Raw genomic sequence first — 68,021 nt, forward strand, 5'->3', positions numbered from 1 at the left:
AGGGCTCGAGCAAACCCGATAGGGCCTGACGGAGCCTGACAGGGCCCGAGCAAACCTGACAGGGCCCAAGAGAACCTGACAGGGCCCGACGGAGCCCGACAGGGCGCGAGCAAACCCGACAGGGGCTGACAAGGCCTGACAGGGCCTGAGCAAACCCGACAGGACCCGCCAAAGCCTGATAGGGTCCGATGGAGCCCGACAGGGCCCGAGCAAACCCGACAGGGCCCGAGCAAACCTGACAGGGCTCGATGGAGCCCGACAGGGCCCGAGGAAACCCAACAGGGCGCGACAGAGCCTGACAGGGCCCGAGCAAACCCGACAGGGTTCGACGGAGCCCGACAGGGCCCGAGCAAACCCGACAGGGTCCGACGAAGCCTGACAGGGCTTCAGCAAACTCGACAGGGCCCAAGGAAACCCGACAGGACCCGAGCAAACCCGACAGGGTCCGAGGGAGCCCGACAGGGCCCGAGGAAACCGGACAGGGCCCGACAGAGCCCGACAGGGCCCGAGCAAACCCGACAGGGCCCGAGCAAACCCGACAGGGTCCGACGAAGCCTGACAGGGCTTCAGCAAACTCGACAGGGCCCAAGGAAACCCGACAGGACCCGAGCAAACCCGACAGGGTCCGAGGGAGCCCGACAGGGCCCGAGGAAACCGGACAGGGCCCGACAGAGCCCGACAGGGCCCGAGCAAACCCGACAGGGCCCGAGCAAACGCGACAGGGTTCGACAAAGCCTGACAGGGCTCGATGGAGCCCGACAGGGCCCGAGGAAACCCGACAGGGCCCGACGGAGCCTGACAGGGCCCGAGCAAACCCGACAGGGCTCGACGGAGCCTTACAGGGCCCGAGCAAACCCGACAGGGCCCGAGCAAACCTGACAGTGCACGAAGGAGCCCGACAGGGCCCGAGCAAACCCGACAAGGCCCGACGAAAACCGACAGGGCCTGAGCAAACCTGACAGGGCCCGACGGAGCCCGACAGGACGTGGGCAAACCCGACAGGGCCCGAGCAAACCCGACAGGGCCAGACAAGACCCGACAGGTCCTGAGCAAACCCGACAGGACCCGACAAAGCCTGACAGGGCTCGATGGAGCCCGACAGGGCCCAAGGAAACCCGACAGGGCCCGACGGAGCCCGATAGGGCCCGAGCAAACCCGACAGGGCCTGACGGAGCCCGACAGGGCCCGAGAAAACCTGAAAGGGCCCGACGAAGCCTGACAGGGCTCGATGGAGCCCGACAGGGCCCGAGGAAACCCGACAGGGCCCGACGGAGCCCGATAGGGCCCGAGCAAACCCGACAGGGCCCGACGGAGCCCGACAGGGCACGAGCTAACTCGACAGAGCCTGACGTAGCCTGACAGGGCCCGAGCAAACCCGACAGGGCCCGAGCGAAACTGACAGGGCCCGACGGAGCCCGACAGGACGTGGGCAAACCCGACAGGGCCCGAGCAAACCCGACAGGGCCAGACAAGACCCGACAGGGCCTGAGCAAACCCGACAGGACCCGACAAAGCCTGACAGGGCTCGATGGAGCCCGACAGGGCCCAAGGAAACCCGACAGGGCCCGAGGGAGCCAGATAGGGCCCGAGCAAACCCGACAGGGCCTGACGGAGCCCGACAGGGCCCGAGAAAACCTGAAAGGGCCCGACGAAGCCTGACAGGGCTCGATGGAGCCCGACAGGGCCCGAGGAAACCCGACAGGGCCCGACGGAGCCCGATAGGGCCCGAGCAAACCCGACAGGGCCCGATGGAGCCCGACAGGGCTCGAACAAACCCGACAGGGCCTGAGCAAATCCGACAGGGCCCGACAGAGCCCGACAGAGCCCGACAGGGCCCGAGCAAACCCGAAAGGGCCCGACGGAGCCTGACAGGGCTCGATGGAGCCCGACAGGGCCCGAGGAAACGCGACAGGGCCCCAGGGAGCCCGATAGGGCCCGAGCAAACCCGACAGGGCCTGACGGAGCCCGACAGGGCCCAAGCAAACCCGACAGGGCACGCTGGAGCCCGACAGAGCCCGAGCAAACCCGACAGGGCCCGACAAGGCCCGACAGGGCCCGAGCAAACCTGACACGACCTGACAAAGCCTGACAGGGCCCGACGGAGCCCAACAGGGCTTGAGCAAACCCGAAAGAGCCCGACGGAGCCTGACAGGGCTCGATGGAGCCCGACAGGGCCTGAGGAAACCTGACAGGGCCCGACGGAGCCTGACAGGGCCCGAGCAAACCCGAAAGGGCCCGACAGAGCCCGACAGGACCCGAGCAAACCCGACAGGGCCCGAGCAAACCCGACAGGGTTCGACAAAGCCTGACAGGGCTCGATGGAGACCGACAGGGCCCGAGGAAACCCGACAGGGCCCGACGGAGCCTGACAGGGCCTGAGCAAACCCGACAGGGCTCGACAGAGCCTTGCAGGGCCCGAGCAAACCCGACAGGGCCCGAGCAAACCTGACAGGGCTCGATGGAGCCCGACAGGGCCCGAGCAAACCCGACAAGGCCCAACGGATCCCGACAGGGCCTGAGCAAACCTGACAGGGCCCGACGGAGCCCGACAGAGCCCGAGCAAACCCGACAGGGCCCTAGCGAATCTGACAAGGCCCGACGGAGCCCGACAGGATGCAGGCAAACCCGACAGGTCCCGAGCAAACCCGACAAAGCCTGACAAGGCCCGACAGGGCCCGAGCAAACCTGACAGGGCCTGACGGAGCCCGACAGGGCTCGAGCAAACCCGATAGGGCCTGACGGAGCCTGACAGGGCCCGAGCAAACCTGAAAGGGCCCGAGAGAACCTGACAGGGCCCGACGGAGCCCGACAGGGCGCGAGCAAACCCGACAGGGGCTGACAAGGCCCGACAGGGCCTGAGCAAACCCGACAGGACCCGCCAAAGCCTGATAGGGTCCGATGGAGCCCGACAGGGCCCGAGCAAACGCGACAGGGCTCGAGCAAACCTGACAGGGCTCGATGGAGCCCGACAGGGCCCGAGGAAACCCGACAGGGCCCCACGGAGCCTGATAGGGCCCGAGCAAACCCGACAGGGCCTGATGGAGCCTGACAGGGCCCGGGCAAACCCGACAGGGCACGCTGGAGCCCAACAGAGCCCGAGCAAACCCAACAGGGCCCGACAAGGCCCGACAGGGCCCGAGCAAACCTGACAGGACCTGACAAAGCCTGACAGGGCCCGACGGAGCCCAACAGGGCCTGAGCAAACCCGAAAGAGCCTGACGGAGCCTGACAGGGCTCGATAGAGTCCGACAGGGCCCGAAGAAACCCAACAGGGCCCGACAAAACCCGAGAGGGCCCGACGGAACCCGAGAGGGCCCGAGGAAATCCGAGAGGGCCCGACGGAGCCTGACAGGGCCCGAGCAAACCCGACAGGGCCCGACAGAGCCCGACAGGACCCGAGCAAACCCGACAGGGCCCGAGCAAACCCGACAGGGTTCGACAAAGCCTGACAGGGCTCGATGGAGCCCGATAGGGCCCGGGGAAACCCGACAGGGCCCGACGGAGCCTGACAGGGCCCGAGCAAACCCGACAGGGCTCGAGCAAACCTGACAGGGCACGAAGGAGCCCGACAGGGCCCGAGCAAACCCGACAAGGCCCAACGGATCCCGACAAGGCCTGAGCAAACCTGACAGGGCCCGACGGAGCCCGACAGGGCACGAGCAAACCCGACAGGGCCTGACGGAGCCTGACAGGGCCCGAGTAAACCCGACAGGGCCCGAGCGAATCTGACAGGGCGCGACGGAGCCCGACAGGACGCGGGCAAACCCGACAGGTCCCGAGCAAATCCGACAGGGCCTGACAAGACCCGACAGCGCCCGAGCAAACCTGACAGGGCCTGACGGAGCCTGACAGGGCCCGAGCAAACCTGACAGGGCCCGAGAGAACCTGACAGGGCCCGACGGAGCCCGACAGGGCGCGAGCAAACCCGACAGGGGCTGACAAGGCCCGACAGGGCCTGAGCAAACCCGACAGGACCCGCCAAAGCCTGATAGGGTCCGATGGAGCCCGACAGGGCCCGAGCAAACCCGACAGGGGCTGACAAGGCCCGACAGGGCCTGAGCAAACTCGACAGGACCCGCCAAAGCCTGATAGGGTCCGATGGAGCCTGACAGGGCCCGAGCAAACCCGACAGGGTTCGACGGAGCCCGACAGGGCCCGAGCAAACCCGACAGGGTCCGACGAAGCCTGACAGGGCTTCAGCAAACCCGACAGGGCCCGAGCAAACCCGACAGGACCCGAGCAAACCCGACAGGGTCCGACGGAGCCCGACAGGGCCCGAGGAAACCAGACAGGGCCCGACAGAGCCCGACAGGGCCTGAGCAAACCCGACAGGGCCCGAGCAAACCCGACAGGGTTCGACAAAGCCTGACAGGGCTTGATGGAGCCCGACAGGGCCCGAGCAAACCCGACAGGGCCCGACGGAGCCTGACAGAGCCCGAGCAAACCCGACAGGGCTCGACAGAGCCCGATAGGGCCTGAGCAAACCCGACAGGGCCTGACGGAGCCCGACAGGGCCCGAGCAAACCCGAAAGTGCCCGACGAAGCCTGACAGGGCTCGATGGAGCCCGACAGGGCCCGAGCAAACCCGACAGGGCCCGACGGAGCCTGACAGAGCCCGAGCAAACCCGACAGGGCTCGACAGAGCCCGATAGGGCCCGAGCAAACCTGACAGGGCCCGATGGAGGCCGACAGGGCTCGAGCAAACCCGACAGGGTCCGACGAAGCCTGACAGGGCTTCAGCAAACCCGACATGGCCCGAGCAAACCCGACAGGGCCCGACGGAGCCCGACAGGGGTCGAGCAAACCCGATAGGGCCTGACGGAGCCTGACAGGGCCCGAGCAAACCTGACAGGGCCCGAGAGAACCTGACAGGGCCCGACGGAGCCCGACAGGGCGCGAGCAAACCCGACAGGGGCTGACAAGGCCCGACAGGGCCTGAGCGAACCCGACAGGACCCACCAAAGCCTGATAGGGTCCGATGGAGCCCGACAGGGCCTGAGGAAACCCGACAGGGCGCGACGGAGCCTGACAGGGCCCGAGCAAACCCGACAGGGTTCCACGGAGCCCGACAGGGCCCGAGCAAACCGACAGGGCCCAACGGAGCCCGACAGGGCCCGAGGAAACCAGACAGGGCTCGACAGAGCCCGACAGGGCCCGAGCAAACCCGAGAGGGCCTGAGCAAACCCGACAGGGTTCGACAAAGCCTGACAGGGCTCGATGGAGCCCGACAGGGCCCAAGGAAACCCGACAGGGCCTGAGCAAATCCGACAGGGCCCGACAGAGCCCGACAGAGCCCGACAGAGCCCGAGCAAACCCGAAAGAGCCCGACGGAGCCTGACAGGGCTCGATGGAGCCCGAGAGGGCCCGAGGAAACCCGACAGGGCCCCAGGGAGCCCGATAGGGCCCGAGCAAACCCGACAGGGCCTGACGGAGCCCGACAGGGCCCGAGCAAACCCGACAGGGCACGATGGAGCCCGACAGAGCCCGAGCAAACCCGACAGGGCCCGATGGAGCCCGACAGGGCTCGAGCAAACCTGACACGACCTGACAAAGCCTGACAGGGCCCGACGGAGCCCGACAGGGCTTGAGCAAACCCGAAAGAGCCCGACGGAGCCTGACAGGGCTCGATGGAGCCCGACAGGGCCTGAGGAAACCCGACAGGGCCCGACGGAGCCTGACAGGGCCCGAGCAAATCCGAAAGGGCCCGACAGAGCCCGACAGGACCCGAGCAAACCCGACAGGGCCCGAGCAAACCCGACAGGGTTCGACAAAGCCTGACAGGGCTCGATGGAGACCGACAGGGCCCGAGGAAACCCGACAGGGCCCGACGGAGCCTGACAGGGCCCGAGCAAACCCGACAGGGCTCGACAGAGCCTTGCAGGGCCCGAGCAAACCCGACAGGGCCCGAGCAAACCTGACAGGGCACGAAGGAGCCCGACAGGGCCCGAGCAAACCCGACAAGGCCCAACGGATCCCGACAGGGCCTGAGCAAACCTGACAGGGCCCGACGGAGCCCGACAGAGCCCGAGCAAACCCGACAGGTCCCGAGCGAATCTGACAGGGCCCGACGGAGCCCGACAGGATGCGGGCAAACCCGACAGGTCCCGAGCAAACCGGACAAAGCCTGACAAGGCCCGACAGGGCCCTAGCAAACCTGACAGGGCCTGACGGAGCCCGACAGGGCTCCAGCAAACCCGATAGGGCCTGACGGAGCCTGACAGGGCCCGAGTAAACCTGAAAGGGCCCGAGAGAACCTGACAGGGCCCGACGGAGCCCGACAGGGCGCGAGCAAACCCGACAGGGGCTGACAAGGCCCGACAGGGCCTGAGCAAACCCGACAGGACCCGCCAAAGCCTGATAGGGTCCGATGGAGCCCGACAGGGCCCGAGCAAACCCGACAGGATTCGAGCAAACCTGACAGGGCTCGATGGAGCCCGACAGGGCCCGAGGAAACCCGACAGGGCCCCACGGAGCTTGATAGGGCCCGAGCAAACCCGACAGGGCCTGATGGAGCCTGACAGGGCCCGGGCAAACCCGACAGGGACGCTGGAGCCCGACAGAGCCCGAGCAAACCCAACAGGGCCCGACAAGGCCCGACAGGGCCCGAGCAAACCTGACAGGACCTGACAAAGCCTGACAGGGCCCGACGGAGCCCAACAGGGCCTGAGCAAACCCGAAAGAGCCTGACGGAGCCTGACAGGGCTCGATAGAGTCCGACAGGGCCCGAAGAAACCCGACAGGGCCCGACGGAACCCGAGAGGGCCCGACGGAACCCGAGAGGGCCCGAGGAAATCCGACAGGGCCCGACGGAGCCTGACAGGGCCCGAGCAAACCCGACAGGGCCCGACAGAGCCCGACAGGACCCGAGCAAACCCGACAGGGCCCGAGCAAACCCGACAGGGTTCGACAAAGCCTGACAGGGCTCGATGGAGCCCGACAGGGCCCGGGGAAACCCGACAGGGCCCGAAGGAGCCTGACAGGGCCCGAGCAAACCCGACAGGGCTCGAGCAAACCTGACAGGGCACGAAGGAGCCCGACAGGGCCCGAGCAAACGCGACAGGGTTCGACAAAGCCTGACAGGGCTCGATGGAGCCCGACAGGGCCCGAGGAAACCCGACAGGGCCCGACGGAGCCTGACAGGGCCCGAGCAAACCCGACAGGGCTCGACGGAGCCTTACAGGGCCCGAGCAAACCCGACAGGGCCCGAGCAAACCTGACAGTGCACGAAGGAGCCCGACAGGGCCCGAGCAAACCCGACAAGGCCCGACGAAAACCGACAGGGCCTGAGCAAACCTGACAGGGCCCGACGGAGCCCGACAGGACGTGGGCAAACCCGACAGGGCCCGAGCAAACCCGACAGGGCCAGACAAGACCCGACAGGTCCTGAGCAAACCCGACAGGACCCGACAAAGCCTGACAGGGCTCGATGGAGCCCGACAGGGCCCAAGGAAACCCGACAGGGCCCGACGGAGCCCGATAGGGCCCGAGCAAACCCGACAGGGCCTGACGGAGCCCGACAGGGCCCGAGAAAACCTGAAAGGGCCCGACGAAGCCTGACAGGGCTCGATGGAGCCCGACAGGGCCCGAGGAAACCCGACAGGGCCCGACGGAGCCCGATAGGGCCCGAGCAAACCCGACAGGGCCCGACGGAGCCCGACAGGGCACGAGCTAACTCGACAGAGCCTGACGTAGCCTGACAGGGCCCGAGCAAACCCGACAGGGCCCGAGCGAAACTGACAGGGCCCGACGGAGCCCGACAGGACGTGGGCAAACCCGACAGGGCCCGAGCAAACCCGACAGGGCCAGACAAGACCCGACAGGGCCTGAGCAAACCCGACAGGACCCGACAAAGCCTGACAGGGCTCGATGGAGCCCGACAGGGCCCAAGGAAACCCGACAGGGCCCGAGGGAGCCAGATAGGGCCCGAGCAAACCCGACAGGGCCTGACGGAGCCCGACAGGGCCCGAGAAAACCTGAAAGGGCCCGACGAAGCCTGACAGGGCTCGATGGAGCCCGACAGGGCCCGAGGAAACCCGACAGGGCCCGACGGAGCCCGATAGGGCCCGAGCAAACCCGACAGGGCCCGATGGAGCCCGACAGGGCTCGAACAAACCCGACAGGGCCTGAGCAAATCCGACAGGGCCCGACAGAGCCCGACAGAGCCCGACAGGGCCCGAGCAAACCCGAAAGGGCCCGACGGAGCCTGACAGGGCTCGATGGAGCCCGACAGGGCCCGAGGAAACGCGACAGGGCCCCAGGGAGCCCGATAGGGCCCGAGCAAACCCGACAGGGCCCGAGCAAAACCGACAGGACCCGAGCAAACCCGACAGGGTCCGAGGGAGCCTGACAGGGCCCGAGGAAACCAGACAGGGCCCGACAGATCCCGACAGGGCCCGAGCAAACCCGACAGGGCCCGAGCAAACCCAACAGGGTTCGACAAAGCCTGACAGGGCTTGATGGAGCCCGACAGGGCCCGAGGAAGCCCGACAGGGCCCGACGGAGCCTGACAGAGCCCGAGCAAACCCGACAGGGCTCGACGGAGCCCGATAGGGCCCGAGCAAACCCGACAGGGCCCGATGGAGCCCGACAGGGCTCGAACAAACCCGACAGGGCCTGAGCAAATTCAACAGGGCCCGACGGAGCCCGACAGGGCCCAAGCAGACCCGAAAGGGCCCGACGGAGACTGACACGGCTCGATGGAGCCCGACAGGGCCCGAGGAAACCCGACAGGGCCCCACGGAGCCCGATAGGGCCCGAGCAAACCCGACAGGGCCTGACGGAGCCCGACAGGGCCCGAGCAAACCCGACAGGGCACGCTGGAGCCCGACAGAGCCCAAGCAAACCCGACAGGGCCCGACAAGGCTTGACAGGGCCCGAGCAAACCTGTCACGACCTGACAAAGCCTGACAGGGCCCGGCGGAGCCCAACAGGGCCCGAGCAAACCCGAAAGAACCCGACGGAGCCTGACAGGGCTCGATGGAGCCCGACAGGGCCCGAGGAAACCCGACAGGGCCCCACGGAGCCCGATACGGCCCGAGCAAACCCGACAGGGCCGGAGGGAGCCTGACAGGGCCCGGGCAAACCCGACAGGGCACGCTGGAGCCCGACAGAGCCCGAGCAAACCCAACAGGGCCCGACAAGGCCCGACAGGGCCCGAGCAAACCTGACAGGACCTGACAAAGCCTGACAGGGCCCGACGGAGCCCGACAGGGCCTGAGCAAACCCGAAAGAGCCCGACGGAGCCTGACAGTGCTCGATAGAGTCCGACAGGGCCCGAGGAAACCCGACAGGGCCCGACGGAACCTGAGAGGGCCCGACAGAACCCGAGAGGGCCCGAGGAAATCCGACAGGGCTTGACAGAGCCCGACAGGACCCGAGCAAACCCGACAGGGCCCGAGCAAACCCGACAGGGTTCGACAAAGCCTGACAGGGCTCGATGGAGCCCGACAGGGCCCGAGGAAACCCGACAGGGCCCGACGGAGCCTGACAGGGCCCGAGCAAACCCGACAGGGCTCGACGGAGCCTTACAGGGCCCGAGCAAACCCGACAGGGCCCGAGCAAACCTGACAGGGCACGAAGGAGCCCGACAGGGCCCGAGCAAACCCGACAAGGCCCAACGAAACCCGACAGGGCCTGAGCAAACCTGACAGGGCCCGATGGAGCCCGACAGGGCACGAGCAAACCCGACAGGGCCTGACGGAGCCTGACAGGGCCCGAGCAAACCCGACAGGGCCCGAGCGAATCTGACAGGGCCTGACGGAGCCCGACAGGACGCGGGCAAACCCGACAGGTCCCGAGCAAACCCGACAGGGCCTGACAAGGCCCGACAGGGCCCGAGCAAACCTGACAGGGCCTGACGGAGCCCGACAGGGCTCGAGCAAACCCGATAGGGCCTGACGGAGCCTGACAGGGCCCGAGCAAACCTGACAGGGCCCAAGAGAACCTGACAGGGCCCGACGGAGCCCGACAGGGCGCGAGCAAACCCGACAGGGGCTGACAAGGCCTGACAGGGCCTGAGCAAACCCGACAGGACCCGCCAAAGCCTGATAGGGTCCGATGGAGCCCGACAGGGCCCGAGCAAACCCGACAGGGCCCGAGCAAACCTGACAGGGCTCGATGGAGCCCGACAGGGCCCGAGGAAACCCAACAGGGCGCGACAGAGCCTGACAGGGCCCGAGCAAACCCGACAGGGTTCGACGGAGCCCGACAGGGCCCGAGCAAACCCGACAGGGTCCGACGAAGCCTGACAGGGCTTCAGCAAACTCGACAGGGCCCAAGGAAACCCGACAGGACCCGAGCAAACCCGACAGGGTCCGAGGGAGCCCGACAGGGCCCGAGGAAACCGGACAGGGCCCGACAGAGCCCGACAGGGCCCGAGCAAACCCGACAGGGCCCGAGCAAACCCGACAGGGTCCGACGAAGCCTGACAGGGCTTCAGCAAACTCGACAGGGCCCAAGGAAACCCGACAGGACCCGAGCAAACCCGACAGGGTCCGAGGGAGCCCGACAGGGCCCGAGGAAACCGGACAGGGCCCGACAGAGCCCGACAGGGCCCGAGCAAACCCGACAGGGCCCGAGCAAACGCGACAGGGTTCGACAAAGCCTGACAGGGCTCGATGGAGCCCGACAGGGCCCGAGGAAACCCGACAGGGCCCGACGGAGCCTGACAGGGCCCGAGCAAACCCGACAGGGCTCGACGGAGCCTTACAGGGCCCGAGCAAACCCGACAGGGCCCGAGCAAACCTGACAGTGCACGAAGGAGCCCGACAGGGCCCGAGCAAACCCGACAAGGCCCGACGAAAACCGACAGGGCCTGAGCAAACCTGACAGGGCCCGACGGAGCCCGACAGGACGTGGGCAAACCCGACAGGGCCCGAGCAAACCCGACAGGGCCAGACAAGACCCGACAGGTCCTGAGCAAACCCGACAGGACCCGACAAAGCCTGACAGGGCTCGATGGAGCCCGACAGGGCCCAAGGAAACCCGACAGGGCCCGACGGAGCCCGATAGGGCCCGAGCAAACCCGACAGGGCCTGACGGAGCCCGACAGGGCCCGAGAAAACCTGAAAGGGCCCGACGAAGCCTGACAGGGCTCGATGGAGCCCGACAGGGCCCGAGGAAACCCGACAGGGCCCGACGGAGCCCGATAGGGCCCGAGCAAACCCGACAGGGCCCGACGGAGCCCGACAGGGCACGAGCTAACTCGACAGAGCCTGACGTAGCCTGACAGGGCCCGAGCAAACCCGACAGGGCCCGAGCGAAACTGACAGGGCCCGACGGAGCCCGACAGGACGTGGGCAAACCCGACAGGGCCCGAGCAAACCCGACAGGGCCAGACAAGACCCGACAGGGCCTGAGCAAACCCGACAGGACCCGACAAAGCCTGACAGGGCTCGATGGAGCCCGACAGGGCCCAAGGAAACCCGACAGGGCCCGAGGGAGCCAGATAGGGCCCGAGCAAACCCGACAGGGCCTGACGGAGCCCGACAGGGCCCGAGAAAACCTGAAAGGGCCCGACGAAGCCTGACAGGGCTCGATGGAGCCCGACAGGGCCCGAGGAAACCCGACAGGGCCCGACGGAGCCCGATAGGGCCCGAGCAAACCCGACAGGGCCCGATGGAGCCCGACAGGGCTCGAACAAACCCGACAGGGCCTGAGCAAATCCGACAGGGCCCGACAGAGCCCGACAGAGCCCGACAGGGCCCGAGCAAACCCGAAAGGGCCCGACGGAGCCTGACAGGGCTCGATGGAGCCCGACAGGGCCCGAGGAAACGCGACAGGGCCCCAGGGAGCCCGATAGGGCCCGAGCAAACCCGACAGGGCCTGACGGAGCCCGACAGGGCCCAAGCAAACCCGACAGGGCACGCTGGAGCCCGACAGAGCCCGAGCAAACCCGACAGGGCCCGACAAGGCCCGACAGGGCCCGAGCAAACCTGACACGACCTGACAAAGCCTGACAGGGCCCGACGGAGCCCAACAGGGCTTGAGCAAACCCGAAAGAGCCCGACGGAGCCTGACAGGGCTCGATGGAGCCCGACAGGGCCTGAGGAAACCTGACAGGGCCCGACGGAGCCTGACAGGGCCCGAGCAAACCCGAAAGGGCCCGACAGAGCCCGACAGGACCCGAGCAAACCCGACAGGGCCCGAGCAAACCCGACAGGGTTCGACAAAGCCTGACAGGGCTCGATGGAGACCGACAGGGCCCGAGGAAACCCGACAGGGCCCGACGGAGCCTGACAGGGCCTGAGCAAACCCGACAGGGCTCGACAGAGCCTTGCAGGGCCCGAGCAAACCCGACAGGGCCCGAGCAAACCTGACAGGGCTCGATGGAGCCCGACAGGGCCCGAGCAAACCCGACAAGGCCCAACGGATCCCGACAGGGCCTGAGCAAACCTGACAGGGCCCGACGGAGCCCGACAGAGCCCGAGCAAACCCGACAGGGCCCTAGCGAATCTGACAAGGCCCGACGGAGCCCGACAGGATGCAGGCAAACCCGACAGGTCCCGAGCAAACCCGACAAAGCCTGACAAGGCCCGACAGGGCCCGAGCAAACCTGACAGGGCCTGACGGAGCCCGACAGGGCTCGAGCAAACCCGATAGGGCCTGACGGAGCCTGACAGGGCCCGAGCAAACCTGAAAGGGCCCGAGAGAACCTGACAGGGCCCGACGGAGCCCGACAGGGCGCGAGCAAACCCGACAGGGGCTGACAAGGCCCGACAGGGCCTGAGCAAACCCGACAGGACCCGCCAAAGCCTGATAGGGTCCGATGGAGCCCGACAGGGCCCGAGCAAACGCGACAGGGCTCGAGCAAACCTGACAGGGCTCGATGGAGCCCGACAGGGCCCGAGGAAACCCGACAGGGCCCCACGGAGCCTGATAGGGCCCGAGCAAACCCGACAGGGCCTGATGGAGCCTGACAGGGCCCGGGCAAACCCGACAGGGCACGCTGGAGCCCAACAGAGCCCGAGCAAACCCAACAGGGCCCGACAAGGCCCGACAGGGCCCGAGCAAACCTGACAGGACCTGACAAAGCCTGACAGGGCCCGACGGAGCCCAACAGGGCCTGAGCAAACCCGAAAGAGCCTGACGGAGCCTGACAGGGCTCGATAGAGTCCGACAGGGCCCGAAGAAACCCAACAGGGCCCGACAAAACCCGAGAGGGCCCGACGGAACCCGAGAGGGCCCGAGGAAATCCGAGAGGGCCCGACGGAGCCTGACAGGGCCCGAGCAAACCCGACAGGGCCCGACAGAGCCCGACAGGACCCGAGCAAACCCGACAGGGCCCGAGCAAACCCGACAGGGTTCGACAAAGCCTGACAGGGCTCGATGGAGCCCGATAGGGCCCGGGGAAACCCGACAGGGCCCGACGGAGCCTGACAGGGCCCGAGCAAACCCGACAGGGCTCGAGCAAACCTGACAGGGCACGAAGGAGCCCGACAGGGCCCGAGCAAACCCGACAAGGCCCAACGGATCCCGACAAGGCCTGAGCAAACCTGACAGGGCCCGACGGAGCCCGACAGGGCACGAGCAAACCCGACAGGGCCTGACGGAGCCTGACAGGGCCCGAGTAAACCCGACAGGGCCCGAGCGAATCTGACAGGGCGCGACGGAGCCCGACAGGACGCGGGCAAACCCGACAGGTCCCGAGCAAATCCGACAGGGCCTGACAAGACCCGACAGCGCCCGAGCAAACCTGACAGGGCCTGACGGAGCCTGACAGGGCCCGAGCAAACCTGACAGGGCCCGAGAGAACCTGACAGGGCCCGACGGAGCCCGACAGGGCGCGAGCAAACCCGACAGGGGCTGACAAGGCCCGACAGGGCCTGAGCAAACCCGACAGGACCCGCCAAAGCCTGATAGGGTCCGATGGAGCCCGACAGGGCCCGAGCAAACCCGACAGGGGCTGACAAGGCCCGACAGGGCCTGAGCAAACTCGACAGGACCCGCCAAAGCCTGATAGGGTCCGATGGAGCCTGACAGGGCCCGAGCAAACCCGACAGGGTTCGACGGAGCCCGACAGGGCCCGAGCAAACCCGACAGGGTCCGACGAAGCCTGACAGGGCTTCAGCAAACCCGACAGGGCCCGAGCAAACCCGACAGGACCCGAGCAAACCCGACAGGGTCCGACGGAGCCCGACAGGGCCCGAGGAAACCAGACAGGGCCCGACAGAGCCCGACAGGGCCTGAGCAAACCCGACAGGGCCCGAGCAAACCCGACAGGGTTCGACAAAGCCTGACAGGGCTTGATGGAGCCCGACAGGGCCCGAGCAAACCCGACAGGGCCCGACGGAGCCTGACAGAGCCCGAGCAAACCCGACAGGGCTCGACAGAGCCCGATAGGGCCTGAGCAAACCCGACAGGGCCTGACGGAGCCCGACAGGGCCCGAGCAAACCCGAAAGTGCCCGACGAAGCCTGACAGGGCTCGATGGAGCCCGACAGGGCCCGAGCAAACCCGACAGGGCCCGACGGAGCCTGACAGAGCCCGAGCAAACCCGACAGGGCTCGACAGAGCCCGATAGGGCCCGAGCAAACCTGACAGGGCCCGATGGAGGCCGACAGGGCTCGAGCAAACCCGACAGGGTCCGACGAAGCCTGACAGGGCTTCAGCAAACCCGACATGGCCCGAGCAAACCCGACAGGGCCCGACGGAGCCCGACAGGGGTCGAGCAAACCCGATAGGGCCTGACGGAGCCTGACAGGGCCCGAGCAAACCTGACAGGGCCCGAGAGAACCTGACAGGGCCCGACGGAGCCCGACAGGGCGCGAGCAAACCCGACAGGGGCTGACAAGGCCCGACAGGGCCTGAGCGAACCCGACAGGACCCACCAAAGCCTGATAGGGTCCGATGGAGCCCGACAGGGCCTGAGGAAACCCGACAGGGCGCGACGGAGCCTGACAGGGCCCGAGCAAACCCGACAGGGTTCCACGGAGCCCGACAGGGCCCGAGCAAACCGACAGGGCCCAACGGAGCCCGACAGGGCCCGAGGAAACCAGACAGGGCTCGACAGAGCCCGACAGGGCCCGAGCAAACCCGAGAGGGCCTGAGCAAACCCGACAGGGTTCGACAAAGCCTGACAGGGCTCGATGGAGCCCGACAGGGCCCAAGGAAACCCGACAGGGCCTGAGCAAATCCGACAGGGCCCGACAGAGCCCGACAGAGCCCGACAGAGCCCGAGCAAACCCGAAAGAGCCCGACGGAGCCTGACAGGGCTCGATGGAGCCCGAGAGGGCCCGAGGAAACCCGACAGGGCCCCAGGGAGCCCGATAGGGCCCGAGCAAACCCGACAGGGCCTGACGGAGCCCGACAGGGCCCGAGCAAACCCGACAGGGCACGATGGAGCCCGACAGAGCCCGAGCAAACCCGACAGGGCCCGATGGAGCCCGACAGGGCTCGAGCAAACCTGACACGACCTGACAAAGCCTGACAGGGCCCGACGGAGCCCGACAGGGCTTGAGCAAACCCGAAAGAGCCCGACGGAGCCTGACAGGGCTCGATGGAGCCCGACAGGGCCTGAGGAAACCCGACAGGGCCCGACGGAGCCTGACAGGGCCCGAGCAAATCCGAAAGGGCCCGACAGAGCCCGACAGGACCCGAGCAAACCCGACAGGGCCCGAGCAAACCCGACAGGGTTCGACAAAGCCTGACAGGGCTCGATGGAGACCGACAGGGCCCGAGGAAACCCGACAGGGCCCGACGGAGCCTGACAGGGCCCGAGCAAACCCGACAGGGCTCGACAGAGCCTTGCAGGGCCCGAGCAAACCCGACAGGGCCCGAGCAAACCTGACAGGGCACGAAGGAGCCCGACAGGGCCCGAGCAAACCCGACAAGGCCCAACGGATCCCGACAGGGCCTGAGCAAACCTGACAGGGCCCGACGGAGCCCGACAGAGCCCGAGCAAACCCGACAGGTCCCGAGCGAATCTGACAGGGCCCGACGGAGCCCGACAGGATGCGGGCAAACCCGACAGGTCCCGAGCAAACCGGACAAAGCCTGACAAGGCCCGACAGGGCCCTAGCAAACCTGACAGGGCCTGACGGAGCCCGACAGGGCTCCAGCAAACCCGATAGGGCCTGACGGAGCCTGACAGGGCCCGAGTAAACCTGAAAGGGCCCGAGAGAACCTGACAGGGCCCGACGGAGCCCGACAGGGCGCGAGCAAACCCGACAGGGGCTGACAAGGCCCGACAGGGCCTGAGCAAACCCGACAGGACCCGCCAAAGCCTGATAGGGTCCGATGGAGCCCGACAGGGCCCGAGCAAACCCGACAGGATTCGAGCAAACCTGACAGGGCTCGATGGAGCCCGACAGGGCCCGAGGAAACCCGACAGGGCCCCACGGAGCTTGATAGGGCCCGAGCAAACCCGACAGGGCCTGATGGAGCCTGACAGGGCCCGGGCAAACCCGACAGGGACGCTGGAGCCCGACAGAGCCCGAGCAAACCCAACAGGGCCCGACAAGGCCCGACAGGGCCCGAGCAAACCTGACAGGACCTGACAAAGCCTGACAGGGCCCGACGGAGCCCAACAGGGCCTGAGCAAACCCGAAAGAGCCTGACGGAGCCTGACAGGGCTCGATAGAGTCCGACAGGGCCCGAAGAAACCCGACAGGGCCCGACGGAACCCGAGAGGGCCCGACGGAACCCGAGAGGGCCCGAGGAAATCCGACAGGGCCCGACGGAGCCTGACAGGGCCCGAGCAAACCCGACAGGGCCCGACAGAGCCCGACAGGACCCGAGCAAACCCGACAGGGCCCGAGCAAACCCGACAGGGTTCGACAAAGCCTGACAGGGCTCGATGGAGCCCGACAGGGCCCGGGGAAACCCGACAGGGCCCGAAGGAGCCTGACAGGGCCCGAGCAAACCCGACAGGGCTCGAGCAAACCTGACAGGGCACGAAGGAGCCCGACAGGGCCCGAACAAACCCGACAAGGCCCAACGGATCCCGACAGGGCCTGACGGAACCTGACAGGGCCCGAGCAAACCCGACAGGGCCCGAGCGAATCTGACAGGGCGCGACGGAACCCGACAGGACGCGGGCAAACCCGACAGGTCCCGAGCAAACCCGACAGGGCCTGACAAGGCCCGACAGGGCCCGAGCAAACCTGACAGGGCCTGACGGAGCCTGACAGGGCCCGAGCAAACCTGACAGGGCCCGAGAGAACCTGACAGGGCCCGACGGAGCCCGACAGGGCGCGAGCAAACCCGACAGGGGCTGACAAGGCCCGACAGGGCCTGAGCAAACCCGACAGGACCCGCCAAAGCCTGATAGGGTCCGATGGAGCCCGACAGGGCCCGAGCAAACTTGACAGGGCCCGAGCAAACCTGACAGGGCTCGATGGAGCCCGACAGGGCCCGAGGAAACCCGACAGGGCGCGACGGAGCCTGACAGGGCCCGAGCAAACCCGACAGGATTCGACGGAGCCCGACAGGGCCCGAGCAAACCCGACAGGGACCGACGAAGCCTGACAGGGCTTCAGCAAACCCGACAGGACCCAAGCAAATCCGACAGGGTCCGACGGAGCCCGACAGGGCCCGAGGAAACCAGACAGGGCCCGACAGAGCCCGACAGGGCCCGAGCAAACCCGACAGGGCCCGAGCAAACCCAACAGGGTTCGACAAAGCCTGACAGGGCTTGATGGAGCCCGACAGGGCCCGAGCAAACCCGACAGGGCCCGACGGAGCCTGACAGAGCCCGAGCAAACCCGACAGGGCTCGACGCAGCCCGATAGGGCCTGAGCAAATCCGACAGGGCCTGACGGAGCCCGACAAGGCCCGAGCAAACCCGAAAGTGCCCGACGAAGCCTGACAGGGCTCGATGGAGCCCGACAGGGCCCGAGGAAACCCGACAGGGCTCGACAGAGCCCGATAGGGCCCGAGCAAACCTGACAAGGCCCGATGGAGGTCGACAGGGCCCGAGCAAACCCGACAGGGCCCGAGCAAACCCAACAGGGTTCGACAAAGCCTGACAGGGCTTGATGGAGCCCGACAGGGCCCGAGCAAACCCGACAGGGCCCGAGCGAATCTGACAGGGCGCGACGGAACCCGACAGGACGCGGGCAAACCCGACAGGTCCCGAGCAAACCCGACAGGGCCTGACAAGGCCCGACAGGGCCCGAGCAAACCTGACAGGGCCTGACGGAGCCTGACAGGGCCCGAGCAAACCTGACAGGGCCCGAGAGAACCTGACAGGGCCCGACGGAGCCCGACAGGGCGCGAGCAAACCCGACAGGGGCTGACAAGGCCCGACAGGGCCTGAGCAAACCCGACAGGACCCGCCAAAGCCTGATAGGGTCCGATGGAGCCCGACAGGGCCCGAGCAAACTTGACAGGGCCCGAGCAAACCTGACAGGGCTCGATGGAGCCCGACAGGGCCCGAGGAAACCCGACAGGGCGCGACGGAGCCTGACAGGGCCCGAGCAAACCCGACAGGATTCGACGGAGCCCGACAGGGCCCGAGCAAACCCGACAGGGACCGACGAAGCCTGACAGGGCTTCAGCAAACCCGACAGGACCCAAGCAAATCCGACAGGGTCCGACGGAGCCCGACAGGGCCCGAGGAAACCAGACAGGGCCCGACAGAGCCCGACAGGGCCCGAGCAAACCCGACAGGGCCCGAGCAAACCCAACAGGGTTCGACAAAGCCTGACAGGGCTTGATGGAGCCCGACAGGGCCCGAGCAAACCCGACAGGGCCCGACGGAGCCTGACAGAGCCCGAGCAAACCCGACAGGGCTCGACGCAGCCCGATAGGGCCTGAGCAAATCCGACAGGGCCTGACGGAGCCCGACAAGGCCCGAGCAAACCCGAAAGTGCCCGACGAAGCCTGACAGGGCTCGATGGAGCCCGACAGGGCCCGAGGAAACCCGACAGGGCTCGACAGAGCCCGATAGGGCCCGAGCAAACCTGACAAGGCCCGATGGAGGTCGACAGGGCCCGAGCAAACCCGACAGGGCCCGAGCAAACCCAACAGGGTTCGACAAAGCCTGACAGGGCTTGATGGAGCCCGACAGGGCCCGAGCAAACCCGACAGGGCCCGACGGAGCCTGACAGAGCCCGAGCAAACCCGACAGGGCTCGACAGAGCCTTGCAGGGCCCGAGCAAACCCGACAGGGCCCGAGCAAACCTGACAGGGCACGAAGGAGCCCGACAGGGCCCGAGCAAACCCGACAAGGCCCAACGGATCCCGACAGGGCCTGAGCAAACCTGACAGGGCCCGACGGAGCCCGACAGAGCCCGAGCAAACCCGACAGGTCCCGAGCGAATCTGACAGGGCCCGACGGAGCCCGACAGGATGCGGGCAAACCCGACAGGTCCCGAGCAAACCGGACAAAGCCTGACAAGGCCCGACAGGGCCCTAGCAAACCTGACAGGGCCTGACGGAGCCCGACAGGGCTCCAGCAAACCCGATAGGGCCTGACGGAGCCTGACAGGGCCCGAGTAAACCTGAAAGGGCCCGAGAGAACCTGACAGGGCCCGACGGAGCCCGACAGGGCGCGAGCAAACCCGACAGGGGCTGACAAGGCCCGACAGGGCCTGAGCAAACCCGACAGGACCCGCCAAAGCCTGATAGGGTCCGATGGAGCCCGACAGGGCCCGAGCAAACCCGACAGGGCTCGAGCAAACCTGACAGGGCTCGATGGAGCCCGACAGGGCCCGAGGAAACCCGACAGGGCCCCACGGAGCTTGATAGGGCCCGAGCAAACCCGACAGGGCCTGATGGAGCCTGACAGGGCCCGGGCAAACCCGACAGGGACGCTGGAGCCCGACAGAGCCCGAGCAAACCCAACAGGGCCCGACAAGGCCCGACAGGGCCCGAGCAAACCTGACAGGACCTGACAAAGCCTGACAGGGCCCGAGGGAGCCCAACAGGGCCTGAGCAAACCCGAAAGAGCCTGACGGAGCCTGACAGGGCTCGATAGAGTCCGACAGGGCCCGAAGAAACCCGACAGGGCCCGACGGAACCCGAGAGGGCCCGACGGAACCCGAGAGGGCCCGAGGAAATCCGACAGGGCCCGACGGAGCCTGACAGGGCCCGAGCAAACCCGACAGGGCCCGACAGAGCCCGACAGGACCCGAGCAAACCCGACAGGGCCCGAGCAAACCCGACAGGGTTCGACAAAGCCTGACAGGGCTCGATGGAGCCCGACAGGGCCCGGGGAAACCCGACAGGGCCCGAAGGAGCCTGACAGGGCCCGAGCAAACCCGACAGGGCTCGAGCAAACCTGACAGGGCACGAAGGAGCCCGACAGGGCCCGAACAAACCCGACAAGGCCCAACGGATCCCGACAGGGCCTGACGGAACCTGACAGGGCCCGAGCAAACCCGACAGGGCCCGAGCGAATCTGACAGGGCGCGACGGAACCCGACAGGACGCGGGCAAACCCGACAGGTCCCGAGCAAACCCGACAGGGCCTGACAAGGCCCGACAGGGCCCGAGCAAACCTGACAGGGCCTGACGGAGCCTGACAGGGCCCGAGCAAACCTGACAGGGCCCGAGAGAACCTGACAGGGCCCGACGGAGCCCGACAGGGCGCGAGCAAACCCGACAGGGGCTGACAAGGCCCGACAGGGCCTGAGCAAACCCGACAGGACCCGCCAAAGCCTGATAGGGTCCGATGGAGCCCGACAGGGCCCGAGCAAACTTGACAGGGCCCGAGCAAACCTGACAGGGCTCGATGGAGCCCGACAGGGCCCGAGGAAACCCGACAGGGCGCGACGGAGCCTGACAGGGCCCGAGCAAACCCGACAGGATTCGACGGAGCCCGACAGGGCCCGAGCAAACCCGACAGGGACCGACGAAGCCTGACAGGGCTTCAGCAAACCCGACAGGACCCAAGCAAATCCGACAGGGTCCGACGGAGCCCGACAGGGCCCGAGGAAACCAGACAGGGCCCGACAGAGCCCGACAGGGCCCGAGCAAACCCGACAGGGCCCGAGCAAACCCAACAGGGTTCGACAAAGCCTGACAGGGCTTGATGGAGCCCGACAGGGCCCGAGCAAACCCGACAGGGCCCGACGGAGCCTGACAGAGCCCGAGCAAACCCGACAGGGCTCGACGCAGCCCGATAGGGCCTGAGCAAATCCGACAGGGCCTGACGGAGCCCGACAAGGCCCGAGCAAACCCGAAAGTGCCCGACGAAGCCTGACAGGGCTCGATGGAGCCCGACAGGGCCCGAGGAAACCCGACAGGGCTCGACAGAGCCCGATAGGGCCCGAGCAAACCTGACAAGGCCCGATGGAGGTCGACAGGGCCCGAGCAAACCCGACAGGGCCCGAGCAAACCCAACAGGGTTCGACAAAGCCTGACAGGGCTTGATGGAGCCCGACAGGGCCCGAGCAAACCCGACAGGGCCCGAGCGAATCTGACAGGGCGCGACGGAACCCGACAGGACGCGGGCAAACCCGACAGGTCCCGAGCAAACCCGACAGGGCCTGACAAGGCCCGACAGGGCCCGAGCAAACCTGACAGGGCCTGACGGAGCCTGACAGGGCCCGAGCAAACCTGACAGGGCCCGAGAGAACCTGACAGGGCCCGACGGAGCCCGACAGGGCGCGAGCAAACCCGACAGGGGCTGACAAGGCCCGACAGGGCCTGAGCAAACCCGACAGGACCCGCCAAAGCCTGATAGGGTCCGATGGAGCCCGACAGGGCCCGAGCAAACTTGACAGGGCCCGAGCAAACCTGACAGGGCTCGATGGAGCCCGACAGGGCCCGAGGAAACCCGACAGGGCGCGACGGAGCCTGACAGGGCCCGAGCAAACCCGACAGGATTCGACGGAGCCCGACAGGGCCCGAGCAAACCCGACAGGGACCGACGAAGCCTGACAGGGCTTCAGCAAACCCGACAGGACCCAAGCAAATCCGACAGGGTCCGACGGAGCCCGACAGGGCCCGAGGAAACCAGACAGGGCCCGACAGAGCCCGACAGGGCCCGAGCAAACCCGACAGGGCCCGAGCAAACCCAACAGGGTTCGACAAAGCCTGACAGGGCTTGATGGAGCCCGACAGGGCCCGAGCAAACCCGACAGGGCCCGACGGAGCCTGACAGAGCCCGAGCAAACCCGACAGGGCTCGACGCAGCCCGATAGGGCCTGAGCAAATCCGACAGGGCCTGACGGAGCCCGACAAGGCCCGAGCAAACCCGAAAGTGCCCGACGAAGCCTGACAGGGCTCGATGGAGCCCGACAGGGCCCGAGGAAACCCGACAGGGCTCGACAGAGCCCGATAGGGCCCGAGCAAACCTGACAAGGCCCGATGGAGGTCGACAGGGCCCGAGCAAACCCGACAGGGCCCGAGCAAACCCAACAGGGTTCGACAAAGCCTGACAGGGCTTGATGGAGCCCGACAGGGCCCGAGCAAACCCGACAGGGCCCGACGGAGCCTGACAGAGCCCGAGCAAACCCGACAGGGCTCGACAGAGCCTTGCAGGGCCCGAGCAAACCCGACAGGGCCCGAGCAAACCTGACAGGGCACGAAGGAGCCCGACAGGGCCCGAGCAAACCCGACAAGGCCCAACGGATCCCGACAGGGCCTGAGCAAACCTGACAGGGCCCGACGGAGCCCGACAGAGCCCGAGCAAACCCGACAGGTCCCGAGCGAATCTGACAGGGCCCGACGGAGCCCGACAGGATGCGGGCAAACCCGACAGGTCCCGAGCAAACCGGACAAAGCCTGACAAGGCCCGACAGGGCCCTAGCAAACCTGACAGGGCCTGACGGAGCCCGACAGGGCTCCAGCAAACCCGATAGGGCCTGACGGAGCCTGACAGGGCCCGAGTAAACCTGAAAGGGCCCGAGAGAACCTGACAGGGCCCGACGGAGCCCGACAGGGCGCGAGCAAACCCGACAGGGGCTGACAAGGCCCGACAGGGCCTGAGCAAACCCGACAGGACCCGCCAAAGCCTGATAGGGTCCGATGGAGCCCGACAGGGCCCGAGCAAACCCGACAGGGCTCGAGCAAACCTGACAGGGCTCGATGGAGCCCGACAGGGCCCGAGGAAACCCGACAGGGCCCCACGGAGCTTGATAGGGCCCGAGCAAACCCGACAGGGCCTGATGGAGCCTGACAGGGCCCGGGCAAACCCGACAGGGACGCTGGAGCCCGACAGAGCCCGAGCAAACCCAACAGGGCCCGACAAGGCCCGACAGGGCCCGAGCAAACCTGACAGGACCTGACAAAGCCTGACAGGGCCCGACGGAGCCCAACAGGGCCTGAGCAAACCCGAAAGAGCCTGACGGAGCCTGACAGGGCTCGATAGAGTCCGACAGGGCCCGAAGAAACCCGACAGGGCCCGACGGAACCCGAGAGGGCCCGACGGAACCCGAGAGGGCCCGAGGAAATCCGACAGGGCCCGACGGAGCCTGACAGGGCCCGAGCAAACCCGACAGGGCCCGACAGAGCCCGACAGGACCCGAGCAAACCCGACAGGGCCCGAGCAAACCCGACAGGGTTCGACAAAGCCTGACAGGGCTCGATGGAGCCCGACAGGGCCCGGGGAAACCCGACAGGGCCCGAAGGAGCCTGACAGGGCCCGAGCAAACCCGACAGGGCTCGAGCAAACCTGACAGGGCACGAAGGAGCCCGACAGGGCCCGAACAAACCCGACAAGGCCCAACGGATCCCGACAGGGCCTGACGGAACCTGACAGGGCCCGAGCAAACCCGACAGGGCCCGAGCGAATCTGACAGGGCGCGACGGAACCCGACAGGACGCGGGCAAACCCGACAGGTCCCGAGCAAACCCGACAGGGCCTGACAAGGCCCGACAGGGCCCGAGCAAACCTGACAGGGCCTGACGGAGCCTGACAGGGCCCGAGCAAACCTGACAGGGCCCGAGAGAACCTGACAGGGCCCGACGGAGCCCGACAGGGCGCGAGCAAACCCGACAGGGGCTGACAAGGCCCGACAGGGCCTGAGCAAACCCGACAGGACCCGCCAAAGCCTGATAGGGTCCGATGGAGCCCGACAGGGCCCGAGCAAACTTGACAGGGCCCGAGCAAACCTGACAGGGCTCGATGGAGCCCGACAGGGCCCGAGGAAACCCGACAGGGCGCGACGGAGCCTGACAGGGCCCGAGCAAACCCGACAGGATTCGACGGAGCCCGACAGGGCCCGAGCAAACCCGACAGGGACCGACGAAGCCTGACAGGGCTTCAGCAAACCCGACAGGACCCAAGCAAATCCGACAGGGTCCGACGGAGCCCGACAGGGCCCGAGGAAACCAGACAGGGCCCGACAGAGCCCGACAGGGCCTGAGCAAACCCGACAGGGCCCGAGCAAACCCAACAGGGTTCGACAAAGCCTGACAGGGCTTGATGGAGCCCGACAGGGCCCGAGCAAACCCGACAGGGCCCGACGGAGCCTGACAGAGCCCGAGCAAACCCGACAGGGCTCGACGCAGCCCGATAGGGCCTGAGCAAATCCGACAGGGCCTGACGGAGCCCGACAAGGCCCGAGCAAACCCGAAAGTGCCCGACGAAGCCTGACAGGGCTCGATGGAGCCCGACAGGGCCCGAGGAAACCCGACAGGGCTCGACAGAGCCCGATAGGGCCCGAGCAAACCTGACAAGGCCCGATGGAGGTCGACAGGGCCCGAGCAAACCCGACAGGGCCCGAGCAAACCCAACAGGGTTCGACAAAGCCTGACAGGGCTTGATGGAGCCCGACAGGGCCCGAGCAAACCCGACAGGGCCCGAGCGAATCTGACAGGGCGCGACGGAACCCGACAGGACGCGGGCAAACCCGACAGGTCCCGAGCAAACCCGACAGGGCCTGACAAGGCCCGACAGGGCCCGAGCAAACCTGACAGGGCCTGACGGAGCCTGACAGGGCCCGAGCAAACCTGACAGGGCCCGAGAGAACCTGACAGGGCCCGACGGAGCCCGACAGGGCGCGAGCAAACCCGACAGGGGCTGACAAGGCCCGACAGGGCCTGAGCAAACCCGACAGGACCCGCCAAAGCCTGATAGGGTCCGATGGAGCCCGACAGGGCCCGAGCAAACTTGACAGGGCCCGAGCAAACCTGACAGGGCTCGATGGAGCCCGACAGGGCCCGAGGAAACCCGACAGGGCGCGACGGAGCCTGACAGGGCCCGAGCAAACCCGACAGGATTCGACGGAGCCCGACAGGGCCCGAGCAAACCCGACAGGGACCGACGAAGCCTGACAGGGCTTCAGCAAACCCGACAGGACCCAAGCAAATCCGACAGGGTCCGACGGAGCCCGACAGGGCCCGAGGAAACCAGACAGGGCCCGACAGAGCCCGACAGGGCCCGAGCAAACCCGACAGGGCCCGAGCAAACCCAACAGGGTTCGACAAAGCCTGACAGGGCTTGATGGAGCCCGACAGGGCCCGAGCAAACCCGACAGGGCCCGATGGAGCCTGACAGAGCCCGAGCAAACCCGACAGGGCTCGACGCAGCCCGATAGGGCCTGAGCAAATCCGACAGGGCCTGACGGAGCCCGACAAGGCCCGAGCAAACCCGAAAGTGCCCGACGAAGCCTGACAGGGCTCGATGGAGCCCGACAGGGCCCGAGGAAACCCGACAGGGCTCGACAGAGCCCGATAGGGCCCGAGCAAACCTGACAAGGCCCGATGGAGGTCGACAGGGCCCGAGCAAACCCGACAGGGCCCGAGCAAACCCAACAGGGTTCGACAAAGCCTGACAGGGCTTGATGGAGCCCGACAGGGCCCGAGCAAACCCGACAGGGCCCGACGGAGCCTGACAGAGCCCGAGCAAACCCGACAGGGCTCGACGCAGCCCGATAGGGCCTGAGCAAATCCGACAGGGCCTGACGGAGCCCGACAAGGCCCGAGCAAACCCGAAAGTGCCCGACGAAGCCTGACAGGGCTCGATGGAGCCCGACAGGGCCCGAGGAAACCCGACAGGGCTCGACAGAGCCCGATAGGGCCCGAGCAAACCTGACAAGGCCCGATGGAGGCCGACAGGGCTCGAGCAAACCCGACGGGTCCGACGAAGCCTGACAGGGCTTCAGCAAACCCGACATGGCCCGAGCAAACCCGACAGGGCCCGACGGAGCCCGACAGAGCCCGAGGAAACCAGACAGGGCCCGATGGAGCCCGACAGGGCTCGAGCAAACCCGACAGGGCCCGTCGGAGCCCGACAGGGCCCGAGCAAACCCGAAAGGGCCCGACGGAGCCTGACAGGGCTCGATGGAGCCCGACAGGGCTCGAGCAAACCCGACAGGGTCCGACGAAGCCTGACAGGGCTTCAGCAAACCCGACATGGCCCGAGCAAACCCGACAGGGCCGACGGAGCCCGACAGAGCCCGAGGAAACCAGACAGGGCCCGACGGAGCCCGACAGGGCTCGAGCAAACCTGACAGGGCCCGACGGAGCCCGACAGGGCCCGAGCAAACCCAAAAGGGCCCGACGGAGCCTGACAGGGCTCGATGGAGCCCGACAGGGCCCGAGGAAACCCGACAGGGCCTGATTGAGCCCGATAGGGCCCGAGCAAACCCGACAGGGCCTGACGGAGCCTGACAGGGACCAGGCAAACCTGACAGGGCACGCTGGAGCCCGACAGAGACCGAGCAAACCCGACAGGGCCCGACAAGGCCCAACAGGGCCCGAGCAAACCTGACACGTCCTGACAAAGCCTGACAGGGCCCGACGGAGCCCGCCAGGGCCCGAGCAAACCCGAAAGAACCCGACGGAGCCTGACAGGGCTCAGTGGAGTCCGACAGGGCCCGAGGAAACCCGACACGGCTCGACGGAACCTGACAGGGCCTGAGAAACCCGACAAGGCCCGAGCAAACCCGACAGGGCCCGACGGAGCCTGACAGGGCTCGATGGAGCCCGACAGGGCCCGAGGAAACCCGACAGGGCCCGACTGAGCCCGATAGGGCCCGAGCAAACCCGACAGGGCCCGATGGAGCCCGACAGGGCTCGAACAAACCCGACAGGGCCTGAGCAAATCCGACAGGGCGCGACGGAGCCTGTCGGGTTTGCTCGGGCTCTGTCAGCTCCATTGGGCTCTGTCGGGTTTGCTCGGGCCCTTTCGGGTTTGCTCGGGCCCTGTCAGGCTCCGTCAAGCCCTGTCGGGTTTGCTAGGGCCCTGTCGGGCTCCGTCGGGCCCTGTCTGGTTTCCTCAGGCTCTGTCAGGCTCCGTCGGGCCCTGTTGGGTTTGCTCAGGCCCTGTTGGGTTTGCTGAAGCCCTGTCAGGCTTCGACGGACCCTGTCGGGTTTGCTCGGGCCCTGTCGGGCTCTGTCGAGCCCTTTCGGGTTTGCTCGGGCCCTGTCAGGCTCCGTTGGGCCCTGTCGGATTTCCTCGGGCCCTGTCGGGTTTGCTCGGGCCCTGTCAGGTTCCGTCAGGCCCTGTCGGGTTTCCTCGGGCCATGTCGGAATCTATCGAGCCCTGTCAGGCTCCGTCGGGCTCTGTCGGGTTTGCTCAGGCCCTGTCAGGCTCCGTCGGGCCCTGTCAGGCTTTGTCAGGTCCTGTCAGGTTTGCTCGGGCCCTGTCGGGCCTTGTCGGGCCCTGTCGGGTTTGCTCGGGTTCTGTCGGGCTCCAGCGTGCCCTGTCGGGTTTGCCCGGGCCCTGTCAGGCTCCGTCAGGCCCTCTCGGGTTTGCTCGGGCCCTATCCGGCTCCGTGGGGCCCTATCGGGTTTCCTCGGGGCCCTGTCGGGCTCCATCGAGCCCTGTCAGGCTCCGTCGGGCCTTTTCAGTTTTGCTCGGGCCCTGTCGGGCTCCATCGAACCATGTCAGGCTTTGTAAGGTCGTGTCAGGTTTGTTCGGGCCCTGTCGGGCCTTGTCGGGCCCTGTCGGGTTTGCTCGGGCTCTGTCGGGCTCCGTTGGGCCCTGTCGGGTTTGCTCGGGCCCTGTCGGGTTTGCTCGGGCCCTGTCAGGCTTTGTCAAGCCCTGTCGGGTTTGCTCGGGCCCTGCCGGGTTTGCTAGGGCCCTGTCGGGCTCCGTCGGGCCCTGTCTGGTTTCCTCAGGCCCTGTCGGGCTCCGTCGGGCCCTGTTGGGTTTGCTCGGGCCCTGTCGGGTTTGCTGAAGCCCTGTCAGGCTTCGACGGACCCTGTCGGGTTTGCTCGGGCCCTTTCGGGCTTCGTCGAGTCCTGTCGGGTTTGCTCGGGCCCTGTCAGGCTCCGTCGCGCCCTGTCGGGTTTCCTCGGGCCCTGTCGGGCTCCATCGAGCCCTGTCGGGTTTGCTCGGGCCCTGTCGGGCTCCATCGGACCCTATCAGGCTTTGTCGGGTCCTGTCGGGTTTGCTCAGGCCCTGTCGGGTCTTGTCAGGCCCTGTCGGGTTTGCTCGGGCCCTGTCGGGTTTGCCCGCGTCCTGTCGAACTCCGTCAGGCCCTGTCAGATTCGCTCGGGCCCTGTCGGGTTTGCTCGGGCCCTGTCAGGCTCCGTCGAGTCCTGTCGGGTTTGCTCGGTCCCCGTCAGGCTCCGTCGGGCCCTGTCGGGTTTCCTTGGGCCCTCTCGGGTTCCGTCGGGCCCTGTCGGGTTTCCTCGGGCCGTGTCGGACTCTATCGAGTCCTGTCAGGCTCCGTCGGGCTCTTTCGGGTTTGCTCAGGCCCTGTCGGGCTCCGTCGGGCCCTGTCAGGCTTTGTCAGGTCCTGTCAGGTTTGCTCGGGCCCTGTCGGGCCTTGTCGGGCCCTGTCGGGTTTGCTCGGGCTCTGTCAGGCTGCAGCGTGCCCTGTCGGGTTTGCCCGGGCCCTGTCGGGCTCCATCGAGCCCTGTCAGGCTCCGTCGAGTCCTGTCGGGTTTGCTCGGTCCCCGTCAGGCTCCGTCGGGCCCTGTCGGGTTTCCTTGGGCCCTGTCGGGCTCCATCGAGCCCTGTCAGGCTTTGTCGAACCCTGTCGGGTTTGCTCGGGCCATGTCGGGTTTGCTCGGGCCCTGTCGGGTTCTGTCGGGCCCTGTCTGGTTTCCTCGGGCCCTGTCGGGCTCCTTCGAGCCCTGTCAGGTTTGCTCGGGCCGTGTCGGGTTTGCTCGGACCCTGTCAGGCTCCGTCGAGCCCTGTCGGGTTTGCTCGGGCCCTGTCAGGCTCCGTCGGGCCCTGTCGGGTTTCCTCGGGCCCTATCGGGCTCCATCGATCCCTGTCAGGCTTTGTCGAACCCTGTCGGGCTCCGTCTGGCCCTGTCGAGTTTGCTCGGGCCCTGTCAGGTTTGCTGAAGCCCTGTCAGGCTTCGTCGGACCCTGTCGAGTGTGCTCATACCCTGTCGGGCTCCGTCGAGCCCTCTCGGGTTTGCTCGGGCCCTGTCAGGCTCCGTCGGGCACTGTCGGATTTCCTCGGGCCCTGTCGGGTTTGCTCGGGCCCTGTCGGGTTCCGTCGGGCCCTGTCGGGTTTGCTCGGGCCCCGTCGGGCTCCGTCGGGCCCTGTCGGGTTTCCTCGGGCCCTGTCGGGCTCTATCGAGCCCTGTCAGGCTCCGTCAGGCCTTTTCGGGTTTGCTCGGGCCCTGTCGGGCTCTGTCGGGCCCTGTCAGGCTTTGTCAGGTCCTGTCAGGTTTGTTCGGGCCCTGTCGGGCCTTGTCGGGCCCTGTCGGGTTTGCTCGGGCTCTGTCGGGCTCCGTTGGGCCCTGTCGGGTTTGCTCGGGCTTAGTCGGGTTTGCTCGGGCCCTGTCGGGTTTGCTTGGGCCCTGTCAGGCTCCGTCAAGCCCTGTCGGGTTTGCTCGGGCCCTGTCGGGTTTGCTAGGGCCCTGTCGGGCTCCGTCGGGCCCTGTCTGGTTTCCTCAGGCCCTGTCGGGATCCGTCGGACCCTGTCGGGTTTGCTCAGGCCGTGTCGGGTTTGCTGAAGCCCTGTCAGGCTTCGACGGACCCTGTCGGGTTTGCTCGGGCCCTGTCGGGCATTGTCGAGCCCTGTCGGGTTTGCTCGGGCCCTGTCAGGCTCCGTCGCGCCCTGTCGGGTTTCCTCGGGCCCTGTCGGGCTCCATCGAGCCCTGTCGGGTTTGCTCGGGCCCTGTCGGGCTCCATCGGACCCTGTCAGGCTTTGTCGGGTCCTGTCGGGTTTGCTCAGGCCCTGTCGAACCTTGTCAGGCCCTGTCAGGTTTGCTCGGGCCCTGTCGGGTTTGCCCGCGTCTTGTCGGGCTCCGTCGAGCCCTGTCAGATTCGCTCGGGCCCTGTCGGGTTTGCTCGGGCCCTGTCAGGCTCCGTCAGGCCCTGTCGGGTTTGCTCGTGCCCTGTCGGGCTCCGTCGGGCCCTGTCAGGCTTTGTCAGGTCCTGTCGGGTTTGCTCAGGCCCTGTCGGGCCTTGTCAGGCCCTGTCGGGTTTGCTCGGGCCCTGTCGGGTTTGCCCTGTCCTGTCGGGCTCCGTCGGGCCCTGTCAGATTCGCTCGGGCCCTGTCGGGTTTGCTCGGGCCCTGTCAGGCTCCGTCAGGCCCTGTCGGGTTTTCTCGTGCCCTGTTGGGCTCCGTCGGGCCCTGTCAGGTTTGCTTGCGCCCTGTCGGGATCCGTTGGGCCCTGTCGGGTTTCCTCGGGCCCTGTCGGGCTCCATCGAGCCCTGTCGGGTTTGCTCGGGCCCTGTCGGGCTCCATCGGACCCTGTCAGGCTTTGTCGGGTCCTGTCGGGTTTGCTCAGGCCCTGTCGAACCTTGTCAGGCCCTGTCAGGTTTGCTCGGGCCCTGTCGGGTTTGCCCGCGTCTTGTCGGGCTCCGTCGAGCCCTGTCAGATTCGCTCGGGCCCTGTCGGGTTTGCTCGGGCCCTGTCAGGCTCCGTCAGGCCCTGTCGGGTTTGCTCGTGCCCTGTCGGGCTCCGTCGGGCCCTGTCAGGCTTTGTCAGGTCCTGTCGGGTTTGCTCAGGCCCTGTCGGGCCTTGTCAGGCCCTGTCGGGTTTGCTCGGGCCCTGTCGGGTTTGCCCTGTCCTGTCGGGCTCCGTCGGGCCCTGTCAGATTCGCTCGGGCCCTGTCGGGTTTGCTCGGGCCCTGTCAGGCTCCGTCAGGCCCTGTCGGGTTTTCTCGTGCCCTGTTGGGCTCCGTCGGGCCCTGTCAGGTTTGCTTGCGCCCTGTCGGGATCCGTTGGGCCCTGTCGGGTTTGCTCGGGCCCTGTCGGGCTCCTTCGTGCCCTGTCAGGTTTGCTCGGGCCCTGTCGGGTTTGCTCGGGCCCTGTCAGGCTCCGTCGAGCCCTGTCGGGTTTGCTCGGGCCCTGTCAGGCTCCGTCGGGCCCTGTCGGGTTTCCTTGGGCCCTGTCAGGCTCCATCGAGCCCTGTCAGGCTTTGTCGAACCCTGTCAGGTTTGCTCGGGCCATGTCGGGTTTGCTCGGGCCCTGTCAGGCTCTGTCGGGCCCTGTCTGGTTTCCTCGGGCCCTGTCGGGCTCCTTCGAGCCCTGTCAGGTTTGCTCGGACCGTGTCGGGTTTGCTCGGGCCCTGTCAGGCTCCGTCGAGCCCTGGCGGGATTGCTCGGGCCCTGTCGGGCCTTGTCGGGCCCTGTCGGGTTTGCTCGAACTCTGTCGGGCTCTAGCATGCCCTGTCGGGTTTGCCCGGGCCCTGTCAGGCTCCGTCAGGCCCTGTCGGGTTTGCTCGGGCCCTATCGGGCTTCGTGGGGCCCTGTCGGGTTTCCTCGGGCCCTGTCGGGCTCCATCGAGCCCTGTCAGGCTCCGTCGGGCCCTTTCGGGTTTGCTCGGGCCCTGTCGGGCTCCGTCAGGCCCTGTCGGATTTGCTCAGGCCCTGTCGGGTTTGCTCGAGCCCTGTCGGGCTCCATCGAGCCCTGTCGGGTTTGCTCGGGCCCTATCGGGCTCCGTCGGGCCCTGTCGGGTTTCCTCGGGCCCTGTCAGGCTCCATCGAGCCCTGTCAGGCTTCGTCGGGCCCTTTCGGGTTTGCTCGGGCCCTGTCGGGCTCCGTCAGGCCCTGTCGGGTTTTCTCGGGCCCTATCGGGCTCCGTCGGGCCCTGTCGGGTTTCCTCGGGCTCTGTCGGTCTCCATCGAGCCCTGTCAGGCTCCGTCGGGCCCTGTCGGGTTTGCTCGGGCCCTGTCGGGTTTGCTCTGGCACTGTCGGGTTTGCTCGGGCCCTGTCGGGTTTGCTTGGGCCCTGTTGGGTTTGCTCGGGCCCTGTCGGGCTTCCTCGGGCCCTGTCGGGCTCCATCGAGCCCTGTCAGGCTTCGTCGGACCCTATCAGGCTTTGCTCGGGCCCTGTCGGTCTCCGTCAGGCCCTGTCGGGTTTGCTCGGGCCCTATCGGGCTCCGTCGGGCCCTGTCGGGTTTCCTCGGGCTCTGTCGGTCTCCATCGAGCCCTGTCAGGCTCCGTTGGGCCCTGTCGGGTTTGCTCGGGACCTGTCGGGTTTGCTCGGGCACTGTCGGGTTTGCTCAGGCCCTGTCGGGTTTGCTTGGGCCCTGTCAGGCTCCATCGGGCCCTGTCGGGTTTCCTCGGGCCCTGTCGGGCTCCATCGAGCCCTGTCAGGCTCCGTCGGGCCCTTTCGGGTTTGCTCGGGCCCTGTCGGGCTCCGTCGGGCCATGTCGGGTTTCCTCGGGCCCTGTCGGGTTCCATCGAGCCCTGTCAGGCTCCGTCGGGCCTTTTTGGGTTTGCTCGGGCCCTGTCGGGCTCCGTCGGGCCCTGTCAGGCTTTGTCAGGTCCTGTCAGGTTTGTTCTGGCCCTGTCGGGCCTTGTCGGGCCCTGTCGGGTTTGCTCGGGCTCTGTCGGGCTCCGTTGGGCCCTGTCGGGTTTGCTCGGGCACTGTCGGGTTTGCTCAGGCCCTGTCAGGCTCCGTCGACCTCTGTCAGGTTTGCTCGGGCCCTGTCGGGCTCCGTTGAGCCATGTCGGGTTTGCTCGGGCCCTGTCGGGCTCCTTCGAGCCCTGTCAGGTTTGCTCGGACCGTGTCGGGTTTGCTCGGGCCCTGTCAGGCTCCGTCGAGCCCTGGCGGGATTGCTCGGGCCCTGTCGGGCCTTGTCGGGCCCTGTCGGGTTTGCTCGAACTCTGTCGGGCTCTAGCATGCCCTGTCGGGTTTGCCCGGGCCCTGTCAGGCTCCGTCAGGCCCTGTCGGGTTTGCTCGGGCCCTATCGGGCTTCGTGGGGCCCTGTCGGGTTTCCTCGGGCCCTGTCGGGCTCCATCGAGCCCTGTCAGGCTCCGTCGGGCCCTTTCGGGTTTGCTCGGGCCCTGTCGGGCTCCGTCAGGCCCTGTCGGATTTGCTCAGGCCCTGTCGGGTTTGCTCGAGCCCTGTCGGGCTCCATCGAGCCCTGTCGGGTTTGCTCGGGCCCTATCGGGCTCCGTCGGGCCCTGTCGGGTTTCCTCGGGCCCTGTCAGGCTCCATCGAGCCCTGTCAGGCTTCGTCGGGCCCTTTCGGGTTTGCTCGGGCCCTGTCGGGCTCCGTCAGGCCCTGTCGGGTTTTCTCGGGCCCTATCGGGCTCCGTCGGGCCCTGTCGGGTTTCCTCGGGCTCTGTCGGTCTCCATCGAGCCCTGTCAGGCTCCGTCGGGCCCTGTCGGGTTTGCTCGGGCCCTGTCGGGTTTGCTCTGGCACTGTCGGGTTTGCTCGGGCCCTGTCGGGTTTGCTTGGGCCCTGTTGGGTTTGCTCGGGCCCTGTCGGGCTTCCTCGGGCCCTGTCGGGCTCCATCGAGCCCTGTCAGGCTTCGTCGGACCCTATCAGGCTTTGCTCGGGCCCTGTCGGTCTCCGTCAGGCCCTGTCGGGTTTGCTCGGGCCCTATCGGGCTCCGTCGGGCCCTGTCGGGTTTCCTCGGGCTCTGTCGGTCTCCATCGAGCCCTGTCAGGCTCCGTTGGGCCCTGTCGGGTTTGCTCGGGACCTGTCGGGTTTGCTCGGGCACTGTCGGGTTTGCTCAGGCCCTGTCGGGTTTGCTTGGGCCCTGTCAGGCTCCATCGGGCCCTGTCGGGTTTCCTCGGGCCCTGTCGGGCTCCATCGAGCCCTGTCAGGCTCCGTCGGGCCCTTTCGGGTTTGCTCGGGCCCTGTCGGGCTCCGTCGGGCCATGTCGGGTTTCCTCGGGCCCTGTCGGGTTCCATCGAGCCCTGTCAGGCTCCGTCGGGCCTTTTTGGGTTTGCTCGGGCCCTGTCGGGCTCCGTCGGGCCCTGTCAGGCTTTGTCAGGTCCTGTCAGGTTTGTTCTGGCCCTGTCGGGCCTTGTCGGGCCCTGTCGGGTTTGCTCGGGCTCTGTCGGGCTCCGTTGGGCCCTGTCGGGTTTGCTCGGGCACTGTCGGGTTTGCTCAGGCCCTGTCAGGCTCCGTCGACCTCTGTCAGGTTTGCTCGGGCCCTGTCGGGCTCCGTTGAGCCATGTCGGGTTTGCTCGGGCCCTGTCGGGCTCCATCGAACGCTGTCAGGCTTTGTCGGGTCCTGTCGGGTTTGCTCAGGCCCTGTCAGGCTCCGTCGACCCCTGTCAGGTATGCTCGGGCCCTGTCGGGTTTGCTCAGGCCCTGTCAGGCTCCGTCGACCCCTATCAGGTATGCTCGGGCCCTGTCGGGTTTGCTCAGGCCCTGTCAGGCTCCGTCGAGCCCTGTCGGGTTTGCTCAGGCCCTGTCAGGCTCCGTCAGGCCCTGTCGGGTTTGCTCGGGCCCTGTCGGGTTTGCTGGGGCCCTGTCGGGCTCCGTCGGGCCCTGTCGGGTTTGCTCGGGCCCTGTCGGGCTCCGTCTAGCCCTGTCAGGTTTCCTCGGGCCCTGTCGGGCTCCGTCGGGCCCTGTCGGATTTCCTCGGGCCATCTCGGGTTCCGTCGGGCCCTGTCAGGTTTCCTCGGGCCCTGTCGGACTCTATCGAGCCCTGTCAGGCTCCGTCGGGCTCTTTCGGGTTTGCTCAGGCCCTGTCGGGCTCCGTCGGGCCCTGTCAGGCTTTGTCAGGTCCTGTCAGGTTTGCTCGGGCCCTGTCGGGCCTTGTCGGGCCCTGTTGGGTTTGCTCGGGCTCTGTCGGGCTCCAGCGTGCCCTGTCGGGTTTGCCCTGGCCCTGTCAGGCTCCATCAGGCCCTGTCGGGTTTGCTCGGGCCACGTCGGGCTCCGTGGGGCCCTGTCGGGTTTCCTCGGGCCCTGTCGGGCTCCATCGAGCCCTGTCAGGCTCCGTCGGGCCCTTTCGGGTTTGCTCGGGCCCTGTCGGGCTCTGTCGGGCCCTGTCGGATTTGCTCAGGCCCTGTCGGGTTTGCTCGAGCCCTGTCGGGCTCCATCGAGCCCTGTCAGGCTCCGTCGGGCCCTTTCGGGTTTGCTCGGGCCCTGTCGGGCTCTGTCGGGCCCTGTCGGATTTGCTCAGGCCCTGTCGGGTTTGCTCGAGCCCTGTCGGGCTCCATCGAGTCCTGTCGGGTTTCCTCGGGCCCTGTCGGGCTCCATCGTGCCCTGTCAGGCTTCGTCGGGCCCTTTCGGGTTTGCTCGGGCCCTGTCGGGCTCCGTCAGGCCCTGTCGGGTTTGCTCGGGCCCTATCGGGCTCCGTCGAGCCCTGTCGGGTTTCCTCGGGCCCTGTCGGGCTCCATCGAGCCCTGTCAGGCTCCGTCGGGCCCTGTCGGATTTGCTCAGGCCCTGTCGGGCTCCATCGGGTCCTGTCGGGTTTGCTCGGGCCCTATCGGGCTCCTTCGGGCCCTGTCGGGTTTCCTCGGGCCCTGTCGGGCTCTGTTGGGCCCTGTCGGTTTGCTCGGGCCCTGTCGGGTTTTCTGAAGCCCTGTCAGGCTTCGTCGGACCCTGTCAAGTGTGCTCGGGCCCTGTCGGGCTCCGTCGAACCCTGTCAGGTTTTCTCGGGCCTTGTCAGGCTCCGTCGGGCCCTGTCGGGTTTGCTCGGGCCCTGTCGGGTTTGGTCAGGCCCTGTCGGGTTTCCTCGGGCCCTGTCGGACTCCACTGAGCCCTGTCAGGCTCCGTCGGGCTCTTTCGGGTTTGCTCGGGCCCTGGCGGGCTCCGTCGGGCCCAGTCAGGCTTTGTCAGGACGTCTCAGGTTTGCTCGGGCCCTGTCGGGCCTTGTCGGGCCCTGTCGGGTTTACTCGGGCTCTGTCGGGCTCCAGCGTGCCCTGTCGGGTTTGCCCGGGCCCTGTCAGGCTCCGTCAGGCCCTGTAGGGTTTGCTCGGGCCCTATCGGGCTCCGTCGGGCCCTGTCGGGTTTCTTCGGGCCCTGTCGGGCTCCATCGAGCCCTGTCAGGCTTCGTCGGGCCCTTTCGGGTTTGCTCGGGCCCTGTCGGGCTCCGTCAGGCCCTGTCGGGTTTCCTCGGGCCCTGTCGGGCTCCATCGAGCCCTGTCAGGTTTTCTCGGGCCCTGTCGGGTTTGCTCGGGCCCTGTCGGGCTCCATCGGACCCTATCAGGCTTTGGCGGGTCCTGTCGGGTTTGCTCAGGCCCTGTCGGGCTCCATCGGGCGCTGTCGGGTTTGCTCGGGCCCTATCGGGCTCCGTCGGGCCCTGTCGGGTTTGCTCGGGCCCTGTCGGGCTCGATCGAGCCCTGTCAGGCTTCGTCGGGCCCTTTCGGGTTTGCTCGGGCCCTGTCGGGCTCCGTCAGGCCCTGTCGGGTTTGCTCGGGCCCTATCAGGCTCCGTCGAGCCCTGTCGGGTTTGCTCGGGCTCTGTCAGGCTCCGTCGGGCCCTGTTGGGTTTCCTCAGGCCCTGTTGGGCTCCATCAAGCCCTGTCAGGCTTTCTCGAACCCTGTCGGGTTTGCTCGGGCCCTGTCGGGTTTGCTCGGGCCCTGTCGGGCTCCGTCGGGCCCTGTCTGGTTTCCTCGGGCTCTGTTGGGCTTCGTCGCGCCCTGTCGGGTTTGCTCGGGCCATGTCGGGTTTGCTGAAGCCCTGTCAGGATTCGTCGGACCCTGTCGGGTTTGCTCGAGCCCTGTCGGGCTCCATCGGGCCCTGTCGGGTTTGCTCAGGCCCTATCGGGCTCCGTCGGGCCCTGTCGGGTTTCCTCGGGCCCTGTCGGGCTCCATCGAGCCCTGTCAGGTTTGCTCGGGCCCTGTCGGGTTTGCTCGGGCCCTGTCGGGCTCCATCAGACCCTATCAAGCTTTGGCGGGTCCTGTCGGGTTTGCTCAGGCCCTGTCGGGCCTTGTCAGCCCCTGTCAGGTTTGCTCGCGCCCCGTCGGTCTCCGTCGGGCCCTGTCAGGCTCCTTCGTGCCCTGTCAGGTTTGCTCGGGCCGTGTCATGCTCCGTCAGGCCCTATCGGGTTTGCTCGAGCCGTGTCGGGCTCCGTCAGGCCCTGTCAGGTTTGCTCAGGCCCTGTCGGGCCTTGTCAGGCCCTGTCAGGTTTGCTCGGGACCTGTCGGGTTTGCCCGCGTCCTGTCGGGCTCCGTCGGGCCCTGTCAGATTCGCTCGGGCCCTGTCGGGTTTGCTCGGGCCCTGTCAGGCTCCGTCAGGCCCTGTTGGGTTTGCTCGTGCCCTGTCGGGCTCCGTCGGGCCCTGTCAGGTTTGCTCAGGCCCTGTCGGGATTTGTTGGGCCTTGTCGGGTTTGCTCGGGCCCTGTCGGGCTCCTTCGTGCCCTGTCAGGTTTGCTCGGGCCCTGTCGGGTTTGCTCGGTCCCTGTCAGGCTCCGTCGGGCTCTGTCGGGTTTCCTCGGGCCCTGTCGGGTTTGCTCGGGCCCTGTCAGACTTTGTCGAACCCTGTCGGGTTTGCTCGGGCCATGTCGGGTTTGCTCGGGTCCTGTCGGGCTCTGTCGGGCCCTGTCGGGTTTGCTCGGGCCCTGTCAGGCTCCGTCGGTCCCTGTTGGATTTCCTCGGGCCCTCTCGGGTTCCGTCGGGCCCTGTCAGGTTTCCTCGGGCCCTGTCGGACTCTATCGAGCCCTGTCAGGCTCCGTCGGGCCCTGTCGGGTTTGCTCAGGCCCTGTCGGGCTCCGTCGGGCCCTGTCAGGCTTTGTAAGGTCCTGTCAGGTTTGCTCGGGCCCTGTCGGGCCTTGTCGGGCCCTGTCGGGTTTGCTCGGGCTCTGTCAGGCTCCAGCGTGCCCTGTCGGGTTTGCCCGGGCCCTGTCAGGCTCCATCAGGCCCTGTCGGGTTTGCTCGGGCCCTATCGGGCTCCGTGGGGCCCTGTCGGGTTTCCTCGGGGCCTGTCGGGCTCCATCGAGCCCTGTCAGGCTCCGTCGGGCCCTTTCGGGTTTGCTCGGGCCCTGTCAGGCTCCATCAGGCCCTGTCGGGTTTGCTCGGGCCCTATCGGGCTCCGTGGGGCCCTGTCGGGTTTCCTCGGGCCCTGGCGGGCTCCATCGAGCCCTGTCAGGCTCCGTCGGGCCCTTTCGGGTTTGCTCGGGCCCTGTTGGGCTCCGTCGGGCCCTGTCGGATTTGCTCAGGCCCTGTCGGGTTTGCTCGAGCCCTGTCGGGCTCCATCGGGTCCTGTCGGGTTTGCTCGGGCCCTATCGGGCTCCGTCGGGCCCTGTCAGGTTCCGTCAGGCCCTGTCGGGTTTCCTCGGGCCCTGTCGGAATCTATCGAGCCCTGTCAGGCTCCGTCGGGCTCTTTCGGGTTTGCTCAGGCCCTGTCAGGCTCCGTCGGGCCCTGTCAGGCTTTGTCAGGTCCTGTCAGGTTTGCTCGGGCCCTATCGGGCCTTGTCGGGCCCTGTCGGGTTTGCTCGGGTTCTGTCGGGCTCCAGCATGCCCTGTCGGGTTTGCCCGGGCCCTGTCAGGCTCCGTCAGGCCCTCTCGGGTTTGCTCGGGCCCTATCCGGCTCCGTGGGGCCCTGTCGGGTTTCCTCGGGCCCTGTCGGGCTCCATCGAGCCCTGTCAGGCTCCGTCGAACCTTTTCGGGTTTGCTCGGGCCCTGTCGGGCTCCATCGGGCCATGTCAGGCTTTGTCAGGTCCTGTCAGGTTTGTTCGGGCCCTGTCGGGCCTTGTCGGGCCCTGTCGGGTTTGCTTGCGCTGTGTCGGGCTCCGTCGGGCCCTGTCGGGTTTGCTCGGGCCCTGTCGGGTTTGCTGAAGCCCTGTCAGGCTTCGACGGACCCTGTCGGGTTTGCTCGGGCCCTTTCGGGCTCCGTCGAGTCCTGTCGGGTTTGCTCGGGCCCTGTCAGGCTCCGTCGCGCCCTGTCGGGTTTCCTCGGGCCCTGTCGGGCTCCATCGAGCCCTGTCGGGTTTGCTCGGGCCCTGTCGGGCTCCATCGGACCCTATCAGGCTTTGTCGGGTCCTGTCGGGTTTGCTCGGGCCCTGTCGGGCTCCGTCAGGCCCTGTCGGGTTTGCTCGGGCCCTATCGGGCTCCGTCGAGCCCTGTCGGGTTTGCTCGGGCTCTGTCAGGCTCCGTCGGGCCCTGTTGGGTTTCCTCAGGCCCTGTTGGGCTCCATCAAGCCCTGTCAGGCTTTCTCGAACCCTGTCGGGTTTGCTCGGGCCCTGTCGGGTTTGCTCGGGCCCTGTCGGGCTCCGTCGGGCCCTGTCTGGTTTCCTCGGGCTCTGTTGGGCTTCGTCGCGCCCTGTCGGGTTTGCTCGGGCCATGTCGGGTTTGCTGAAGCCCTGTCAGGATTCGTCGGACCCTGTCGGGTTTGCTCGAGCCCTGTCGGGCTCCATCGGGCCCTGTCGGGTTTGCTCAGGCCCTATCGGGCTCCGTCGGGCCCTGTCGGGTTTCCTCGGGCCCTGTCGGGCTCCATCGAGCCCTGTCAGGTTTGCTCGGGCCCTGTCGGGTTTGCTCGGGCCCTGTCGGGCTCCATCAGACCCTATCAGGCTTTGGCAGGTCCTGTCGGGTTTGCTCAGGCCCTGTCGGGCCTTGTCAGCCCCTGTCAGGTTTGCTCGCGCCCCGTCGGGCTCCGTCGGGCCCTGTCAGGCTCCTTCGTGCCCTGTCGGGTTTGCTCGGGCCGTGTCATGCTCCGTCAGGCCCTATCGGGTTTGCTCGAGCCGTGTCGGGCTCCGTCAGGCCCTGTCAGGTTTGCTCAGGCCCTGTCGGGCCTTGTCAGGCCCTGTCAGGTTTGCTCGGGACCTGTCGGGTTTGCCCGCGTCCTGTCGGGCTCCGTCGGGCCCTGTCAGATTCGCTCGGGCCCTGTCGGGTTTGCTCGGGCCCTGTCAGGCTCCGTCAGGCCCTGTTGGGTTTGCTCGTGCCCTGTCGGGCTCCGTCGGGCCCTGTCAGGTTTGCTCAGGCCCTGTCGGGATTTGTTGGGCCTTGTCGGGTTTGCTCGGGCCCTGTCGGGCTCCTTCGTGCCCTGTCAGGTTTGCTCGGGCCCTGTCGGGTTTGCTCGGGCCCTGTCAGGCTCCGTCGGGCTCTGTCGGGTTTCCTCGGGCACTGTCGGGTTTGCTCGGGCCCTGTCAGACTTTGTCGAACCCTGTCGGGTTTCCTCGGGCCCTGTCGGAATCTATCGAGCCCTGTCAGGCTCCGTCGGGCTCTTTCGGGTTTGCTCAGGCCCTGTCAGGCTCCGTCGGGCCCTGTCAGGCTTTGTCAGGTCCTGTCAGGTTTGCTCGGGCCCTGTCGGGCCTTGTCGGGCCCTGTCGGGTTTGCTCGGGTTCTGTCGGGCTCCAGCATGCCCTGTCGGGTTTGCCCGGGCCCTGTCAGGCTCCGTCAGGCCCTCTCGGGTTTGCTCGGGCCCTATCCGGCTCCGTGGGGCCCTGTCGGGTTTCCTCGGGCCCTGTCGGGCTCCATCGAGCCCTGTCAGTCTCCGTCGAACCTTTTCGGGTTTGCTCGGGCCCTGTCGGGCTCCATCGGGCCATGTCAGGCTTTGTCAGGTCCTGTCAGGTTTGTTCGGGCCCTGTCGGGCCTTGTCGGGCCCTGTCGGGTTTGCTCGGGCTCTGTCGGGCTCCGTTGGGCCCTGTCGGGTTTGCTCGGGCCCTGTCGGGTTTGCTCGGGCCCTGTCAGGCTTTGTCAAGCCCTGTCGGGTTTGCTCGGGCCCTGCCGGGTTTGCTAGGGCCCTGTCGGGCTCCGTCGGGCCCTGTCTGGTTTCCTCAGGCCCTGTCGGGCTCCGTCGGGCCCTGTCGGGTTTGCTCGGGCCCTGTCGGGTTTGCTGAAGCCCTGTCAGGCTTCGACGGACCCTGTCGGGTTTGCTCGGGCCCTTTCGGGCTCCGTCGAGTCCTGTCGGGTTTGCTCGGGCCCTGTCAGGCTCCGTCGCGCCCTGTCGGGTTTCCTCGGGCCCTGTCGGGCTCCATCGAGCCCTGTCGGGTTTGCTCGGGCCCTGTCGGGCTCCATCGGACCCTATCAGGCTTTGTCGGGTCCTGTCGGGTTTGCTCAGGCCCTGTCGGGTCTTGTCAGGCCCTGTCGGGTTTGCTCGGGCCCTGTCGGGTTTGCCCGCGTCCTGTCGAACTCCGTCAGGCCCTGTCAGATTCGCTCGGGCCCTGTCGGGTTTGCTCGGGCCCTGTCAGGCTCCGTCAGGCCCTGTCGGGTTTGCTCGGGCCCTATCGGGCTCCGTGGAGCCCTGTCGGGTTTGCTCGGGCCCTGTCGGGCTCCATCGAGCCCTGTCAGGCTCCGTCGGGCCCTGTCGGGTTTGCTCGGGCCCTGTCAGGCTCCGTCAGGCCCTGTCGGGTTTGCTCGTGCCCTGTCGGGCTCCGTCGGGCCCTGTCAGGCTTTGTCAGGTCCTGTCGGGTTTGCTCAGGCCCTGTCGGGCCTTGTCAGGCCCTGTCGGGTTTGCTCGGGCCCTGTCGGGTTTGCCCTGTCCTGTCGGGCTCCGTCGGGCCCTGTGAGATTCGCTCGGGCCCTGTCGGGTTTGCTCGGGCCCTGTCAGGCTCCGTCAGGCCCTGTCGGGTTTGCTCGGGCCCTGTTGGGCTCCGTCGGGCCCTGTCAGGTTTGCTTGCGCCCTGTCGGGATCCGTTGGGCCCTGTCGGGTTTGCTCGGGCCCTGTCGGGCTCCTTCGTGCCCTGTCAGGTTTGCTCGGGCCCTGTCGGGTTTGCTCGGGCCCTGTCGGGCTCCATCGAGCCCTGTCAGGCTTTGTCGAACCCTGTCGGGTTTGCTCGGGCCATGTCGGGTTTGCTCGGGCCCTGTCGGGTTCTGTCGGGCCCTGTCTGGTTTCCTCGGGCCCTGTCGGGCTCCTTCGAGCCCTGTCAGGTTTGCTCGGACCCTGTCAGGCTCCGTCGAGCCCTGTCGGGTTTGCTCGGGCCCTGTCAGGCTCCGTCGGGCCCTGTCGGGTTTCCTCGGGCCCTGTCGGGCTCCATCGAGCCCTGTCAGGCTTTGTCGAACCCTGTCGGGCTCCGTCTGGCCCTGTCGAGTTTGCTCGGGCCCTGTCAGGTTTGCTGAAGCCCTGTCAGGCTTCGTCGGACCCTGTCGAGTGTGCTCATACCCTGTCGGGCTCCGTCGAGCCCTCTCGGGTTTGCTCGGGCCCTGTCAGGCTCCGTCGGGCCCTGTCGGATTTCCTCGGGCCCTGTCGGGTTTGCTCAGGCCCTGTCGGGTTCCGTCGGGCCCTGTCGGGTTTGCTCGGGCCCCGTCGGGCTCCGTCGGGCCCTGTCGGGTTTCCTCGGGCCCTGTCGGGCTCTATCGAGCCCTGTCAGGCTCCGTCAGGCCTTTTCGGGTTTGCTCGGGCCCTGTCGGGCTCTGTCGGGCCCTGTCAGGCTTTGTCAGGTCCTGTCAGGTTTGTTCGGGCCCTGTCGGGCCTTGTCGGGCCCTGTCGGGTTTGCTCGGGCTCTGTCGGGCTCCGTTGGGCCCTGTCGGGTTTGCTCGGGCTCTGTCGGGTTTGCTCGGGCCCTGTCGGGTTTGCTCGGGCCCTGTCAGGCTCCGTCAAGCCCTGTCGGGTTTGCTCGGGCCCTGTCGGGTTTGCTAGGGCCCTGTCGGGCTCCGTCGGGCCCTGTCTGGTTTCCTCAGGCCCTGTCGGGATCCGTCGGGCCCTGTCGGGTTTGCTCAGGCCGTGTCGGGTTTGCTGAAGCCCTGTCAGGCTTCGACGGACCCTGTCGGGTTTGCTCGGGCCCTGTCGGGCATTGTCGAGCCCTGTCGGGTTTGCTCGGGCCCTGTCAGGCTCCGTCGCGCCCTGTCGGGTTTCCTCGGGCCCTGTCGGGCTCCATCGAGCCCTGTCGGGTTTGCTCGGGCCCTGTCGGGCTCCATCGGACCCTGTCAGGCTTTGTCGGGTCCTGTCGGGTTTGCTCAGGCCCTGTCGGGCCTTGTCAGGCCCTGTCGGGTTTGCTCGGGCCCTGTCGGGTTTGCCCGCGTCTTGTCGGGCTCCGTCGAGCCCTGTCAGATTCGCTCGGGCCCTGTCGGGTTTGCTCGGGCCCTGTCAGGCTCCGTCAGGCCCTGTCGGGTTTGCTCGTGCCCTGTCGGGCTCCGTCGGGCCCTGTCAGGCTTTGTCAGGTCCTGTCGGGTTTGCTCAGGCCCTGTCGGGCCTTGTCAGGCCCTGTCGGGTTTGCTCGGGCCCTGTCGGGTTTGCCCTGTCCTGTCGGGCTCCGTCGGGCCCTGTCAGATTCGCTCGGGCCCTGTCGGGTTTGCTCGGGCCCTGTCAGGCTCCGTCAGGCCCTGTCGGGTTTTCTCGTGCCCTGTTGGGCTCCGTCGGGCCCTGTCAGGTTTGCTTGCGCCCTGTCGGGATCCGTTGGGCCCTGTCGGGTTTGCTCGGGCCCTGTCGGGCTCCTTCGTGCCCTGTCAGGTTTGCTCGGGCCCTGTCGGGTTTGCTCGGGCCCTGTCAGGCTCCGTCGAGCCCTGTCGGGTTTGCTCGGGCCCTGTCAGGCTCCGTCGGGCCCTGTCGGGTTTCCTTGGGCCCTGTCAGGCTCCATCGAGCCCTGTCAGGCTTTGTCGAACCCTGTCAGGTTTGCTCGGGCCATGTCGGGTTTGCTCGGGCCCTGTCAGGCTCTGTCGGGCCCTGTCTGGTTTCCTCGGGCCCTGTCGGGCTCCTTCGAGCCCTGTCAGGTTTGCTCGGACCGTGTCGGGTTTGCTCGGGCCCTGTCAGGCTCCGTCGAGCCCTGGCGGGATTGCTCGGGCCCTGTCGGGCCTTGTCGGGCCCTGTCGGGTTTGCTCGAACTCTGTCGGGCTCTAGCATGCCCTGTCGGGTTTGCCCGGGCCCTGTCAGGCTCCGTCAGGCCCTGTCGGGTTTGCTCGGGCCCTATCGGGCTTCGTGGGGCCCTGTCGGCTTTCCTCGGGCCCTGTCGGGCTCCATCGAGCCCTGTCAGGCTCCGTCGGGCCCTTTCGGGTTTGCTCGGGCCCTGTCGGGCTCCGTCAGGCCCTGTCGGATTTGCGCAGGCCCTGTCGGGTTTGCTCGAGCCCTGACGGGCTCCATCGGGCCCTGTCGGGTTTGCTCGGGCCCTATCGGGCTCCGTCGGGCCCTGTCGGGTTTCCTCGGGCCCTGTCAGGCTCCATCGAGCCCTGTCAGGCTTCGTCGGGCCCTTTCGGGTTTGCTCGGGCCCTGTCGGGCTCCGTCAGGCCCTGTCGGGTTTGCTCGGGCCCTATCGGGCTCCGTCGGGCCCTGTCGGGTTTCCTCGGGCTCTGTCGGTCGCCATCGAGCCCTGTCAGGCTCCGTCAGGCCCTGTCGGGTTTGCTCGGGCCCTATCGAGCTCCGTCGGGCCCTGTCGGGTTTCCTCGGGCTCTGTCGGTCTCCATCGAGCCCTGTCAGGCTCCGTCGGGCCCTGTCGGGTTTGCTCGGGCCCTGTCGGGTTTGCTCAGGCACTGTCGGGTTTGCTCGGGCCCTGTCGGGTTTGCTTGGGCCCTGTTGGGTTTGCTCAGGCCCTGTCGGGCTTCCTCGGGCCCTGTCGGGCTCCATCGAGCCCTGTCAGGCTCCGTCGGACCCTATCAGGCTTTGCTCGGGCCCTGTCGGTCTCCGTCAGGCCCTGTCGGGTTTGCTCGGGCCCTATCGGGCTCCGTCGGGCCCTGTCGGGTTTCCTCGGGCTCTGTCGGTCTCCATCGAGCCCTGTCAGGCTCCGTTGGGCCCTGTCGGGTTTGCTCGGGACCTGTCGGGTTTGCTCAGGCACTGTCGGGTTTGCTCAGGCCCTGTCGGGTTTGCTTGGGCCCTGTCGGGCTCCATCGGGCCCTGTCGGGTTTCCTCGGGCCCTGTCGGGCTCCATCGAGCCCTGTCAGGCTCCGTCGGGCCCTTTCGGGTTTGCTCGGGCCCTGTCGGGCTCCGTCGGGCCATGTCGGGTTTCCTCGGGCCCTGTCGGGTTCCATCGAGCCCTGTCAGGCTCCGTCGGGCCTTTTTGGGTTTGCTCGGGCCCTGTCGGGCTCCGTCGGGCCCTGTCAGGCTTTGTCAGGTCCTGTCAGGTTTGTTCTGGCCCTGTCGGGCCTTGTCGGGCCCTGTCGGGTTTGCTCGGGCTCTGTCGGGCTCCGTTGGGCCCTGTCGGGTTTGCTCGGGCACTGTCGGGTTTGCTCAGGCCCTGTCAGGCTCCGTCGACCTCTGTCAGGTTTGCTCGGGCCCTGTCGGGCTCCGTTGAGCCATGTCGGGTTTGCTCGGGCCCTGTCGGGCTCCATCGAACCCTGTCAGGCTTTGTCGGGTCCTGTCGGGTTTGCTCAGGCCCTGTCAGGCTCCGTCGACCCCTGTCAGGTATGCTCGGGCCCTGTCGGGTTTGCTCGGGCCCTGTCAGGCTCCGTCGAGCCCTGTCGGGTTTGCTCGGGCCCTGTCAGGCTCCGTCGGGCCCTGTCGGGTTTCCTCGGGCCCTGTCGGGCTCCATCGAGCCCTGTCAGGCTTTGTCGAACCCTGTCGGGCTCCGTCTGGCCCTGTCGAGTTTGCTCGGGCCCTGTCAGGTTTGCTGAAGCCCTGTCAGGCTTCGTCGGACCCTGTCGAGCGTGCTCATACCCTGTCGGGCTCCGTCGAGCCCTCTCGGGTTTGCTCGGGCCCTGTCAGGCTCCGTCGGGCCCTGTCGGATTTCCTCGGGCCCTGTCGGGTTTGCTCGGGCCCCGTCGGGCTCCGTCGGGCCCTGTCGGGTTTCCTCGGGCCCTGTCGGGCTCTATCGAGCCCTGTCAGGCTCCGTCAGGCCTTTTCGGGTTTGCTCGGGCCCTGTCGGGCTCTGTCGGGCCCTGTCAGGCTTTGTCAGGTCCTGTCAGGTTTGTTCGGGCCCTGTCGGGCCTTGTCGGGCCCTGTCGGGTTTGCTCGGGCTCTGTCGGGCTCCGTTGGGCCCTGTCGGGTTTGCTCGGGCTCTGTCGGGTTTGCTCGGGCCCTGTCGGGTTTGCTCGGGCCCTGTCAGGCTCCGTCAAGCCCTGTCGGGTTTGCTCGGGCCCTGTCGGGTTTGCTAGGGCCCTGTCGGGCTCCGTCGGGCCCTGTCTGGTTTCCTCAGGCCCTGTCGGGATCCGTCGGGCCCTGTCGGGTTTGCTCAGGCCGTGTCGGGTTTGCTGAAGCCCTGTCAGGCTTCGACGGACCCTGTCGGGTTTGCTCGGGCCCTGTCGGGCATTGTCGAGCCCTGTCGGGTTTGCTCGGGCCCTGTCAGGCTCCGTCGCGCCCTGTCGGGTTTCCTCGGGCCCTGTCGGGCTCCATCGAGCCCTGTCGGGTTTGCTCGGGCCCTGTCGGGCTCCATCGGACCCTGTCAGGCTTTGTCGGGTCCTGTCGGGTTTGCTCAGGCCCTGTCGGGCCTTGTCAGGCCCTGTCGGGTTTGCTCGGGCCCTGTCGGGTTTGCCCGCGTCTTGTCGGGCTCCGTCGAGCCCTGTCAGATTCGCTCGGGCCCTGTCGGGTTTGCTCGGGCCCTGTCAGGCTCCGTCAGGCCCTGTCGGGTTTGCTCGTGCCCTGTCGGGCTCCGTCGGGCCCTGTCAGGCTTTGTCAGGTCCTGTCGGGTTTGCTCAGGCCCTGTCGGGCCTTGTCAGGCCCTGTCGGGTTTGCTCGGGCCCTGTCGGGTTTGCCCTGTCCTGTCGGGCTCCGTCGGGCCCTGTCAGATTCGCTCGGGCCCTGTCGGGTTTGCTCGGGCCCTGTCAGGCTCCGTCAGGCCCTGTCGGGTTTTCTCGTGCCCTGTTGGGCTCCGTCGGGCCCTGTCAGGTTTGCTTGCGCCCTGTCGGGATCCGTTGGGCCCTGTCGGGTTTGCTCGGGCCCTGTCGGGCTCCTTCGTGCCCTGTCAGGTTTGCTCGGGCCCTGTCGGGTTTGCTCGGGCCCTGTCAGGCTCCGTCGAGCCCTGTCGGGTTTGCTCGGGCCCTGTCAGGCTCCGTCGGGCCCTGTCGGGTTTCCTTGGGCCCTGTCAGGCTCCATCGAGCCCTGTCAGGCTTTGTCGAACCCTGTCAGGTTTGCTCGGGCCATGTCGGGTTTGCTCGGGCCCTGTCAGGCTCTGTCGGGCCCTGTCTGGTTTCCTCGGGCCCTGTCGGGCTCCTTCGAGCCCTGTCAGGTTTGCTCGGACCGTGTCGGGTTTGCTCGGGCCCTGTCAGGCTCCGTCGAGCCCTGGCGGGATTGCTCGGGCCCTGTCGGACCTTGTCGGGCCCTGTCGGGTTTGCTCGAACTCTGTCGGGCTCTAGCATGCCCTGTCGGGTTTGCCCGGGCCCTGTCCGGCTCCGTCAGGCCCTGTCGGGTTTGCTCGGGCCCTATCGGGCTTCGTGGGGCCCTGTCGGGTTTCCTCGGGCCCTGTCGGGCTCCATCGAGCCCTGTCAGGCTCCGTCGGGCCCTTTCAGGTTTGCTCGGGCCCTGTCGGGCTCCGTCAGGCCCTGTCGGATTTGCGCAGGCCCTGTCGGGTTTGCTCGAGCCCTGTCGGGCTCCATCGGGCCCTGTCGGGTTTGCTCGGGCCCTATCGGGCTCCGTCGGGCCCTGTCGGGTTTCCTCGGGCCCTGTCAGGCTCCATCGAGCCCTGTCAGGCTTCGTCGGGCCCTTTCGGGTTTGCTCGGGCCCTGTCGGGCTCCGTCAGGCCCTGTCGGGTTTTCTCGGGCCCTATCGGGCTCCGTCGAGCCCTGTCGGGTTTCCTCGGGCTCTGTCGGTCGCCATCGAGCCCTGTCAGGCTCCGTCAGGCCCTGTCGGGTTTGCTCGGGCCCTATCGAGCTCCGTCGGGCCCTGTCGGGTTTCCTCGGGCTCTGTCGGTCTCCATCGAGCCCTGTCAGGCTCCGTCGGGCCCTGTCGGGTTTGCTCGGGCCCTGTTGGGTTTGCTCAGGCACTGTCGGGTTTGCTCGGGCCCTGTCGGGTTTGCTTGGGCCCTGTTGGGTTTGCTCGGGCCCTGTCGGGCTTCCTCGGGCCCTGTCGGGCTCCATCGAGCCCTGTCAGGCTCCGTCGGACCCTATCAGGCTTTGCTCGGGCCCTGTCGGTCTCCGTCAGGCCCTGTCGGGTTTGCTCGGGCCCTATCGGGCTCCGTCGGGCCCTGTCGGGTTTCCTCGGGCTCTGTCGGTCTCCATCGAGCCCTGTCAGGCTCCGTTGGGCCCTGTCGGGTTTGCTCGGGACCTGTCGGGTTTGCTCAGGCACTGTCGGGTTTGCTCAGGCCCTGTCGGGTTTGCTTGGGCCCTGTCGGGCTCCATCGGGCCCTGTCGGGTTTCCTCGGGCCCTGTCGGGCTCCATCGACCCCTGTCAGGCTCCATCGGGCCCTTTCGGGTTTGCTCGGGCCCTGTCGGGCTCCGTCGGGCCATGTCGGGTTTCCTCGGGCCCTGTCGGGTTCCATCGAGCCCTGTCAGGCTCCGTCGGGCCTTTTTGGGTTTGCTCGGGCCCTGTCGGGCTCCGTCGGGCCCTGTCAGGCTTTGTCAGGTCCTGTCAGGTTTGTTCTGGCCCTGTCGGGCCTTGTCGGGCCCTGTCGGGTTTGCTCGGGCTCTGTCGGGCTCCGTTGGGCCCTGTCGGGTTTGCTCGGGCACTGTCGGGTTTGCTCAGGCCCTGTCAGGCTCCGTCGACCTCTGTCAGGTTTGCTCGGGCCCTGTCGGGCTCCGTTGAGCCATGTCGGGTTTGCTCGGGCCCTGTCGGGCTCCATCGAACCCTGTCAGGCTTTGTCGGGTCCTGTCGGGTTTGCTCAGGCCCTGTCAGGCTCCGTCGACCCCTGTCAGGTATGCTCGGGCCCTGTCGGGTTTGCTCAGGCCCTGTCAGGCTCCGTCGACCCCTATCAGGTATGCTCGGGCCCTGTCGGGTTTGCTCAGGCCCTGTCAGGCTCCGTCGACCCCTGTCAGGTTTGCTCGGGCCCTGTCGGGCTCCGTCGGGCCCTATCAGGTTTGCTCGGGCCCTGTCGGGTTTGCTCAGGCCCTGTCAGGCTCCGTCGAGCCCTGTCGGGTTTGCTCAGGCCCTGTCAGGCTCCGTCAGGCCCTGTCGGGTTTGCTCGGGCCCTGTCGGGTTTGCTGGGGCCCTGTCGGGCTCCGTCGGGCCCTGTCGGGTTTGCTCGGGCCCTGTCGGGCTCCGTCTAGCCCTGTCGGGTTTCCTCGGGCCCTGTCGGGCTCCGTCGGGCCCTGTCGGATTTCCTCGGGCCCTCTCGGGTTCCGTCGGGCCCTGTCAGGTTTCCTCGGGCCCTGTCGGACTCTATCGAGCCCTGTCAGGCTCCGTCGGGCTCTTTCGGGTTTGCTCAGGCCCTGTCGGGCTCCGTCGGGCCCTGTCAGGCTTTGTCAGGTCCTGTCAGGTTTGCTCGGGCCCTGTCGGGCCTTGTCGGGCCCTGTTGGGTTTGCTCGGGCTCTGTCGGGCTCCAGCGTGCCCTGTCGGGTTTGCCCTGGCCCTGTCAGGCTCCATCAGGCCCTGTCGGGTTTGCTCGGGCCACGTCGGGCTCCGTGGGGCCCTGTCGGGTTTCCTCGGGCCCTGTCGGGCTCCATCGAGCCCTGTCAGGCTCCGTCGGGCCCTTTCGGGTTTGCTCGGGCCCTGTCGGGCTCTGTCGGGCCCCGTCGGATTTGCTCAGGCCCTGTCGGGTTTTCTCGAGCCCTGTCGGGCTCCATCGAGTCCTGTCGGGTTTGCTCGGGCCCTATCGGGCTCCGTCGGGCCCTGTCGGGTTTCCTCGGGCCCTGTCGGGCTCCATCGAGCCCTGTCAGGCTTCGTCGAACCCTTTCGGGTTTGCTCGGGCCCTGTCGGGCTCCGTCAGGCCCTGTCGGGTTTGCTCGGGCCCTATCGGGCTCCGTCGAGCCCTGTCGGGTTTCCTCGGGCCCTGTCGGGCTCCATCGAGCCCTGTCAGGCTCCGTCGGGCCCTGTCGTATTTGCTCAGGCCCTGTCGGGCTCCATCGGGTCCTGTCGGGTTTGCTCGGGCCCTATCGGGCTCCTTCGGGCCCTGTTGGGTTTCCTCAGGCCCTGTCGGGCTCTGTTGGGCCCTGTCGGTTTGCTCGGGCCCCGTCGGGTTTTCTGAAGCCCTGTCAGGCTTCGTCGGACCCTGTCAAGTGTGCTCGGGCCCTGTCAGGCTCCGTCGAACCCTGTCAGGTTTTCTCGGGCCTTATCAGGCTCCGTCGGGTCCTGTCGGGTTTGCTCGGGCCCTGTCAGGTTTGCTCAGGCCCTGTCGGGTTCCGTCGGGCCCTGTCGGGTTTCCTCGGGCCCTGTCGGACTCCACTGAGCCCTGTCAGGCTCCGTCGGGCTCTTTCGGGTTTGCTCGGGCCCTGGCGGGCTCCGTCGGGCCCTGTCAGGCTTTGTCAGGACGTGTCAGGTTTGCTCGGGCCCTGTCGGGCCTTGTCGGGCCCTGTCGGGTTTACTCGGGCTCTGTTGGGCTCCAGTGTGCCCTGTCGGGTTTGCCCGGGCCCTGTCAGGCTCCGTCAGGCCCTGTCGGGTTTGCTCGGGCCCTATCGGGCTCCGTCGTGCCCTGTCGGGTTTCCTCGGGCCCTGTCGGGCTCCATCGAGCCCTGTCAGGCTTCGTCGGGCCCTTTCGGGTTTGCTCGGGCCCTGTCGGGCTCCGTCAGGCCCTGTCGGGTTTCCTCGGGCCCTGTCGGGCTCCATCGAGCCCTGTCAGGTTTGCTCGGGCCCTGTCGGGTTTGCTCGGGCCCTGTCGGGCTCCATCGGACCCTATCAGGCTTTGGCGGGTCCTGTCGGGTTTGCTCAGGCCCTGTCGGGCCTTGTCAGCCCCTGTCGGGTTTGCTCGGGCCCTGTCAGGCTCCGTCGGGCCCTGTCTGGTTTCCTCGGGCTCTGTCGGGCTCCGTCGAACCCTGTCGGGTTTGCTCAGGCCACGTCGGGTTTGCTGAAGCCCTGTCAGGCTTCGTCGGACCCTGTCGGGTTTGCTCGAGCCCTGTCGGGCTCCATCGGGCGCTGTCGGGTTTGCTCGGGCCCTATCGGGCTCCGTCGGGCCCTGTCGGGTTTGCTCGGGCCCTATCAGGCTCGATCGAGCCCTGTCAGGCTTCATCGGGCCGTTTCGGGTTTGCTCGGGCCCTGTCGGGCTCCGTCAGGCCCTGTCGGGTTTGCTCGGGCCCTATCGGGCTCCGTCGAGCCCTGTCGGGTTTGCTCGGGCTCTGTCAGGCTCCGTCGGGCCCTGTTGGGTTTCCTCAGGCCCTGTCGGGCTCCATCAAGCCCTGTCAGGCTTTGTCGAACTTTGTCGGGTTTGCTCGGGCCCTGTCGGGTTTGCTCGGGCCCTGTCGGGCTCCGTCGGGCCCTGTCTGGTTTCCTCGGGCTCTGTTGGGCTTCGTCGCGCCCTGTCGGGTTTGCTCGGGCCATGTCGGGTTTGCTGAAGCCCTGTCAGGATTCGTCGGACCCTGTCGGGTTTGCTCGAGCCCTGTCGGGCTCCATCGGGCCCTGTCGGGTTTGCTCAGGCCCTATCGGGCTCCGTCGGGCCCTGTCGGGTTTCCTCGGGCCCTGTCGGGCTCCATCGAGCCCTGTCAGGCTTCGTCGGGCCCTTTCGGGTTTGCTCGGGCCCTGTCGGGCTCCGTCAGCCCTGTCGGGTTTCCTCGGGCCCTGTCGGGCTCCATCGAGCCCTGTCAGGTTTGCTCGGGCCCTGTCGGGTTTGCTCGGGCCCTGTCGGGCTCCATCAGACCCTATCAGGCTTTGGCGGGTCCTGTCGGGTTTGCTCAGGCCCTGTCGGGCCTTGTCAGCCCCTGTCAGGTTTGCTCGCGCCCCGTCGGGCTCCGTCGGGCCCTGTCAGGCTCCTTCGTGCCCTGTCAGGTTTGCTCGGGCCATGTCATGCTCCGTCAGGCCCTATCGGGTTTGCTCGAGCCGTGTCGGGCTCCGTCAGGCCCTGTCAGGTTTGCTCAGGCCTTGTCGGGCCTTGTCAGGCCCTGTCAGGTTTGCTCAGGACCTGTCGGGTTTGCCCGCGTCCTGTCAGGCTCCGTCGGGCCCTGTCAGATTCGCTCGGGCCCTGTCGGGTTTGCTCGGGCCCTGTCAGGCTCCGTCAGGCCCTGTCGGGTTTGCTCGTGCCCTGTCGGGCTCCGTCGGGCCCTGTCAGGTTTGCTCAGGCCCTGTCGGGATCCGTTGGGCCTTGTCGGGTTTGCTCGGGCCCTGTCGGGCTCCTTCGTGCCCTGTCAGGTTTGCTCGGGCCCTGTCGGGTTTGCTCGGGCCCTGTCAGGCTCCGTCGGGCTCTGTCGGGTTTCCTCGGGCCCTGTCGGGTTTGCTCGGGCGCTGTCAGACTTTGTCGAACCCTGTCGGGTTTGCTCGGGCCATGTCGGGTTTGCTCGGGTCCTGTCGGGCTCTGTCAAGCCCTGTCGGGTTTGCTCGGGCCCTGTCAGGCTCCGTCGGGCCCTGTCGGATTTCCTCGGGCCCTCTCGGGTTCCGTCGGGCCCTGTCAGGTTTCCTCGGGCCCTGTCGGACTCTATCGAGCCCTGTCAGGCTCCGTCGGGCTCTTTCGGGTTTGCTCAGGCCCTGTCGGGCTCCGTCGGGCCCTGTCAGGCTTTGTAAGGTCCTGTCAGGTTTGCTCGGGCCCTGTCGGGCCTTGTCGGGCCCTGTCGGGTTTGCTCGGGCTCTGTCAGGCTCCAGCGTGCCCTGTCGGGTTTGCCCGGGCCCTGTCAGGCTCCATCAGGCCCTGTCGGGTTTGCTCGGGCCCTATCGGGCTCCGTGGGGCCCTGTCGGGTTTCCTCGGGGCCTGTCGGGCTCCATCGAGCCCTGTAAGGCTCCGTCGGGCCCTTTCGGGTTTGCTCGGGCCCTGTCAGGCTCCATCAGGCCCTGTCGGGTTTGCTCGGGCCCTATCGGGCTCCGTGGGGCCCTGTCGGGTTTCCTCGGGCCCTGGCGGGCTCCATCGAGCCCTGTCAGGCTCCGTCGGGCCCTTTCGGGTTTGCTCGGGCCCTGTCGGGCTCCGTTGGGCCCTGTCGGATTTGCTCAGGCCCTGTCGGGTTTGCTCGAGCCCTGTCGGGCTCCATCGGGTCCTGTCGGGTTTGCTCGGGCCCTATCGGGCTCCGTCGGGCCCTGTCGGGTTTCCTCGGGTTCTGTCGGGCTCCATCGAGCCCTGTCATGCTTCGTCGAGCCCTTTCGGGTTTGCTCGGGCCCTGTCGGGCTCTGTCGGGCCCTGTCGGGTTTGCTCGGGCCCTATCGGGCTCCGTCGAGCACTGTCGGGTTTCCTCGGGCCCTGTTGGGCTCCATCGAGCCCTGTCAGGCTCCGTCGGGCCCTTTCGGGTTTGCTCGGGCCCTGTCGGGCTCCGTCGGGCCCTGTCGGGTTTGCTCGGGCCCTGTCGGGTTTGCTCGGGCCCTGTCAGGCTTTGTCAAGCCCTGTCGGGTTGGCTAGGGCCCTGTCGGGCTCCGTCAGGCCCTGTCAGGCTTTGTCTAACCCTGTCGGGTTTGCTCGGGCCCTGTCGCGTTTGCTCGGGCCCTGTCGGGCTCTGTCGGGCCCTGTCTGGTTTCCTCGGGCCCTGTCGGGCTCCGTCAGGCCCTGTCGGATTTGCTCGGGCCCTGTCGGGTTTGCTGAAGCCCTGTCAGGCTTCGTCGGACCCTGTCGGGTTTGCTCGGGCCCTGTCGGGCTCCGTCGAACCCTGTCGGGTTTGCTCGGGCCCTGTCAGGCTCCGTCGCGCCCTGTCGGGTTTCCTCGGGCCCTGTCGGGCTCCATCGAGCCCTGTCAGGTTTGCTCGGGCCCTGTCGGGTTTGCTCGGGCCCTGTCGGGCTCCATCGAACCCTATCAGGCTTTGGCGGGTCCTGTCAGGTTTGCTCGGGCCCTGTCAGGCTCCGTCAGGCCCTATCGGGTTTGCTCGAGCCCTGTCGGGCTCCGTCAAGCCCTGTCAGGTTTGCTCGGGCCCTGTCGGGCCTTGTCTGGCCCTGTCGGGTTTGCTCGGGACCTGTCGGGTTTGCCCGCGTCCTGTCGGGCTCCGTCGGGCTCTGTCAGATTCGCTCGGGCCCTGTCGGGTTTGCTCGGGCCCTGTCAGGCTCCGTCAGGCCCTGTCGGGTTTCCTCGGGCCCTGTCGGGCTCTGTTGGGCCCTGTCGGTTTGCTCGGGCCCTGTCGGGATCCGTTGGGCCTTGTCGGGTTTGCTCGGGCCCTGTCGGGCTCCTTCGTGCCCTGTCAGGTTTGCTCGGGCCCTGTCGGGTTTGCTCGGGCCCTGTCAGGCTCCGTCGGGCCCTGTCGGGTTTCCTCGGGCCCTGTCGGGCTCCATCGAGCCCTGTCAGGCTTTGTCGAACCCTGTCGGGTTTGCTCGGGCCCTGTCGGGATTGCTCGGGTCCTGTTGGGCTCTGTCGGGCCCTGTCATGTTTGCTCGGGCGCTGTCAGGCTCTGTCGGGCCCTGTCGGATTTCCTCGGGCCCTCTCGGGTTCCGTCGGGCCCTCTCGGGTTCCGTCCGGCCCTGTCGAGTTTCCTCGGGCCCTTTCGGACTCTATCGAGCCCTGTCAGGCTCCGTCGGGCTCTTTCGGGTTTGCTCAGGCCCTGTCGGGCTCCGTCAGGCCCTGTCAGGCTTTGTAAGGTCCTGTCAGGTTTGCTCGGGCCCTGTCGGGCCTTGTCGGGCCCTGTCGGGTTTGCTCGGGCTCTGTCAGGCTCCAGCGTGCCCTGTCGGGTTTGCCCGGGCCCTGTCAGGCTCCATCAGGCCCTGTCGGGTTTGCTCGGGCCCTATCGGGCTCCGTGGGGCCCTGTCGGGTTTCCTCGGGGCCTGTCGGGCTCCATCGAGCCCTGTAAGGCTCCGTCGGGCCCTGTCGGGTTTGCTCGGGCCCTGTCGGGCTCTGTCGGGCCCTGTTGGATTTGCTCAGGCCCTGTCGGGTTTGCTTGAGCTTTGTCGGGCTCCATCGGGCCCTGTCGGGTTTGCTCGGGCCCTATCGGGCTCCGTCGGGCCCTGTCGGGTTTCCTCGGGCCCTGTCGGGCTCCATCGAGCCCTGTCAGGCTTCGTCGGGCCCTTTCGGGTTTGCTCGGGCCCTGTCGGGCTCTGTCGGGCCCTGTCTGGTTTCCTCGGGCCCTGTCGGGCTCCGTCGGGCCCTGTCGGATTTGCTCGGGCCCTGTCGGGTTTGCTGAAGCCCTGTCAGGCTTCGTCGGACCCTGTCGGGTTTGCTCGGGCCCTGTCGGGCTCCGTCGAACCCTGTCGGGTTTGCTCGGGCCCTGTCAGGCTCCGTCGCGCCCTGTCGGGTTTCCTCGGGCCCTGTCGGGCTCCATCGAGCCCTGTCAGGTTTGCTCGGGCCCTGTCGGGTTTGCTCGGGCCCTGTCGGGCTCCATCGGACCCTATCTGGCTTTGGCGGGTCCTGTCGGTTTTGCTCAGGCCCTGTCGGGCCTTGTCAGCCCCTGTCAGGTTTGCTCGCGCCCTGTTGGGCTCCGTCGGGCCCTGTCAGGTTCTCTCGGGCCCTGTCAGGTTTGCTCGGGCCCTGTCAGGCTCCGTCAGGCCGTATCGGGTTTGCTCGAGCCCTGTTGGGCTCCGTCAGGCCCTGTCAGGTTTGCTCGGGCCCTGTCGGGCCTTGTCAGGCCCTGTCGGATTTGCTCGGGACCTGTCGGGTTTGCCCGCATCCTGTCGGCCTCCGTCGCGCCCTGTCAGATTCGCTCGGGCCCTGACGGGTTTACTCGGACCCTGTCAGGCTCCGTCAGGCCCTGTCGGGTTTGCTCGTGCCCTGTCGGGCTCCGTCGGGCCCTGTCAGGTTTGCTCAGGCCCTGTCGGGATCCGTTGGGCCTTGTCGGGTTTGCTCGGGCCCTGTCGGGCTCCTTCGTGCCCTGTCAGGTTTGCTCGGGCCCTGTCGGGTTTGCTCGGGCCCTGTCAGGCTCCGTCGGGCTCTTTCGGGTTTGCTCAGGCCCTGTCGGGCTCCGTCGGGCCCTGTCAGGCTTTGTAAGGTCCTGTCAGGTTTGCTCGGGCCCTGTCAGGCCTTGTCGGGCCCTGTCGGGTTTGCTCGGGCTCTGTCGGGCTCCAGCGTGTCCTGTCGGGTTTGCCCGGGCCCTGTCAAGCTCCATCAGGCCCTGTCGGGTTTGCTCGGGCCCTATCGGGCTCCGTGGGGCCCTGTCGGGTTTCCTCGGGCCCTGTCGGGCTCCATCGAGCCCTGTCAGGCTCCATCGGGCCCTTTCGGGTTTGCTCGGGCCCTGTCGGGCTCCGTCGGGCCCTGTTGGGTTTCCTCAGGCCCTGTCGGGTTTGCTGGAGCCCTGTCGGGCTCCATCGGGTCCTGTCGGGTTTGCTCGGGCCCTATCGGGCTCCGTTGGGCCCTGTCGGGTTTCCTCGGGCCCTGTCGGGCTCCATCAAGCCCTGTCAGGCTTCGTCGGGCCCTTTCGGGTTTGCTCGGGCCCTGTCGGGCTCCGTCAGGCCCTGTCGGGTTTGCTCGGGCCCTATCGGGCTCCGTCGAACCCTGTCGGGTTTCCTCGGGCCCTGTCGGGCTCCATCGAGCCCTGTCAGGCTCCGTCGGGCCCTTTCGGGTTTGCTCGGGCCCTGTCAGGCTCCGTCGGGCCCTGTCGGGTTTGCTCGGGCCCTGTCGGGTTTGCTCAGGCCCTGTCAGGCTTTGTCAAGCCCTGTCGGGTTTGCTAGGGCCCTATCGGGCTCCGTCGGGCCCTGTCTGGTTTCCTCAGGCCCTGTCGGGCTCCGTCGGGCCCTGTCGGGTTTGCTCAGGCCCTGTCGGGTTTGCTAGGGCCCTGTCGGGCTCCGTCGGGCCCTGTCTGGTTTCCTCAGGCGCTGTCGGGCTCCGTCGAGCCCTGTCGGGTTTGCTCGGGCCCTGTCAGGCTCCGTCGCGCCCTGTCGGGTTTCCTCGGGCCCTGTCGGGCTCCATCGAGCCCTGTCGGGTTTGCTCAGGCCCTGTCGGGCACCATCGGACCCCGTCAGGCTTTGTCGGGTCCTGTCGGGTTTGCTCAGGCCCTGTCGGGCCTTGTCAGGCCCTGTCGGGTTTGCTCGGGCCCTGTCGGGTTTGCCCGCGTCCTGTCGGGCTCCGTCAGGCCCTGTCGGATTTGCTCGGGCCCTGTCGGGTTTGCTGAAGCCCTGTCAGGCTTCGTCGGACCCTGTCGGGTTTGCTCGGGCCCTGTCGGGCTCCGTCGAACCCTGTCGGGTTTGCTCGGGCCCTGTCAGGCTCCGTCGCGCCCTGTCGGGTTTCCTCGGGCCCTGTCGGGCTCCATCGAGCCCTGTCAGGTTTGCTCGGGCCCTGTCGGGTTTGCTCGGGCCCTGTCGGGCTCCATCGAACCCTATCAGGCTTTGGCGGGTCCTGTCAGGTTTGCTCGGGCCCTGTCAGGCTCCGTCAGGCCCTATCGGGTTTGCTCGAGCCCTGTCGGGCTCCGTCAAGCCCTGTCAGGTTTGCTCGGGCCCTGTCGGGCCTTGTCTGGCCCTGTCGGGTTTGCTCGGGACCTGTCGGGTTTGCCCGCGTCCTGTCGGGCTCCGTCGGGCTCTGTCAGATTCGCTCGGGCCCTGTCGGGTTTGCTCGGGCCCTGTCAGGCTCCGTCAGGCCCTGTCGGGTTTCCTCGGGCCCTGTCGGGCTCTGTTGGGCCCTGTCAGGTTTGCTCAGGCCCTGTCGGGATTTGTTGGGCCTTGTCGGGTTTGCTCGGGCCCTGTCGGGCTCCTTCGTGCCCTGTCAGGTTTGCTCGGGCCCTGTCGGGTTTGCTCGGGCCCTGTCAGGCTCCGTCGGGCTCTTTCGGGTTTGCTCAGGCCCTGTCGGGCTCCGTCGGGCCCTGTCAGGCTTTGTAAGGTCCTGTCAGGTTTTCTCGGGCCCTGTCAGGCCTTGTCGGGCCCTGTCGGGTTTGCTCGGGCTCTGTCGGGCTCCAGCGTGTCCTGTCGGGTTTGCCCGGGCCCTGTCAAGCTCCATCAGGCCCTGTCGGGTTTGCTCGGGCCCTATCGGGCTCCGTGGGGCCCTGTCGGGTTTCCTCGGGCCCTGTCGGGCTCCATCGAGCCCTGTCAGGCTCCGTCGGGCCCTTTCGGGTTTGCTCGGGCCCTGTCGGGCTCCGTCGGGCCCTGTCGGATTTGCTCAGGCCCTGTCGGGTTTGCTGGAGCCCTGTCGGGCTCCATCGGGTCCTGTCGGGTTTGCTCGGGCCCTATCGGGCTCTGTTGGGACCTGTCGGGTTTCCTCGGGCCCTGTCGGGCTCCATCAAGCCCTGTCAGGCTTCGTCGGGCCCTTTCGGGTTTGCTCGGGCCCTGTCGGGCTCCGTCAGGCCCTGTCGGGTTTGCTCGGGCCCTATCGGGCTCCGTCGAACCCTGTCGGGTTTCCTCGGGCCCTGTCGGGCTCCATCGAGCCCTGTCAGGCTCCGTCGGGCCCTTTCGGGTTTGCTCGGGCCCTGTCAGGCTCCGTCAGGCCCTGTCGGGTTTGCTCGGGCCCTGTCGGGTTTGCTCAGGCCCTGTCAGGCTTTGTCAAGCCCTGTCGGGTTTGCTAGGGCCCTATCGGGCTCCGTCGGGCCCTGTCTGGTTTCCTCAGGCCCTGTCGGGCTCCGTCGGGCCCTGTCGGGTTTGCTCAGGCCCTGTCGGGTTTGCTAGGGCCCTGTCGGGCTCCGTCGGGCCCTGTCTGGTTTCCTCAGGCCCTGTCGGGCTCCGTCGAGCCCTGTCGGGTTTGCTCGGGCCCTGTCAGGCTCCGTCGCGCCCTGTCGGGTTTCCTCGGGCCCTGTCGGGCTCCATCGAGCCCTGTCGGGTTTGCTCAGGCCCTGTCGGGCACCATCGGACCCCGTCAGGCTTTGTCGGGTCCTGTCGGGTTTGCTCAGGCCCTGTCGGGCCTTGTCAGGCCCTGTCGGGTTTGCCCGCGTCCTGTCGGGCTCCGTCAGGCCCTGTCGGATTTGCTCGGGCCCTGTCGGGTTTGCTGAAGCCCTGTCAGGCTTCGTCGGACCCTGTCGGGTTTGCTCGGGCCCTGTCGGGCTCCGTCGAACCCTGTCGGGTTTGCTCGGGCCCTGTCAGGCTCCGTCGCGCCCTGTCGGGTTTCCTCGGGCCCTGTCGGGCTCCATTGAGCCCTGTCAGGTTTGCTCGGGCCCTGTCGGGTTTGCTCGGGCCCTGTCGGGCTCCATCGAACCCTATCAGGCTTTGGCGGGTCCTGTCAGGTTTGCTCGGGCCCTGTCAGGCTCCGTCAGGCCCTATCGGGTTTGCTCGAGCCCTGTCGGGCTCCGTCAAGCCCTGTCAGGTTTGCTCGGGCCCTGTCGGGCCTTGTCTGGCCCTGTCGGGTTTGCTCGGGACCTGTCGGGATCCGTTGGGCCCTGTCGGATTTGCTCAGGCCCTGTCGGGTTTGCTCGAGCCCTGTCGGGCTCCATCGGGTCCTGTCGGGTTTGCTCGGGCCCTATCGGGCTCCGTCGGGCCCTGTCGGGTTTCCTCGGGTTCTGTCGGGCTCCATCGAGCCCTGTCATGCTTCGTCGAGCCCTTTCGGGTTTGCTCGGGCCCTGTCGGGCTCTGTCGGGCCCTGTCGGGTTTGCTCGGGCCCTATCGGGCTCCGTCGAGCACTGTCGGGTTTCCTCGGGCCCTGTTGGGCTCCATCGAGCCCTGTCAGGCTCCGTCGGGCCCTTTCGGGTTTGCTCGGGCCCTGTCGGGCTCCGTCGGGCCCTGTCAGGTTTGCTCGGGCCCTGTCGGGTTTGCTCGGGCCCTGTCAGGCTTTGTCAAGCCCTGTCGGGTTGGCTAGGGCCCTGTCGGGCTCCGTCAGGCCCTGTCAGGCTTTGTCTAACCCTGTCGGGTTTGCTCGGGCCCTGTCGGGCCTTGTCAGGCCCTGTCGGGCTCTGTCGGGCCCTGTCTGGTTTCCTCGGGCCCTGTCGGGCTCCGTCAGGCCCTGTCGGATTTGCTCGGGCCCTGTCGGGTTTGCTGAAGCCCTGTCAGGCTTCGTCGGACCCTGTCGGGTTTGCTCGGGCCCTGTCGGGCTCTGTCGAACCCTGTCGGGTTTGCTCGGGCCCTGTCAGGCTCCGTCGCGCCCTGTCGGGTTTCCTCGGGCCCTGTCGGGCTCCATCGAGCCCTGTCAGGTTTGCTCGGGCCCTGTCGGGTTTGCTCGGGCCCTGTCGGGCTCCATCGAACCCTATCAGGCTTTGGCGGGTCCTGTCAGGTTTGCTCGGGCCCTGTCAGGCTCCGTCAGGCCCTATCGGGTTTGCTCGAGCCCTGTCGGGCTCCGTCAAGCCCTGTCAGGTTTGCTCGGGCCCTGTCGGGCCTTGTCTGGCCCTGTCGGGTTTGCTCGGGACCTGTCGGGTTTGCCCGCGTCCTGTCGGGCTCCGTCGGGCTCTGTCAGATTCGCTCGGGCCCTGTCGGGTTTGCTCGGGCCCTGTCAGGCTCCGTCAGGCCCTGTCGGGTTTCCTCGGGCCCTGTCGGGCTCTGTTGGGCCCTGTCGGTTTGCTCGGGCCCTGTCGGGATCCGTTGGGCCTTGTCGGGTTTGCTCGGGCCCTGTCGGGCTCCTTCGTGCCCTGTCAGGTTTGCTCGGGCCCTGTCGGGTTTGCTCGGGCCCTGTCAGGCTCCGTCGGGCCCTGTCGGGTTTCCTCGGGCCCTGTCGGGCTCCATCGAGCCCTGTCAGGCTTTGTCGAACCCTGTCGGGTTTGCTCGGGCCCTGTCGGGATTGCTCGGGTCCTGTTGGGCTCTGTCGGGCCCTGTCATGTTTGCTCGGGCGCTGTCAGGCTCTGTCGGGCCCTGTCGGATTTGCTCAGGCCCTGTCGGGTTTGCTGGAGCCCTGTCGGGCTCCATCGGGTCCTGTCGGGTTTGCTCGGGCCCTATCGGGCTCCGTTGGGCCCTGTCGGGTTTCCTCGGGCCCTGTCGGGCTCCATCAAGCCCTGTCAGGCTCCGTCGGGCCCTTTCGGGTTTGCTCGGGCCCTGTCAGGCTCCGTCGGGCCCTGTCGGGTTTGCTCGGGCCCTGTCGGGTTTGCTCAGGCCCTGTCAGGCTTTGTCAAGCCCTGTCGGGTTTGCTAGGGCCCTATCGGGCTCCGTCGGGCCCTGTCTGGTTTCCTCAGGCCCTGTCGGGCTCCGTCGGGCCCTGTCGGGTTTGCTCAGGCCCTGTCGGGTTTGCTAGGGCCCTGTCGGGCTCCGTCGGGCCCTGTCTGGTTTCCTCAGGCCCTGTCGGGCTCCGTCGAGCCCTGTCGGGTTTGCTCGGGCCCTGTCAGGCTCCGTCGCGCCCTGTCGGGTTTCCTCGGGCCCTGTCGGGCTCCATCGAGCCCTGTCGGGTTTGCTCAGGCCCTGTCGGGCACCATCGGACCCCGTCAGGCTTTGTCGGGTCCTGTCGGGTTTGCTCAGGCCCTGTCGGGCCTTGTCAGGCCCTGTCGGGTTTGCTCGGGCCCTGTTGGGTTTGCCCGCGTCCTGTGGGGCTCCGTCGGGCCCTGTCAGATTCGCTCGGGCCCTGTCGGGTTTGCTCGGGCCCTGTCAGGCTCCGTCAGGCCCTGTCGGGTTTGCTCGGGCCCTGTCAGGCTCCGTCGGGCCCTGTCAGGTTTGCTCAGGCCCTGTCGGGATCCGTTGGGCCCTGTCGGGTTTGCTCGGGCCCTGTCGGGCTCCTTCGTGCCCTGTCAGGTTTGCTCGGGCCCTGTCGGGTTTGCTCGGGCCCTGTCAGGCTCCGTCGAGCCCTGTCAGGTTTGCTGAGGCCCTGTCGGGTTTGCTCAGGCCCTGTCAGGCTCCGTCAAGCCCTGTCGGGTTTGCTCGGGCCCTGTCAGGCTCCGTCAGGCCCTGTCTGGTTTGCTCGTGCCCTGTCGGGCTCCGTCGGGCCCTGTCAGGTTTGCTTGGGCACTGTCGGGCTCCGTCGGGCCCTGTCAGGCTTTGTCGAACCCTGTCGGGTTTGCTCAGGCCCTGTCGGGTTTGCTCGGGCCCTGTCGGGCTCCGTCAGGCCCTGTCTGGTTTCCTCGGGCCCTGTTGGGCTCCGTCGGGCCCTGTCGGGTTTGCTCGGGCCCTGTCGGGTTGCTGAAGCCCTGTCAGGCTTCGCTGAAGCCCTGTCAGGCTTCGTCCGACCCTGTCGGGTTTGCTCGGGCCCTGTCGGGTTGCTGAAGCCCTGTCAGGCTTCGCTGAAGCCCTGTCAGGCTTCGTCCGACCCTGTCGGGTTTGCTCGGGCCCTGTCGGGTTTGCTGAAGCCCTGTCAGGCTTCGTCAGACCCTGTCGGGTTTGCTCGGGCCCTGTCGGGCTCCATCGAGCCCTGTCAGGCTCCGTCGGGCCCTTTCGGGTTTGCTCGGGCCCTGTCGGGCTCCGTCGGGCCCTGTCGGATTTGCTCAGGCCCTGTCGGGTTTGCTGGAGCCCTGTCGGGCTCCATCGGGTCCTGTCGGGTTTGCTCGGGCCCTATCGGGCTCCGTTGGGCCCTGTCGGGTTTCCTCGGGCCCTGTCGGGCTCCATCAAGCCCTGTCAGGCTTCGTCGGGCCCTTTCGGGTTTGCTCGGGCCCTGTCGGGCTCCGTCAGGCCCTGTCGGGTTTGCTCGGGCCCTATCGGGCTCCGTCGAACCCTGTCGGGTTTCCTCGGGCCCTGTCGGGCTCCATCGAGCCCTGTCAGGCTCCGTCGGGCCCTTTCGGGTTTGCTCGGGCCCTGTCGGGCTCCGTCGGGCCCTGTCGGGTTTGCTCGGGCCCTGTCGGGTTTGCTCAGGCCCTGTCAGGCGTTGTCAAGCCCTGTCGGGTTTGCTAGGGCCCTGTCGGGCTCCGTCGGGCCCTGTCTGGTTTCCTCAGGCCCTGTCGGGCTCCGTCGGGCCCTGTCGGGTTTGCTCAGGCGCTGTCGGGTTTGTTAGGGCCCTGTCGGGCTCCGTCGGGCCCTGTCTGATTTCCTCAGGCCCTGTCGGGCTCCGTCGAGCCCTGTCGGGTTTGCTCGGGCCCTGTCAGGCTCCGTCGCGCCCTGTCGGGTTTCCTCGGGCCCTGTCGGGCTCCATCGAGCCCTGTCGGGTTTGCTCAGGCCCTGTCGGGCTCCATCGGACCCCGTCAGGCTTTGTCGGGTCCTGTCGGGTTTGCTCAGGCCCTGTCGGGCCTTGTCAGGCCCTGTCGGGTTTGCTCGGGCCCTGTCGGGTTTGCCCGCGTCCTGTGGGGCTCCGTCGGGCCCTGTCAGATTCGCTCGGGCCCTGTCGGGTTTGCTCGGGCCCTGTCAGGCTCCGTCAGGCCCTGTCGGGTTTGCTCGGGCCCTGTCAGGCTCCGTCGGGCCCTGTCAGGTTTGCTCAGGCCCTGTCGGGATCCGTTGGGCCCTGTCGGGTTTGCTCGGGCCCTGTCGGGCTCCTTCGTGCCCTGTCAGGTTTGCTCGGGCCCTGTCGGGTTTGCTCGGGCCCTGTCAGGCTCCGTCGAGCCCTGTCAGGTTTGCTCAGGCCCTGTCGGGTTTGCTCGGGCCCTGTCGGGCTCCGTCAGGCCCTGTCTGGTTTCCTCGGGCCCTGTTGGGCTCCGTCGGGCCCTGTCGGGTTTGCTCGGGCCCTGTCGGGTTGCTGAAGCCCTGTCAGGCTTCGTCCGACCCTGTCGGGTTTGCTCGGGCCCTGTCGGGTTGCTGAAGCCCTGTCAGGCTTCGCTGAAGCCCTGTCAGGCTTCGTCCGACCCTGTCGGGTTTGCTCGGGCCCTGTCGGGTTTGCTGAAGCCCTGTCAGGCTTCGTCAGACCCTGTCGGGTTTGCTCGGGCCCTGTCGGGCTCCGTCGAACCCTGTCGGGTTTGCTCGGGCCCTGTCAGGCTCCGTCGCGCCCTGTCGGGTTTCCTCGGGCCCTGTCGGGCTCCATTGAGCCCTGTCAGGTTTGCTCGGGCTCTGTCGGGTTTGCTCGGGCCCTGTCGGGCTCCATCGGACCCTATCAGGCTTTGGTGGTTCCTGTCGGGTTTGCTCAGGCCCTGTCGGGCCTTGTCAGCCCCTGTCGGGTTTGCTCGCGCCCTGTCGGGCTCCGTCGGGCCCTGTCAGGTTCTCTCGGGCCCTGTCAGGTTTGCTCGGGCCCTGTCGGGATCCATTGGGCCCTGTCAGGTTTGCTCGGGCCCTGTCGGGTTTCCTCGGGCCCTGTCAGGCTCCGTCGGGCTCTTTCGGGTTTGCTCAGGCCCTGTCGGGCTCCGTCGGGCCCTGTCAGGCTTTGTAAGGTCCTGTCAGGTTTGCTCGGGCCCTGTCAGGCCTTGTCGGGCCCTGTCGGGTTTGCTCGGGCTCTGTCGGGCTCCAGCGTGTCCTGTCGGGTTTGCCCGGGCCCTGTCAGGCTCCATCAGGCCCTGTCGGGTTTGCTCGGGCCCTATCGGGCTCCGTGGGGCCCTGTCGGGTTTCCTCGGGCCCTGTCGGGCTCCATCGAGCCCTGTCAGGCTCCGTCGGGCCCTTTCGGGTTTGCTCGGGCCCTGTCGGGCTCCGTCGGGCCCTGTCGGATTTGCTCAGGCCCTGTCGGGTTTGCTGGAGCCCTGTCGGGCTCCATCGGGTCCTGTCGGGTTTGCTCGGGCCCTATCGGGCTCCGTCGGTTCCTGTCGGGTTTCCTCGGGCCCTGTCGGGCTCCATCAAGCCCTGTCAGGCTTCGTCGGGCCCTTTCGGGTTTGCTCGGGCCCTGTCGGGCTCCGTCGGGCCCTGTCGGGTTTGCTCGGGCCCTGTCGGGTTTGCTCAGGCCCTGTCAGGCTTTGTCAAGCCCTGTCGGGTTTGCTAGGGCCCTGTCGGGCTCCGTCGGGCCCTGTCTGGTTTCCTCAGGCCCTGTCGGGCTCCGTCGGGCCCTGTCGGGTTTGCTCAGGCCCTGTCGGGTTTGCTAGGGCCCTGTCGGGCTCCGTCGGGCCCTGTCTGGTTTCCTCAGGCCCTGTCGGGCTCCGTCGAGCCCTGTCGGGTTTCCTCGGGCCCTGTCGGGCTCCATCGGACCCCGTCAGGCTTTGTCGGGTCCTGTCGGGTTTGCTCAGGCCCTGTCGGGCCTTGTCAGGCCCTGTCGGGTTTGCTCGGGCCCTGTCGGGTTTGCCCGCGTCCTGTGGTGCTCCGTCGGGCCCTGTCAGATTCGCTCGGGCCCTGTCGGGTTTGCTCGGGCCCTGTCAGGCTCCGTCAGGCCCTGTCGGGTTTGCTCGGGCCCTGTCAGGCTCCGTCGGGCCCTGTCAGGTTTGCTCAGGCCCTGTCGGGATCCGTTGGGCCCTGTCGGGTTTGCTCGGGCCCTGTCGGGCTCCTTCGTGCCCTGTCAGGTTTGCTCGGGCCCTGTCGGGTTTGCTCGGGCCCTGTCAGGCTCCGTCGAGCCCTGTCAGGTTTGCTCGGGCCCTGTCGGGTTTGCTCAGGCCCTGTCAGGCTCCGTCGAGCCCTGTCGGGTTTGCTCGGGCCCTGTCAGGCTCCGTCAGGCCCTGTCTGGTTTGCTCGTACCCTGTCCGGCTCCGTCGGGCCCTGTCAGGTTGCTTGGGCACTGTCGGGCTCCGTCGGGCCCTGTCAGGCTTTGTCGAACCCTGTCGGGTTTGCTCAGGCCCTGTCGGGTTTGCTCGGGCCCTGTCGGGCTCCGTCAGGCCCTGTCTGGTTTCCTCGGGCCCTGTTGGGCTCCGTCGGGCCCTGTCGGGTTTGCTCGGGCCCTGTCGGGTTGCTGAAGCCCTGTCAGGCTTCGCTGAAGCCCTGTCAGGCTTCGTCCGACCCTGTCGGGTTTGCTCGGGCCCTGTCGGGTTGCTGAAGCCCTGTCAGGCTTCGCTGAAGCCCTGTCAGGCTTCGTCCGACCCTGTCGGGTTTGCTCGGGCCCTGTCGGGTTTGCTGAAGCCCTGTCAGGCTTCGTCAGACCCTGTCGGGTTTGCTCGGGCCCTGTCGGGCTCCGTCGAACCCTGTCGGGTTTGCTCGGGCCCTGTCAGGCTCCGTCGCGCCCTGTCGGGTTTCCTCGGGCCCTGTCGGGCTCCATCGAGCCCTGTCAGGTTTGCTCGGGCCCTGTCGGGTTTGCTCGGGCCCTGTCGGGCTCCATCGGACCCTATCAGGCTTTGGTGGTTCCTGTCGGGTTTGCTCAGGCCCTGTCGGGCCTTGTCAGCCCCTGTCGGGTTTGCTCGCGCCCTGTCGGGCTCCGTCGGGCCCTGTCAGGTTCTCTCGGGCCCTGTCAGGTTTGCTCGGGCCCTGTCGGGATCCATTGGGCCTTGTCGGGTTTGCTCGGGCCCTGTCGGGCTCCTTCGTGCCCTATCAGGTTTGCTCGGGCCCTGTCGGGTTTGCTCGGGCCCTGTCAGGCCTTGTCAGGCCCTGTCGGGTTTGCTCGGGACCTGTCGGGTTTGCCCGCGTCCTGTCGGCCTCCGTCGGGCCCTGTCAGATTTGCTCGGGCCCTGTCGGGTTTGCTCAGGCCCTGTCAGGCTCCGTCAGGCCCTGTCGGGTTTGCTCGTGCCCTGTCGGGCTCCGTCGGGCCCTGTCAGGTTTGCTCAGGCCCTGTCGGGATCCGTTGGGCCTTGTCGGGTTTCCTCGGGCCCTGTCAGGCTCCGTTGGGCCCTGTCGGCTTGCTCGGGCCCTGTCGGGTTTTCTGAAGCCCTGTCAGGCTTCGTCGGACCCTGCCAAGTGTGCTCGGGCCCTGTCGGGCTCCGTCGAGCCCTGTCAGGTTTTCTCGGGCCTTGTCAGGCTCCTTCGGGCCCTGTCGGGTTTGCTCGGGCCCTGTCGGGTTTGCTCAGGCCCTGTCGGATTCCGTCGGGCCCTGTTGGGTTTCCTCGGGCCCTGTCGGACTCCACTGAGCCCTGTCAGGCTCCGTCGGGCTCTTTCGGGTTTGCTCGGGCCCTGGCGGGCTCCGTCGGGCCCTGTCAGGCTTTGTCAGGACGTGTCAGGTTTGCTCGGGCCCTGTCGGGCCTTGTCGGGCCCTGTCGGGTTTGCTCGGGCTCTGTCGGGATCCAGCGTGCCCTGTCGGGTTTGCCCGGGCCCTGTCAGGCTCCGTCAGGCCCTGTCGGGTTTGCTCGGGCCCTATCGGGTTCAATCAGGCCCTGTCGGGTTTCCTCGGGCCCTGTCTGGCTCCATCGAGCCCTGTCAGGCTCCGTCGGGCCCTTTCGGGTTTGCTCGGGCCCTGTCGGGCTCTGTCGGGCCCTGTCGGGTTTGCTCGGGCCCTGTCGGGCTCCGTCGGGCCCTGTCTGGTTTTCTCGGGCTCTGTCGGGCTCCGTCGGGCCCTGTCGCGTTTGCTCGGGCCCTGTCGGGCTCCGTCAGGCCCTGTCGGGTTTGCTCGGGCCCTATCAGGCTCCGTCGAGCCCTGTCGGGTTTGCTCGGGCTCTGTCAGGCTCCGTCGGGCCCTGTCGGGTTTCCTCGGGCCCTGTCGGGCTCCATCAGCCCTGTCAGGCTTTGTCGAACCCTGTCGGGTTTGCTCGGGCCCTGTCGGGTTTGCTCGGGCCCTGTCGGGCTCTGTCGGGCCCTGTCTGGTTTCCTCGGGCCCTGTTGGGCTCCGTCTAGCCCTGTCGGGTTTGCTCGGGCCCTGTCGGGTTTGCTGAAGCCCTGTCAGGCTTCGTCAGACCCTGTCGGGTTTGCTCGGGCCCTGTCGGGCTCCGTCGAACCCTGTCGGGTTTGCTCGGGCCCTGTCAGGCTCCGTCGCGCCCTGTCGGGTTTCCTCGGGCCCTGTCGGGCTCCATCGAGCCCTGTCAGGTTTGCTCGGGCCCTGTCGGGTTTGCTCGGGCCCTGTCGGGCTCCATCGGACCCTATCAGGCTTTGGTGGTTCCTGTCGGGTTTGCTCAGGCCCTGTCGGGCCTTGTCAGCCCCTGTCGGGTTTGCTCGCGCCCTGTCGGGCTCCGTCGGGCCCTGTCAGGTTCTCTCGGGCCCTGTCAGGTTTGCTCGGGCCCTGTCGGGATCCATTGGGCCTTGTCGGGTTTGCTCGGGCCCTGTCGGGCTCCTTCGTGCCCTATCAGGTTTGCTCGGGCCCTGTCGGGTTTGCTCGGGCCCTGTCAGGCCTTGTCAGGCCCTGTCGGGTTTGCTCGGGACCTGTCGGGTTTGCCCGCGTCCTGTCGGGCTCCGTCGGGCCCTGTGAGATTTGCTCGGGCCCTGTCGGGTTTGCTCAGGCCCTGTCAGGCTCCGTCAGGCCCTGTCGGGTTTGCTCGTGCCCTGTCGGGCTCCGTCGGGCCCTGTCAGGTTTGCTCAGGCCCTGTCGGGATCCGTTGGGCCTTGTCGGGTTTGCTCGGGCCCTGTCGGGCTCCTTCGTGCCCTGTCAGGTTTGCTCGGGCCCTGTCGGGTTTGCTCGGGCCCTGTCAGGCTCCGTCGGGCCCTGTCGGGTTTCCTCGGGCCCTGTCGGGCTCCATCGAGCCTTGTCAGGCTTTGTCGAACCCTGTCGGGTTTGCTCGGGCCCTGTCGGGTTTGCTCGGGTCCTGTTGGGCTCTGTTGGGCCCTGTCGGGTTTGCTCGGGCCCTGTCGGGCTCCTTCGTTCCCTGTCAGGCTCCGTCAGGCCCTGTCGGGTATGCTCGTGCCCTGTCGGGCTCCGTCGGGCCCTGTCAGGTTTGCTCGGGCCCTGTCAGGATCTGTCGGGCATGGAGACCCCCGCTTGTCCTCAGGGTCCATTGTGACATCTTGGGCACCTCCCATTGACCCCAGGACCCATTGTGACACCATGGGGACCCCCCCTT

The sequence above is a fragment of the Patagioenas fasciata genome, chromosome 24 (assembly GCF_037038585.1).
Source record: "Patagioenas fasciata isolate bPatFas1 chromosome 24, bPatFas1.hap1, whole genome shotgun sequence".
In the NCBI taxonomy this organism is placed as follows: domain Eukaryota; kingdom Metazoa; phylum Chordata; class Aves; order Columbiformes; family Columbidae; genus Patagioenas; species Patagioenas fasciata.